Here is a 72,089-nt window from a genome sequence, read left to right as displayed (position 1 = left end):
AGGTAAGCGAGCACTTTGCTGTCCGGTGCGTCTCCTGTAAGTCATGTTTCCGTTAATACTAGAAGGTTACTGCAAGATGACGAAACCAGATTAGAAATAATGTCACGTTTCGGGATGAAGCTTCAAATGATAGTGAAAATAGCCGAAAGGAACTAGTCTGAACTAGGAAAGGAAGTGTACAGTTGGAGAAAAGATTAAGAATTTTCAATTGTTAAGCGAGTTTTGTCAAGAAAACAAAATTTTTACTCCATCAGAAAACTCACTACAGGAACATAAAATATGAGAACATATACTATTTAGTGTTCTGAAAAGCTAAAAAGCACTTATTCAGCCACTTGAAAACTATGCCTGGTGCATGAGATTGTGAAAAACAAAGAAGTGAACCTGCTACATACTACATACTGACACACAGTAAAAATACCCAGCCGTCTACCTTCCCACTCCTTTTGCTAAAACACTTTGCACGTTATTCAAAAGTGTATTACAGTTCCAATAATAGGGTTTCAGATGTATGAACCACATTTTAAGTACCATTACTTTCATCAGTGCGCTTACTATGGATGCACTCTCCTGCTGTGCACGATTGTGTAGACAGCGTCTCAAAGGGTTAAGCTCTGCTGAAGAAATACCATGAGCACCACAAGAAAGGGTAGATTTGAAGCACTTCATACACTTGAAAACAAGGTTTTGATTGACTGATAGCATACACACCGTTCCAGACTGAGAAGGAAGGTTACTTGAAGCATATTTCACACAATATAGCGAACAGAAATCTTCTGCAAAGGCAACAGCAGTGTTCGAGACAACATCACCAGTTTCATCAAGAAGACATACATCTTTCCCACTCTTTGTAGAAGAGCGAGAGCGCACGAACCTCCAGAAATATTTTGAAGTATGTGTCACGCTGGCTTCAACGCAATTAATGTGGCCGTAGTGATAATAATAATAATAATAATAATAATAATAATAATAATAATAATAATAATAATAATAATAATAATAATAATAATATAATCTTAGTGTTTACGATGGCACTCTAGACTAAAGAAAGGCTGATGCTTTCATGTTAGAGCGTCTGAGAGCAAGAAATCTATTGCAGGAATTTGCATGGTGCAGAAGACGTGCACGTTCACGTGCACACACACAGTCGCTCAGTCACACAGCACTGCACACACGCACACAGGAGTGCCAATTCAGTCTGGTCGCAAGTAAGGGGATTCCGAATGGCCTGGGGGGGGGGGGGGGAGGGAGAAATCTCTGTATGCCAGATTTAATCATGGAGCTGGGGTTTCGGGCCATACGGGCGTGATGGGGCTCAGGCTGTGCTGACCACTTGTTCAGACGAACTGAAGAAGAAAGATGAGTGCTGTCTAGAGAGCCGTGAAGCACCATGCAGAATACACTAGTGCAATGTTGCGTTAGTATTGCAGGGTGTGTCACTTGAGGGGTTCGAGGCAGTCTTCGTAGGCTGGCATGAGCTTGTGACAAGCGAAAAGACGGGAGGAGAGGGTGCCTGTATTCCGGCGCTGAACAAGCTTAAGTTTGTCAGCGTCACGAGTTTGGTACGGGGAATATACTGGTGAGCAGTACTCAAGTCGTGACAGAATGATATAAATGTAGAGTGCTCAGAAAAGCTCAGGTCATCAGGGAAGGGAGAGACGGGGCACAAACGCAAGAACGGGCCGGTGCTTAGATACAGTGCAGGTGACATATGCGGAAAACTTGACAGAACAGCCGAATGTTACACCCAGAATGGAAAGGGCCCGAACAGTCTTCTTTGAGGTGTCTCCGAGGAAGTATGTTGGACACGCAGCAGTTTCGTTGTGGCTGATACGCGTGACAGCACATTTTGCAATGCTACTGCAAAGTTTGTTATTGTAGGCAGAGTCGTTCACCTTTACGTAATGTATTTATTTCAACCACATATGCTGTGCATCCGAGTGATGTTGCTGAGAAAGTGTTAACTTGTGAATCAAACACATTCTCCGAAGATGCATTAGTAACTTCGTTTTGAGTAGATCTTTGTCCTGACTACAACTTATAGTACCGCAGCAAGAAACATATTAGTAGAATCTGAATGGATTTGAGCCGTTTAAGCATACCGACTACACAAAGCACTCATGACACCTTTGCACTTCCCCCATAATGCACTCACTCCATCTACACTTTCCATAAAGAAAAAGTGATATAAAAGAGGACTTGCACTTTAATATACTCAGTACTTTCTTCTTCTGAAGCAGACATCGAAGCAATCCTGGTATACGCTGCTACATGCATAGGTCTTGCGTGATCAGGTCCTGCTATGCACTACACACGGTGCACACGTTGCAAACAGAGCATTTCTTTTTGCTGTGCTCAATTATAAGGGCACAATGACTCAAACATGACTGCGCTGTCACGACGTATGCTTCAGTGCCTCAGTGTTCTTTATCACCAGCCGAAAAATTTATCCACAACTAGCCAAAAAGACGGATGCACTTGAAAGAAGTGAGTGAAGGAGTACAGTGAACTTGTACTGAAGTGGATTCACATGCCTAATAAAATAGCGCACTGTCCGCTGAAACGGGTGGCATGGCTCATGATGTACGTACTTACCATTGTTCGGCTACTAGTGTCTTTCGCTTTCGAAAGTTATGTTTGCCACTGGAAACAGCGGAGAGCTCGCCCGTTAAACTTGAATCACCTGAGACCAGAGGAAACACGCCGCGGATGACCACCTGAAGTTCCACACGGTTCATTCATCACATCACACACCACACGAAGTCAGGGGTGCCATATTTTAAATCGCTGCAGCACCAAACGGAACCGAAAATTCATGCCCTTCGGCAGAGTTTCTCAGCTGGGATCGTTCACTCGCCAGTGACGAACTCGACGGACGCGCTAAACCTACGCCTAATGTAAACAACATTGGCGGTAGGCGAGTGCTGGTTATCCAGACTTCCGAGTTCGGAAACATGTTTCCAGTCATTTTGAGCACAACAAAATACACACACAACAAGCACAGACGTTGGCGCAATTATGATTCGGTTGGCTGTTTTAGCAGACGATCACATTGAGGCCGGCGGAACCCAGCGGGCAGGTTGGATTAGTCGGCATCGTTCGAAGCCGCTTGGTATCTACATCGCACTGCCACAACCGCGGTCGTCGGTCGTGTCGTTGTCGGACTACTATCACAACACTGTCTTTCGGGAACACTGTCGCGCACCTCGTGCGTCCAAAGAACTCTTACTCTCTTTGGTGTCGGCGCATTCGCATGGGCGGCCATCAATAGGCAAGACAGCCGTAGGCTTTGCAGTCTCCGATTGGTTGGCGCCGGCGACGCGTCGCAGCCTCTGATTGGTGCACGCCGGCGAAGCTTCGCCTCGCGTCGGTAAATTTCTAGCATTGGTGGTCGACATAATCGCTGCGCGTGGTCACGCTTTGCCGTCCCCGACCGATGTCTTTGATGCTTTTCACGCTTCGGCGCGTTCCGAATCTTTCTGACGCGTTCCAATGGTTGTGGCTTAAGCGATGCGCTCTCAAAGGCATTCAGGAATTCAATGATGGCATCGTTTCTTAAAAGGCGGAACGAACATCTTTGTGTAAAGCTGACCTGTATGATGGCTCGTGAAGCTGAATAGATTAGGGGACATCGAGTGTGTCATACTGTATGCTAGAGGCATAACGCTACTCACTGCTGTTCACCTTTGTTAGGTCACCTTCCATAAGGATGTGTATAGGAGCAGGATATCATTCTGTTCGTCCATTTTATTTCTTTACTGATTTCCAGTGACGTTCGTGCTTTTTCTTGATGATTTTTCTTTTGGACACGACAGAGGTATTCATTCCGAAAATTGGTGCTTCACGGATCAGTACGATGCCCCAGTTATCTAAGCATGTTTCTTCTGCCCTTATTAGTGCAAGGTCCCGCTCAGTATGAGATTTAAACGGCATGGCAATGTTAGTTTCTGTAGAGTTTAGGGCTTTCTGACGCGTTCTAGTGGATGGGGCTTAAGAGATGAGCTCTAAAAGGCAAACCCCGATATCTGACTAAGAAATTAGTTCCCTGAGTGCATCCCCTATGATGGAGAGGATGGATACGGCGTTGTCGTTTTCCTCTTTTTCAGCACCCTGAATTTCAACATTGTATTCCCGGAGTAATGTTCCGTTTCAATTTCTCTCAAGATCCCCGTTTCGGCATTCCTCTTCGTTGCACTTACCCTGAAGTGCCTCATTTTATTTATTCAACTGAGCGCTCATGACGATTTAATCATGCAATTGTTTCTTCATGCTTGTGAGTTTCGTTTGTGGAAACTCGATACTTTGCATCATGTTGCCTTCTTCAGTTCTTAATTTGCGAATTTCATTTCTGAGATATATGTCTTTAGGGTGTCTTGCTTCAGTTGAAGGAATTCACTTCTAGAATCTTCCTTGTATCTTACAAGGTCCTCTGTCATTTGTGTACATATTTTCCTCACAAATGCAAGACACAACGACACGCAAGAAAAGTTGAATTTTAGCAGTAGCGACGAAAGCGAGCACATCTAAAGCGTTAAAACAACGTCGCTAAAGGGACTGACCTACAGTAACATTGCAGATGAATTACAGGTTGCCGGCAGCACGTCATCGCCACTGCCCAGTGAAAAACGTCGTACTGTGGACCGTCCTTATTTTGTCTTGCATGGGACGTAACGCGCTGATCGCTGCAACTGTCGACCGGCACGCTACCATTTTCCAGCTTAAACAGGTGCCTGACGTAGTTTTTCCCAGAGCTAGAGGCGCCGCCACACTAGTAGAAATCTGCCGTGAAATTCAAAGTGGTTCGGTGATGCTGACGGCACGTCGTTGCCAGTGAAAAATATCTATCTATCTGTCTATCTATCTATCTATCTATCTATCTATCTATCTATCTATCTATCTATCTATCTATCTATCTATCTATCTATCTATCTATCTATCTATCTGTCTGTCTGTCTGTCTGTCTGTCTGTCTGTCTGTCTGTCTGTCTGTCTGTCTGTCTGTCTATCTATCTATCTATCTATCTATCTATCTATCTATCTATCTATCTATCTATCTATCTATCTATCAATCTATCTATCTATCTATCTATCTATCTATCTATCTATCTATCTATCTATCTGCTAGTGTCCTTCGGGTAATATCATGAAATGAGATATATTTATGAATAAGGGAGGAATTGTGGGAACAATATACAGGAGATAACATGGAGTGTCGACTTTAAACGGCCTTCTCATACCGGTTGTGTGTGGCACGCCATTTTCAGTTTATACCCTGGGATTGCTCTGTAGTCTCGCAATGAAAATCCACCGTGTAAACTATTTTGAAGGTTGTCTATATCACCATTTTCTAAAGGACTCAGATGGTTTCATTATGCACAAGCTAATAGCCCCACGTAGTCTCATGAAAGGCTCTGCCTCTTCAGGCCGAAGTACCTTATGCCTCGCAGTTGTGATATCAGGAAATAATAACCTGGTTTCCATGCACTCCCATGGACATATCCAGCTCTAAGCATGCGTGCATAAACTAGGTACGAACAACAGTACGACTACTACAGACATCCATCAGGTTTTAGACAGTTCGCAGCGGACTCTCACACTCGTAGTGCCCATTCTTACGAAGAGATGTGAGAAGTATCGGATAGTCTGACCCCTGTGTGTTTTCCACCTTGTGAGGGGAACACAAGCGCGCGAGCACCGTCTAATCTGACGTGCTACTCCATAAATAGATTTATGGATGAAATGGATTTGCAACAGGCTTCTGTAATATTCCAACAGCCTACATTAAGTTTACAAACAAGCGAGTATTCATTTGTCCAAATTATCCTACGAGAAATAGGGCCGTTTGATATAAAATCGCGTGCAATATGCGCTGCAATACTGTGGCTGTGTCCAAAGGTACCCAAGACTCAACGGCAGCGCCAACATAAAAATTGTTCTAACAAATACCGGTAACTATAACGGTGCGTATTTCTTGAACTATTCATATTCTGGGGTCGCCGTGCAGTTCTTGACCCTCTTGAACACGGGCACCGTATTGGAGCTCGTATTGCACACGACTCTACATGTTTTTTATCATTAAGACGTTCCGCCACGGAACCTCATGAATGCATGGGAAGTGGGAAATCTTTTTTCTTGGCCGCCACGGCAGCAAGTTTGACTGTTCTTGCACTTTTGAAACGCTGAAAACCTCAGGAAGTGAGCTTTCTATTTCTGACGTCAAATATTTTAGGGAATCTTAAAATCAATATAATACTTATTATCAAGTTACTAATCACGTTACCAATTTCTCACCAATTTCTTTACCAATCTATCAAGTTAATATCAAACTTAGTATGAAGTTTAAAATTCCGTAGTTCAGCAGTAAAAATATATAACCATTATATCAACTGCGCCTAATAGTACCTATACATAGAACAATGTGTATGCATTAAACATTGCTCTCAAGTACATCACTGATTTGTGTTGGACTTTTGCAGAACACTACTAAACATTACAGCAATTCCACGTGATCTGTGAACTCATACGTACATTTTGTCCGCTTTAGAGGTCCTAACAGGTGCAGTTTACATAACATCGGCATCTGGTTGTGGTGCCGAGTTTAGAAATTTTAATCGCCCTGAGATAGGAGATGGGAGACTAAGCTAGGCCGGATGCCCAGTATTTGATTTTTCAAATAACGGCCCTTTCACCAGCAGCTAATTCTTATTTTTTTAAACCTACCAAGTTTTACCTAGCTTTTAGAAAAGATATGTGAATGGTAATTCAAATTTTGCTTCAAGATGTTATTACAAGTTAACTTTCTCTTAGAAATTCAGCAAATGTCATTCACATTGGTCAAGCGGTTGCCTTATCGAAGCAGTTGAGCATCTTAAATAGGGTAATGGGAGTTGGCCCCGAGGTATGACAGCAAATTTTTTGTCTGTGAAGTGATAGTACGCATGGATATTTGTAACTTTTAATCAAGACACGCCAGGCTATTTGTTACTTGTAGGAACTTAAGTAAGGATCCGCATACTAGAATTCCAACTGAAATGCGACGTACGGCTCGACGTAGCGAGAATTGCGCCGACACGTTCTTAGGAGGCTCAAACAAGCTCCGACAGTCGCATGTTTCCAGCAAACTGGGTGCGAGACCAGCATGTATGTGGAACGCCGCCTGCGTGTATACATCCGCATAATTTCGTTCTTTTGGACACCCAAATAAGATTACTACCAACAACCGCGTCAAAGAATTGCAAGAACTTTTAATAGGCGGAGCAGCAATCTTGGACATGCGTCGCACGTCATTTAAAACAATCCGTCGTACTATGTGTATACCTTGCTCCAAGCCGACGTCACATGCTCATACGATGTGGCGTGCATTTAACCTAGCTTCTGACAGCTGCATTCAACAAGTTTCCAACAGCCTCCATCTAATTTCAAGGCTTGCAGCTGCCATTTTCTCAAATCCATAGTGCATCCCATTAGATGCCGAGTGGCACCATGTGTCTCCTGCTTGAATTAGAAAACCTGCAATCGAGAACGAAAATTTACGGGCACCGCGAGCCCTTGATAAAGATCATGATTATTTATATTGTGATCGCTTTGAAGCGGCGTGGTGAGAAATATGGTCACCTAGAACCCTTGACCTAATTAGGCTTAACTATATTTACTGCAATTTAAGGTTTTACCTATCTCTTCTTGTCCTCATCTGTATATGAAAACCTCTGTGCTGAACCTATGCATGTAACAATGTCCGTCAATATTTTTTCAGCATTTTTCCACGGCCACTCTAAACCTATCTTAATTACCTCGGCCAATGACGAGTTCATGCTCTGACTTGCTTTTGATCCCAGTGCTTCTGGAAGGCAGAAGATCCCTGTGTTCCTGTATAAGTGAAAATTTTCGCCTTTCATTGGGATGGGGCAGTTGCCATTCCGCGCCAGCTCCCGAAGATAATATTTCCTTTGAGAGGAGCGATAAACTGGAAACGTGTCGCGTGCAACGGGACATTTATGCCCTTCCTCGTTTTCAATCAGAGCGCCCAGGCCAGTGGTACGCACAGCAACCCAATGCCCATATCAGCTTTAATAACACCGCTATCCAGGCAGAACCGCATTGCCATGGCTGCCAAAGAGCGTGTTGCGGGATAATGAGAAACACAGAAGATTGTCACGCCGAAGAAGCAAACTGAAACGCCGGCAAACAATGACCACAGATATTCTCATCCTTGCCAAGTGACAACCAGCGGCCACCCCCGTGAACGAAGACTTGAATAGTTTTTAAAATAAATGAGAAATGATAACTTAATACACTCGGATGCAATATAGAGGTATACATGCAGGCGGTACTATAGGTGGGTAAAGTACTTATTAATCGTGGTGCTAACGTTCTCTGACAAAATTCCTGCTTCGTGTGAAACATGCTACAGTAGCCTCATTGAAGACAAAAATGGATCTATAAAGTTTGGCGGAACCCATCCCGTCATGACAGTGGACATTTATGCGCTTAGCATTTAATCACCATAGCGGCACAATGAACTGCCACGATCTAAGCGAGTTATATGAGGCGTACATAGAAGCCGGACTCCTCTTTTAGCGCTTTCTTTGAAAACCCGACTCCATACAGCGGCGCCTCCGCAAAGGCTGCGTGTTACCTCTGAAACGCAGGGCCCTCCGGTTCGTCGCAAACGCTGAGAAACGTTTCATGCCCGGGTGGCCGGGCACCTCTCCCGCACTTCATTCGGCACATGCTGCGCCATCTAGTGCCACTGCCGAGAAGCCCACGAGTAGCCTGCAAGGCGAAAAGCGTCGCGCCAGAGCCTGCAAGCGATTTGAATTGTTCGCTCGCTCGGCAGCACATTCAGTGGCATACACTCACAGACCGAAGTTGCTGAGAGGTTAGTTTAAGAACAAATGGCCCATACCATGTGGATTCATGGCGCAGTCCGCTGAAGCGTTGGCGTGAAAGCCGTTCATTGGAAAGCGACACTATACAGTGCATTCGTGGCGCAAGCTGCTGGTGGTGGTGGAGATACAATTTACGGAAAGGGCGAAGAGAAAGGGGTCAGAAGGCGCAACCTCCTAATGCGTCGGGTTGTTGTCCTTGAGGAGCCCTTGTGACGTAGGAGTGTTTCTCCTGCAGTGTAAAACATTAAGATTTTTTTTTCTTAATTCTAGAGCAACGCATTCCCATTGTCACGTATTTAGTTAGCCAGGTTGGCATCGAAGACGTTCATTGCTGAGCGGCACAATCCTAATGGCGCAAACCTAGTGCTGTATGTTCATCAACGAGGTTAATGGCCGAAGAGATTCAGTGGCACATACCCAGTACTACACGTCAGCGTCAAAGAGTTTCTATCTAACTGCGGTAGCTACTAAGTTCCGTGCCTACAGTGATCTATGTCGGCGTGAACGAGGTTCATCGAAGAGTGGCACGTATGTAGACCGAAGTTTGCCTGATGGTTTGTTGTAACCCTGGTACTATAGCACAGCAGCCCGATGCACTAGCCATTCCACCACTAACTACCCAGTGAACCAAGAAGGTGGAAAAAGTGTTAGACACATACCCAAATATATATATATATATATATATATATATATATATATAGCGCCTGCAAAGTACTTGATGTACCCAAAGAATGCGGACACATTACAAGTAGCCCATGTCGAGTGCATTTCTTGCGCAGCCTACTAAAGCGTCGGTTGGCTGTCCTTGAGGATAAAGTTCGACGAGGGTTTATTTCCCCCAACATCGGAGCAACTTCAAGGATCTTTGTTGCCGCTGTAGAACAGAACGCACCTGCTGGATCATGCCGAGTGACCCAAGCTGGCAACAAAGAGGTTCGCTGAAGACAAGCAAAGACCGACTGGCACATACTCATCCAGTGCTCGAACTCGTCAGATTCTAATTGGATAGCGGTACTTATCCAGTGCCGCATCTAGTGACCCATGTTGGTCCGAAAGAGGTTCGTTGAAGAGTGGCACATATGCACAAACACACATTGCCACATACTCTGTGACTGAATCTCTGATAATTGATTTCGAACCTTGCTCCCACTGCATAGTAGTTCGATGCTCTACACATTATCTATCTATCTATCTATCTATCTATCTATCTATCTATCTATCTATCTATCTATCTATCTATCTATCTATCTATCTATCTATCTATCTATCTATCTATCTATCTATCTATCTATCTAATATATGTTTGTATCTAACCGCTCTACCGCCAACCTGGGTCACTGTGTGGTCCATGGACTACACAGTGACACAGTGACACGTCGATTGAAGCCAAGTTCTTTTGTAAACGAGCAGTTGCCCATCTATTTGTGTTCTTGAAGTGTAAGAAATAAGACCCGGGAATGAGGAAATGCTTGGAAATCAGATGTTTTGTGATATGTTATGTACGGTATTTTTTGGGATGAGTCATGTTTTTTCCACGTCATGTAAGTAAAAGCAAATTGGTTTTGTTTGTAATGCCACCCACTCACTCACTGTGTAGTCTATGGACCACACAGTGACCCAGGTAGAACGGTTAGATACAAACATACATGAGATAGATAGATAGATAGATAGATAGATAGATAGATAGATAGATAGATAGATAGATAGATAGATAGATAGATAGATAGATAGATAGATAGATAGATAGATAGATAGATAGATAGATAGATAGATAGATAGATAGATAGATAGAACCCCCGGAAAGTATTCATAGATATAACACAGTAACATGTGAACTGCGACCGGCCGACACAGCAATCCAGGGCGAAAAGTGAAGGCGACGTGACCCCCTCAATTTCTACTCCTCCATTGCGTAAGGCTCGCTGCGAGCGTGCCAAACAAGCAGATTTCTTGCTCTCCTATGACAATGGCCAAGAATGGGCGAATATCAGTATAGAACACGCGGTGGCGCACTTGCATTTAGAGTCCATACCCAGTGATTCAAGCTGTCTACTAGGCCAAACAGCAGCCATCAGCAGATTGTCTACTGCAGTGCATACCTTGTGGCCCATGCAGTATGCTCATCAAGACCGCAGACAGCAGATATCTATTTGCTCAAGTTGACTCTCCTATCGCATATATTCTATGAGGTATGCAATCCTGCATCTAATTTGGGGGAAGCAACTAACGAAAGCTGTTCGCTGTATTGTTACAAAAGACGCGAGCTTAGTGTAACGGCCGCCTTCTCCACCTGCTGTTAGTGCTGTGCACAATAAATATCCTAGCTGGTCTTAGGGATTTCGTGATCGTACACCTATGTAAGATATTCGGTTATGTCGACGGCTCATATATTTAAACATTTTGCCGTTAGAGGCAACCAGAACTGTTAGCGGCTGTGCTGCCGTGATGATTTCATGTAAAGAGCTCTGCAAAGCGACGGCCTCGAAATGTGTGCCGATGTTCCGGTATTGTTTCCTATTATGAGCATGAATAATCCATTCCAATGTGTGAACATTTTCACGAGAAGGATAGGAGGCTAAACAGTCGGAAAACTCTCAACAAAATCAAAAGGAAACCTTTTTAGGGGAATGTGCTCGCTTCAATCACAGAGGAACATAGGTAGTTAAGTGCACTAAGCATGGGCGTTGCACGTATTCGCTTGTTCGGTGCCATTCTTCTCGTCTAGGCGTAGCTACTTTAGCAAAAGGCAAGAAGCAACTCTTTGAGACGTGATTGTGCTATAATAAAACATAATTTGAAAGCGGCTTGCACGGCGTTACCGCATTGAAGGTGACGCGGTGCGTGTTGCCTCGGCAATTTTGATTACCTGCGTCGTTCTGATTCTTCTGAATGACGCAATCTGCTGCAAGTATTTCAATGACCTGTTACAAATACCTAATTGATGAACCTAATTTGTCATAATTACTCTTATGGGACGAAATTATTTCTAATTTGGGTTACGTAATATGGATTATTCTGCATTACCCTTACTAATGTTGATAGGGGTACGTAATGTACATGAAGATAATGTTAATTAGGCTAAAGTCGTCTTAATTATGCTGAATGGATTCTGAGTAGTCCTAATCAATTGATTATTAGCATATCGTATAGCAATTAGCGTTTTTAATATTAAGTGCCATTAAATAATGTTGCTTATGGTTAATATTTCAACCATAATTTCTCTTCATTGAAGTACGTAAATCAACCTTAATAAAATTTAAGTAGTCAGACTATTCTTAACCTGAATATTTCATCGCAACTGCATAGTTTTTTCATTGTGCTGATTAATCTCCATTAGGCCTCCTTACCTTTCGTTAGCATTAATGAATCTTATATTGGGGTGATTATTTCATCGCAATTATCTCTATAGTATATTTCGTTACCTTAATTACTCCTAATACATCTTTACTGCTCGATGTAACATATAGACATAAGGCATTATCATAAACGGGGTAATTATTTTTAAGATATCCGCAATTTTTAAAAACCGCCTGTCGCAGATATTATAGATATCGTCCTTCAGCTGCAGTATTCATAGAGGGACTCATTACTTACATGAGAAATCGGATCAAAAATAAAGCTAACTGAGGAAAATTGGTTATTAACTTCTAAATAAATGATTTATGGGAAACATTGCAATTTATGAATTGTCGCCGGTGAGTTTGCAAGGTCTATTCATTTCAAATGAATTTCCAACATGACAGTAATTTGAAGATATGCGCCATCAAACTCCCGCTAAGAAAAGCACTGTTGGTGCGCGTCATAAACTACATGATGTGATTTTTCTTGCCAGAACCACGATTCGATAATTAGGCATGCCGTACAGAGGGACTCCTGAAATTTGGATTAGCTGGGTCCTTTAACGTGCACATAAATCTATGTACACGGGTGTCTTCGCATTTTACACCCATCTAAATGAGGTCGCCGTGGCCGCAACCCTATCGCTCGATCTCGTGCTTAGCAGTCCAACAGAACAGCCACTAAGAAAGCGCGGCGGGTGTCCTCTTCTTTAAGAAAACCCTCGTTTATGCATTGAGGCACACAAACTAGAACGCGCATACATTTTCTCCGTGTGGTTATAACGGAGGTTCAGTTCAAGTGCAGAAGTCTTGGAAGTTCGCCGGCTACGATGCGTAAATTGTGAAATGAGCAGTAAAGTAATTATATAAGAAGGTAGTTTTGGAATGCTTGTTAATGAGATGAATATACCTTTTGATTTCTTGTGCTAGTTATATCCGCCCGTTTGAATAAACCTGCTCAAGAAGGAGAATCCCGCTATCTCCCACAGGCGAATTTTGAAAATGCCGGAAAACTTAAAATGATCATCTATTCTGCCCCGTTAGGATTCCGTATACGCCTGTGAAGCGCACCGTGTCGCGCGTTAGACGCAGACGGTCGGACAGATTTCCGAGGAAAATAGCCCTAGAATACCTACGCATTACAAGGCAATGTACTGATATCTCACGAACAATACACATTGCAGTGACCTCGCTGGCCAGACCTCATTTGTGGTGTGCCTGGGCTGTCTGCTGTTCGTGGGCATAATCGCTCTTATCATTTTCCTCACGTCAACGGCGAACATAGGTGAGTGCATCAACGCCTATCCACGCGGAGACGGTTCCCCCGTGCGCATGCTGACACATGGTCACTTTGCAGCTCTTTTTACCCTATAGACTCGTGTAAGGGCCGCGCGCTTTCCGGTGATTTTGACGATGTGCAACTTTTATACGCTACACGACATTTAATCAAATTTTTTCCGACTACCGGTATGAAATGCGCCGTAATGTTCACTGAGCTGACAGACGAGACAAATGAGCAGGCTTATTTAGCTGCCAAAGCTAAACAGTCAATAAAATAGGGCGCTGGTGACTTGCGCGCATTCCCGATGGAGCCACTCAGGGCTAAAGCGTGCACTCTTGTCATGGCCACGGTCATCTCTAGCCACGCCCTGGAGGAAGGAGCAGCTTTCGCTATTTAGTTGCGGCGTGCAAATGTACTTTCCTACAAAAATTCCACTAATGCGGGCGCGTGGCGTCAGTGCACTGAACCAACGATTAGACATTCTCTTGCTCAATATTATGCGCTGCCATTTTGGAGACGCGGCCTTTACAAGCGCGCGGCTCTCTCAGCAGATTTAGGCGGTATGTATGTTTTGTGAACATAAAATCACGTAAGTTCTCTTTCAGCAAAGTTTTTGCGAGTGTAATAGGTGTACAACGTGCGCTCAATATATCTCCGCAAGTGGCCGCAGAAATTCAGTCCAAGACAAAATATTTGATACCAGTCCAATGTAATTGTGCATACGCATGTATTGTAAATCTTTGAGTACCACAATGGCGCAGTAAATGCCATTGCAGACAATGATATTTTCTTGGGCATTTTCATCAGTGCGTCTTTTCAGTACTATCGGGCACACCAAGGGGAGTCCGGTAGAGCCAGTGTTATGCATGCAATATGCTGTCATATTCGTTGCTTTAGAGATAGTCTACGATATCCATAGTCTACAAATCATTAATGAATTTGTATTGCTGGCTGTACAAATTGGTATTGTCCAAAGTTTTCTTTTGATGCATTGTTGCCAGTGCTTTCCATTGATTTATGTTGAAAGTTTTGTCGAGAGGCAATGTAGCAATAATTACAGTAATGTTGGGTGACGGGTTTGGGAATCGGGGGGAAGGGGGCTGACACTCTGTTAGGCATTCATTGCTTTTTTGTCTGCCTCCTTGGCAACGGTTTTGAAGCCTAACTAAAATACTTTGACTTAAGGTAATGTCTGATGTACTCAATGTCGGCCACAAGATTGACTCGTTGTGTTAATTCGCAAACTAGTAGCTGTCATAATATCGGCATAGCTATGTAATCGGCTTCGCTAAAGCTTCTACCAGTTGTCTTCAATTACTTCTGTATTGCTTCAACTAATGTCGAATCCTATGCCTGCAAATTCCCGACTTCAGGCTATCCAATTCACTGGCATCTTCGGCTGTATTTCCCTTTCATTCACACTTATTCTTTCATTTAAAGGGCGCATTCAGGACAACAGACGCTGCCTGCCCATGGCCACATTGAAATGTCCCGCGAATAATGCGGTTCACGTCCGCTTGCTTCGTAAAATAAGCCTCACCGTGTACAGACGTCATGCTTCTGCGCCGCTGATTGGCTCAGTAAGACTACGATTGCGGTGAGGTGACCGAGAAATGGAGCCAGGAGTCACTGACGCACAAGAGTCTGTTTTCGACCAAAGCAAGAATTTGCAACCACTTGCAAGTGGTGCTCGGTCGCGCGCACTCCGCGAGACGCCTGTGAGAACGAGCCTAAGTAGTACACCGTTAATATCATCTATTCTTTGCGCAGCTGCCTAAACATGAATTGTTCCTCCTTATTCCAACTGGAGAATCGGGGACTCCCATTCTCTCCAATTCATCCTGACGTCCTTTTGTGCCCTAGCAATTTGTTCCTAAATTATTCTAAGGCTTCCTTCTTAGCCTCAAACCTTTTTATGCCTTATATGCTAGTACTTGTGGAATGAAAAGATTAGACAACTTTGATTTCCAAAGTAAGAGTAACCTGCCAGTAATAGATTTCTCTGCCTATAATAAACATTCTTGCGTGGGAGCATAATGTTCTCAATCCTGTTACGATCGTATACGACATCATTCTGCCAAATATTCCTCTATGGGGATTCGTTTAAGTGGCAAGCCGCCATGATTTTTGACCAGTCACTGCAAGCTAAGCATGAGGAAGCGGGCCAATCGCAGACGCCGGCACAGCGCTCCTGATCCGCTCGTGCGGTTATCAAGATTCAATGCGCTAGACCACATTTACCAAAACCCTCCCCACTTCTACGTGCACCCCGCCTTTTGTGAGGCAATTAGATAAGGAAAATCTGTTAAGGTAGGCAATGCTATTTACATTAAAAGCATAGTTACCTAGAAACGAGGAAATCGTTTGATTCGTCTGTTCAAGCAATGCTCTGATTCACCACCCGATTCTCCCGCAGTAAGTTGCGTAAATTTACATCAGGACATTGGAATGAAATTAGAATGGAATATTTTACTTTATACCACCCTCTTATTGAAAACTATCATAATCATACAAGTTTCATCTTTGTCGAGGTCCTACTGTTTCTGTAGGCCCTATAACCGTTCGTGGTACCTCTATCTCCATTGGTAGCAACTTGAGCGAGGAGGATACTGCGCTTTTCCCGTTGTCAAGAGCGACATAATAGGACGAAAAAAAAACTAATCCCCTTGCCTTCCCGTGCCCACTTCGTCGACTCAAGTGTAGACAGCCCTACGGGCAGATAGCCGGTCGTTCATCAGATACACGGATTGGGTGCCAACGGAATGGAGGTGAAACCAAGGACGGCAGAGACCTAGGTAGAGTGATGAAATTGGAACATTAGTATTAACAAGTTGGAACAAGCTTTCTCAATTTGGGCATCGCTGGAAGAAGCCTTCCTTCTGCAGTGTGCATCATAAAAAAGACATAGGAGGGTACTGACGAATGGAATATTCTGCAGTTCTGTTCTCCTTAAAAATCAGGGCAGCCGCCGTCAGAACCGCGGTTTGTGTTGACTTGTGTTGATTTATCGGCCTACTCACCATTAGTGTTACACGTGGGTTTGAACGTGGGTGACTTCGAATACATACTTCCGTGGTTGCTGCACATTCATACTAGATTGCCGACAAATACCTGCAGCACTAAATGCTCGAAGAGCTGCTGTCGCTATGCTGTCATGAATTAAGCGTTTCCCTGCGCTCAGTGCGCGCAGGGTGGTAGATCGCACGCTACGTTAGCCACAAACATTTTAATTTTGTTGACAGCAAGCGCTGTAAAAAATAAGTTTGACACCATTGTCAATAAATGAAGTGGTCGCTGCAGTTCTTTAACCTCTGCAGTGCTGTATGGCACTCAAGCGAAATGTGATTTACTGCATTATGGCATTTGGCAAGGAAATGACGGATCATAAGTTTTGTGTGTATCAATACCAATGTAATCAAATATGCTCAAAAAGTATGAAGAAAAATCGAAAGCACAATAATTAGGTGAGTGTGAGGCCCAACATTTGCCTGACAACTTAGGGCTTCTCTCACATGCAAAAAACTGTCTATTAGCATTCATTTCCTCGGACGCAAACACCCTGTAACGTCGGCTACAGGATCTCTATAGGAGATAGCGATGAAAAGATGCTAGTTTTCGCAGTTGACATTCGTGATGAGCATTTGCGACCGCCGGTCACGAATACGAACAAGGCTTCGGGCAGCGCATACATCTTGAAGCAGCAAAAGTTTTAAATTAAATTATGGGTTTCACGTGCCAAAACCACTTTCTGATTATGAGGCACGCCGTCGTGGAGGGCTCCGAAAACTTTGACCACCTGGGGTTCTTTAACGTGCACCAAAATCTAAGCACACGGGTGTTTTCGCCCCCATCGAAATGCGGCCACCGTGGCCGGGATTCGAAACCGCGACCTCGTGCTCAGCAGCCCAACACCATAGCCACTGAGCAACCACGGCGGGTTGAGTCAAAGGGAGGCGTTTCTGTAGGCGACTGCATCCCCGTCTCAGAGGTTTTCCCGCGTGAATTGTACGGGAACAGTTGCTCGTGGCGGTGACGTCACGCCATCGCCAGCAACATGCAGCGCCGGTTTACAACTATACCAGCGTCTTCCTCTGTCGCAATGCGCTCACGGAAATTTATTGCGCCGGACCCACGAAGAAAGTCGATACTGAATGAGTTGACATAAATAGTCGGGGAGGGCGAGGCAAGCGAGTACAAATGAAGACGCATGAATTTAAGCTCTTGCAGTGGAGCGGTCCAGCGAAACAACAACGTGACCTCCAGCTGTGCGAACGCGCGTTCCGTTCCAAGGCTGCTAGCTTTCTTAAGAATTGTAGCAGGTTTCTTGCTGACTATTTATGTTATTTTATTTCAAAATAAAAAAAATATAATAAAAAAGAAGTTGTAGCCAGCCTTGAGCTAATTATTGAATAATCTGCAGCTGTGTCCACTAATGAACTCATTCGTAGACCATTTGTCAGCTTAGGTAGTTCAAGCCACACTCACTCAACAAGTTCAGATGGTGTCACCGGCGATTCTTTGCCACTGCTTTCAAGTGGGTATGTGACTCATGTGATATCTTCCTTATCTGTACAACTTGCTATTTTCAGTGAATGTATGACATTCCGTGCAACCGCCGATGGGTGGTCTCGCACACTTTGAGTCTCAGCGACCTCGGCCACAAATGCAGCTGACTTCACTTGATCCCGATGGGGGCTTGGCGAGCGTCTCGGTGCCGTCGCCCCGAAACGTAGGCGAATGGGCGACGGTCGCCTCGGAGATGGTGACTGCTTTTGACGTTGTGAAAAAGCTATCCGCTGCTGAGCCAGATACTCTTCAATTTCCCTTGGCCTCGGGCGAACTTGAGGACGAGGGGAATTGATTGAGAAACCGCGTAGCCCAAGATGTCGATTGGACGCTCGCGGTAGATGTGACCAGCTTCACACAATGATAGCAGATGGGTTCTCTATACGACACACAGATCATAGTTCCGCGGGCTTGCACGGCAGTCGTCGATCTCCAAACCAGCGTGTGCTGATTGAATCGCAACTGACGGCGTCGTCTGAATTTAGACTGCGAGCCGAGAAACAAGCATGGAGTTTCTCAAGGATTGCGCATGCGTGTGGTGCTGAATATCGGCGAACATGGCCGCTGGTCTCGCAACGTTGGACACAGCGTTGTTCATCAGTGGGTATCGGTGGCTGTGCAGTGCTTGCTGAACCTCATCGCGTATTACACTTGTGACAGAGCCACTCACTGGCTGCCTCACTCCAGAGTACTTCTACATTTCTTCGCGTACGAGAGAGCCAACGATTTCACGAACCCATTCGGTGCTGCTGCTCCCAGAAGTGTCGAACAATTTGGGAGCTGACGGGCCATTCACTTTACAGTCGAAGAGGGCAGACCACCGGTCAAGGACTTTCTCCATAGTCACAGCTTCTGAGAGGAACTAGGCCACAGTCTTTTTGGGGCTCCGCACCGCGCCAGCAAACAGTTGCTTCTTCACACTGTTCATCAGGTGGCGCAGCTTCTTGCCTTACGGCATAGCCAGATCTGCTTGTTCGAAAATTTGAGTCCTATCCTTGGTGTACATCGTGGCGGCCTCATTCGATATCTAAACGTCGATATCTGAACGCCGGATTGTAGTTATAGCTAAGCGCGTTCGCGGCTGTCGGCGTTCCTGTAGCACTCCAGAAAGCAATGTCGGAATTCACGCCAGGATGTCAACAGATTTTATCTGTTTTGGAACCACGTGCGGGCGGTATCATTTAAGCTGAAGTAATGCTCCCGAGTCTTGTGGCATCATCCCAGCTGTTAAACGCAGCGACACGTTCCAACTCACCTAGCCAGTAATCCACCTCCTCATATAAATTTAGGGGGCAACAGCGGGTTCTGAAAGGCACAATAGGTTGGCATAGGAGGTGTCGTAACTTCCGTGGTGACTTGAGACGACGTCATAGCCCCTGTCTCGGCAGGCAGTCCTGGTGCACCTACTGGTAGGCCTGGTGCACCTACTGGTGCACCTACTGGGGCCGTTCACAGGCATAGGATTCGTGTTCCAGTTGCTGGACAGCGTGTTCTGCATGGGTTGCGTCATTGTCATTGTAGCCAACAACTCCACAAGTCTTGTCACGTCGTTGGACGACAAGGTGAACAAGATGACAAGGTGCTTTCGTTTTACTCGGAACCGCTCACTGGGACTCCACTTTTTTGTCTTCTGTGCACGCTTTTCCCAAGAACACTAAGCGGCGATGTACACAGGGTGGCCCAGTTAAATTTAGCAAGAGTTTAAAAATATGCAAAATCCACGCAGTAGGACAGACCAAAAGTAATGTTGTTTGCCGTCGCTTGCAGATAGACAAACTATTTTTTTTATTCCGTCTTATTAGATGAAAATCTGAATTATTCAACATATCGAATATTTTAATCAGATGAAAAGCGTTAATGAGAAAATTGTAGAGCGACATGGAAAACTCACGATACAGCTGGCTGTTCCTGATTACGCACTACATAAAAATGTTTTTAGGAGTGTGAAAAAAGCCCACGAATACACGCAAAGTGCCTCGAGCAACAATTTGCGCGCCAATTTCGCGTGCATTTGCGGGCTTCGTTCATGCTCGGAAAAAAACGTTTATGTAGCACGTATTCAGCAATAGAAAGCAGTATTGGGAGTTTTTCAAATATATATATATATATATATATATATATATATATATATATATATATTAGCACTAATATTGCTTGAACTAAAATTGGACGATCTCGAAATTCGTTCCATGCGATCAAAGCTATTCGTGTATGGTCTTACCGAGGAAGCTAAGGAAAACGAAGGCTCATTCGAGCATAAAGTGCACGAAAACATTCTTATATGTGTCTTCAAAGTGGCAGATGTAACGATTTGAAGGATTTACAGATTCAACAGGCCAGCAGCTAAAATAACCAGACCGGTTATGTTGAAGCTCTTGGACTACCGCAAGAAATCGCAAATCTTATGCAACTGTTATAAGGTGAAGGGGATCAGTTCTTCCGTCAGCGAAGATTTTTCGTTGCGTATAAGCAACATCAGGAAAGAATTATGGAACTATGCGCCAACCAGAAAATAATCTCGGGACAAGGTATCCATGGTCTACGACAAACTGCGTGTCAATGACGACCTCTACCGATACGATGACGAAACAGTTGATGTGGCCCTAATCCAACCACATTCAACTACCTTGAGTAAACAAAACCAGGAAGGCGGAGGGCGCGACGTACTGTCGGCGCCACGTACTTCGTCCAAAATAACTTCCTGCAATATTATTGCGCGTAGCATACTGAAGAAAAGTGACTTCCTTGAAGCATTACTCCTCGGTATCGAACCAGATTTTCTTCCTGTAACTGAGACATGGTCAACAATCAGTATCAGGGAATGAGAAATCACACCACCAAACTACGAAATTTTACGTAAGAACCGATTGACACATCTTAACAGTAAAAACTTAAGCAGTAGCCTAACCCGTTCTAAACTTATTTGCCACCTCCTAAACAAGCTTAATATTGATACCTCTAGATACATCTCCAAAAATAAAACACCGCCATCGCGGTATAAACACACACAAACACTAAATGGGCATTTTTTTCTCGTACCGATTGCTTCAAGAATTCATTGTTTCCTCTAGCAAAAAGAGAGTGCAATAAACTGAGTGAATCGATTAGTAACAGCTCCTCATTAAATACTGCTAATTCAGCGGGAAAACATCGCCTCGCCTTACAGCTATGATGCACTTACTCCGGTTTGTTACCAATCTTGATAGCCTAACACTTTAATCTATAAGTGTTCTTTTTGCATAATGCATTATATGCATGACTGCATCCTGCTTATCATGATCATTAGGTGTTTTATATCACATGTGCGTTCATGGTTATTTTTAATTTGGTTTCTTCTTTTCTCAAATTCTTCTTGGTTATAATATGTTTTACCCATATATTGCATATGTCATAAAGTAATTAATTCTTTTGTTTAGCGAAGGAATAACCTTTGCAATAACACAATCGTGATTATATGACGTATTTATATTCTTTGTTCCCAAATACCTCCATTTGTGCTTGCCGTTACTGCTATAATTCCATGAGGGATTGACAGTTTGTTAAATAAATGAATAAATAAATAAATAAATATTAGTCATAATATTAGAAGCCAACGAACACTGACACCAAGGACAACATGCGTGAAATTACTTGTGCTTAATAAATGAAATAAAAAACGATAAAAAATGGCAATGAAAGTAGAAGAAAATACACTTGCCGGAGCTCGGGAACGATCCCACAACCTTCGCATTTCGCGTGCGATGCTCTATCATTTGAGCTACCAGAAGAAAGGGGGTTAACCGAGAGGTCCGATTTCTACTTGTCATGTTTTAAAAAGCCAACGAACGCTGACACAAAAGACAATATAGGGGATATTATTTGTATATATAGGGGAAATTACTGTTATATATATATATATATATATATATATATATATATATATATATATATATATATATATATATATATATATATATATGGGTGTGTATGTGCGTGTGTGTGTGTTTTTCTTCGTGGGGGTGGTCATCATCGCTGCTGAACCTTTATTTCCCAATAAGGTCCTCATGGACACCCGCCTGTTCGTCAAGGTGTAGAGGGCATCCTCCACGTCGGGACGGGGAGCCGTAGGTTTCCCGCCGCTTCACAGGCCTTCTGAACAGCCCAAAGTTGCTCTTGTAGCTCGCTTCTCCTAAGGGCGTCGTCCCACTCCAGATAGGAGGCCTGCGTAGCACATCTACCACAACATGTCTCGCAAGTTCACATTCGCGACTATATAATGCCAAAAAGCAATGAGGACAAGGAAAGCACAGGCCTAATTACAATTGCTTGAAATTGAAGAAATGAATAGTGAAGAGAAATGAATGGCGGACGAAAATGTGTGCGGCGGGAGATACGTACGTTTGCATTCACCGTGCAAACCAATATTAAATGTAAGCGTGAAGACCTGTTAACTGCGTGTGCAGCTGTTCCCCGTTCTCGCTTTGCACCCTGCAGATATCGACGACAGCGACGACGGCGACGGCAGCGGTGGTGGCGGCGTCCTGGATGACACCCAAGATTTACCGTTTCCGGGCACCATCTATTCCAAGCCAACCGTTACTAAGCCTGTGACATCCCGACCCTCACCACCAGGACCCGCAACCGCTCCTCCTGTGCCCACAGCTGCACCGTCAAAACTAACACCGCCCGTCTCGTCAACCCTGCCACCAACAGGTACGTCGCAAAGGAAGTTCTATCGAGGTGACAGTCCGAACTTCGTGTTCTTGCCGCCTGTGATAAATAACTTGAAATCAAATACCCCACTGCCTTGATTTGCTAGCTCGACCATTCTGCTGCTGAGGCCTTTATTCGTCAACGAACCCGCCTTGATGTTCAGGCTGAACCCACAAGCGCTTATCTAAGTACACTAGCGCTTCCGTATGGAATTTAATGCGCAGAAGGAAATACACGATAGATTTTCAAAGCTCAGATGTTTGGTGCGCTTTGGTGCATTAATTACAGTCAAAGAATGGGTCAGCCATCGAGGTCTAAGTAAGCTTGTGAAGTGGAGCGCAGCCGGATTCAAGCGTTCGGTGTCTCGATTGTGACCCTCCTTTCACTCAGCCGCCTGTGTCACTGGACCATGCACGTGTCCAGAAGGGTGTGCTGGATGGTGCATCAGCGGTTTCAGAACGTTGCATCATATTGTGCAGAGGGGACTAATATTACTGTGCAGCTTGTATTTCATTTTCCAGCAAATAATTACCAGTACACTTGAACGCCTCTTTCCTCTTTTTTCTGAACTCTACTGGGAAGCTGCCTTCCGCAGTATTGACGCGGAGAAACCATACGCTGTATTTATGGGGAAAAATATAGATGCGTATAGCGTGTGCTTTCCCTCAGCAACCAGAGAACAGCCCCGAAGTGCACAAGAACCATGAATTGCATATAAAACAATAAATATAAAGAATGTCAGTTTTGAGCAGTTTAAATTAAATCAAGGGACATAAAGGACCTTGGATAACTTATAACGAGCCGAGAAACAAAACAAATATCTTTCTTTTAGGAATAATTAAGTGAGAGTACTTTGCAAGCTTACGTCACCCGGATGTAGTGCAAGTGCCTTAACTCGTTTGGAAGCGATTAAATACGCTTCTTAATCGATGGCCTCACGAAAACGTATATCGGGATAACTGTAACGAATAAGGTGATCTCTGGCACGCACCTGGCCGAGGCATTTAATGATTTCTTCATATCTGTTGGCAGAATTTCACACGAGACAAATTCTATGAAATTTATGGCTTCGCAAATTTATGAAAGCGCATTTCTGTTTCCACAGACGGCAGAAGATATTGTTGCAGGATTTGTTTGAAATTAGTCTTTCTAGTGATTTGTATGGTTTAAAAATACGGAATATTAATATTTCTCAAATATGATAGCGTCCCTATCTTGGAGCACATTAATAACGAAATATTTACAAGGCACTTTTCCTCACCTTCTCCACGTCACTAAATTGGCGAAAAAGACATGTCAAATAACAGGCCAGATTCAATTCTTGCTCTATCTTCTAAAATAATTTTTTTTAAATATTCCACAAGCGAATCATGTCGTCTATTACTAAACATTATATTATGACGGGTCACTTTGATTTTTCAAAAAGACGCTTAACAGTAAGTGCTCTTCTCTTGTAAAATGAATTTATTCTTGCTGCTTCCGAAAGTGGACAGGGGACGTATTCTCGAGCGATCGCTTTCGGCGATACTATCACCTTCGCGTGACGTAGTGTTCAAGCAGCCAATCAGCGTGCGCCTGACGGCTGAGGCGATATAATCCCTGAAAGTGATCGTCCTATAAAAACGTCCGCTGTAGGCGTTCGGAATTTTAGTTGACGTCTCCATGGCCTTTGATACAATTGGGCACATTACATTACGAAAGAAGCTGGAACATTGTGGATTCTGGAGAGTTTTTCTTCATCTTATACACACATACCTTCCTTATTGACTAGACAGCGTTGCAATGAATGACTGAAGGTCTCCCCTGTTGTGTCCGTGATTAGTTCGGGTTTTGGTCCTCGGATGCGGACGGGTGCAGCCGCATAGTGGCAGTATCCGGAACTACATGCGAACATTTACCACTGTGCCGATGGGTGGAGCAACATCCCTGGCAAGCCCTGGTGTGGGACAATCACGTGGACAGTGTGTTCGCGCCAAGTGATGTAGTGTGGTCGCCATCTCTACGACAAGGCTGCGTTTTTTATGTGTACTATGTGAGGAATAAAGTAATTCGCAGTACATAACATTGGCGACGAGGCGATTAACCCGTGGCAGGGAAGCCCCGAGGGCATCGTGGAGCACCCAGTGAATCATGGCTGAGCGCCAGCATGATTTTTCTGCACGTTTTAAAGAGTTTACTGGCTCCAACTGGGCATCGTGGTTCGGCCGGCTACAGTTTTTCTTCGAGGCCAACGATGTGACTCACCCTGTCAAGCAACGAACACACTTGCTTACACTGTGCGGTGCTCAAATTTACGACGTGGTTTGCGCGCTGCTTCAACCGAAGACGCCCGACCAAGTGAACTATGCCGAGATCGTGGCCGCACTTCAGGCACACTACGACCCTCGACCGTCCGAAGTCTACAGTCGTGCGATGTTCCAAAGGCGAGATCAGTTGCCAGGCGAGTCGGTAAACGATTACGTTGCCGCTCTACGCAAGTTGGCTACGAGCTGCAATTTCGGCACGCTGCCGACTGCAACAACAGCTACGGCGACGCCAGCTGGGGGAACGGCATCACCAACACAGCAGGGAGCTACGGGCTGCAATCCAACGCTTCTGCCATTAGATGTGATGTTGCGCGATCGCTTCGTGTGTGGTCTCCGCGACCAGAATCTTCAACAGCGACTGTTTGCAGAGAAGGATCTGACCTTATGCAAGGCTTATGATTTCGCTATTCGAGCGGAAAGCGCCGTCCAGCAGCAACGACAGATAAAAGCTGATCATGCGGAAGTCAACAAGGCGGCCACGCGCGCCGGCTACAGCGCTTCGACGTCCAAGACGCATTCTCACCAAGGGCAACGCTGCTGGCGTTGCGACGGTTCGCACAGTCCCAAGACGTGTAAGTTCAGCACAACTATTTGCAATTACTGCCGAAAACAAGGGCACATTGCCAAGGCTTGTATTTCCAGGAAGAAGGCTGAGAAAAAGACGTACCAGCGTAGCATCTCCTTAGAAACTTCACGGACTGCGGAAGTGACTAACGAAACCAAACATGAGGTTTCAACGTTGCATGACCTCTGTGCAGTGGCAGACGGATTCAGCACCCCGAAGTTTACTCTGACGCTTACAGTGCACGGCAAACCTGTGAATTTTGAGGTCGACTCTGGTGCAGCGTGTACCATGGTTAGCAGAGACACATTTCAAACCGTATGGCATGCACACCCACTCTCTCTGAGGCAGGACGACATACATCTGTGCACCTGGTCAGGTCAGCAACTGCAGGTTGTCGGAACGGCAACAGTAATGGTTCGTCACAAAAACACAGCTTGCAAGCTAGCACTTCTCGTTGTCGAGGGCACTGGATGTAGCTTGTTGGGACGCAATTGGTTTGACAAGCTGGGCATCGAGCTTCACGGCATTCACCAGACAACGGAGGAAGGCCGTTTGACCGAGTTGCTACAGAAGCATGAAGACATTTTTCGTGAAGACACCACAGGACACACCGGTGCGCCAGTGAATCTGGAACTGAAGGAGGGGGCAAGCCCCAAGTTTTTGAAGGCACGGCATCTGCCCTTTGCCATGCGCGCATCAACAGAGGCACAGATTGACAAGTACGTAGAAGACGGTATATGGGAGCCGGTCCAACACTCGGACTGGGCTACACCGCTAGTATGGGTGCGGAAAAAAGATGGAAGCTTGCGCGCCTGCGGTGACTACCGCTGTACAGTGAATGAAGCTGCGAAAAAGGCTTCATACCCCCTGCCCACAACAGAGGAAGTGTTTAGCACTTTGAAAGGTGGCCGTGTTTTCAGCAACTTGGACTTGGCTCACGCTTACACTCAACTTCACGTGACTCCAGCGACAGCACAGATTCTCACAGTAAACACTACAAAAGGGCTGTACAAGGTAAACAGGCTTCCTTTTGGTGTTTCAGCAGCCCCAGCAATTTTCCAGCGGTTTATGGAGGCCACTTTGAGCGGCTTGCCGGGAGTTTGTGTTTACCTGGACGATATCATCGTGAGTGGAGCAACCGCAAAAGAGCATAAGGAACGCCTAGCGTCAGTTCTCCAGCGGCTGGCTCAGGCAAACCTACGATTGTGCAAATCCAAGTGTCAGTTTGGTGTGGCGGAGGTTAAATTCCTGGGTCACAAGATTGATGCAGCAGTGATTCGCACATCTGAGGAAAAAGTGGAAGCTATCGTGAAGGCGCCAGCGCCCACAAGTAAGCAGACACTGCAGTCATATTTAGGCATGTTGGCCTTCCATGATCGCTTTCTGGAGCGCCGTGCTACAGTGGCAGCAACCCTGTATGAACTTCTGGCTAAGGACAAGACATGGAAATGGGAGCAAAGGCATCAAAGGGCGTTTGATGAGCTCAAACAGTGCTAGTTGTCGAGGACTGTCCTGTCAAACTATGACGAAAACAAACCCCTCTAGATTTCATGTGATGCTTCACCTTATGGTGTAGGTGCAGTGCTTGCTCAGCTGGACAGCCAAGGCAGAGAGGCACCGATTGCGTTTGCATCCCGAACACTGGTTGCTGCTGAACGTAACTATGCACAACTTGACCGTGAAGGTCTTGCTGTAGTCTGCAGCCACACACTTTCACAAGTACATTGTGGGTCGAGAAGTCACGTTCGTGACTGACCACCAGCCGTTACTGGGGATTCTTGGACCACGGAAGCCGCTAACAGAAATGCTTTCGCCCCGAATGAAAAGGTGGTGCCTTAAACTGTCAGCATACAACTACAACCTCCAGTATCGTGCCGGTAGTCATCAACAGAATGCAGATGCGCTGAGTAGACTGCCTCTGCCAGACCGCATTGAAGAGCCTAACCCACGTGGAGACGTGCTCATGTTCGAGGCGTTACCACGACCGCCGTTGACAGCCGAGGTTCTGGCCACACTAACGCAATAGGATCCAATTCTAGCAGAGGTCTTTTCAGCAGTACAGAATGGCACCGTGCAGCGTCTGCAGCGAGACAGTTTCACCCCATACAGCAGAAGAGCCACCGAACTTGCTATCCATCGAGGATGCATCAGCTGGGGCTCAAGAATTGTCATGCCGGCAGGAGCACGAGAACAGGCCATTTCATTAGTTCACGCAGGCCATCGTGGAATTGTAGGCATGAAAGCTTGTGCGCGTAGTTATCTTTGGTGGCCTGGCTTGGACGCCGAGATCGAAGCAACTGTCAAGTCATGCGACCAGTGCCAGCGCACCCAGAGCGATCCAAAAAAGGCTCCAGTTCAAATTGGACGCAGCCAACGACACCATGGCACACATTGCACGTGGACTTTGCAGGTCCAGTGGAAGGACATACCTTTTTGGTTGTTGTCGACGCTTTCACCAAGTGGGTAGAGGTGCGACCGGTGAACAGCCCGACATCAACAGCAGTCATTAGTGTGCTGCGCTCTTTTTTTGCCACATTTGGCATACCACGCAAGGTTGTGTCGGACAATGGGGCTGCATTTGTGTCTTCCGAGATGCAAGACTTCTACCAGAGAAATGGCATTCGAAGCGTAACGTCAGCCCCTTACCATCCTGCTACAAACGGGCAAGCAGAACGTTATGTTGGAGAACTGAAGAGGGCACTGGCCAGAGAATCATCCGGTTCGCTCAGTGTTCGCTTGTCACGTTTCCTGTTTCGGCAGCATACCACTGTACATCAGTCAACTGGGCTAACACCAGCTAAAGCAATGTTCGGGCGGGAGCTGCCAAACCACTTGGACCTCATCATTGCACCGGAAGGACAGGAGGCTGCACAACCTGACCTACCCAAGAGTCGTCAACCCAAGCAAGGAGAAGCCGTATGGGTAAAACGATTCGGCAAGGGGCCAGACTGGGCAGAAGGAACCCTGGTTAAAAGGATGAGCCACAGATCCTGGCTTGTGAAATGCGCAGGAAGAATTGTTAGACGCCATCTAAACCAGCTCGGGAAGCGCACCAGCGAAGTGAAGCTGGAAAGACAAGCCTCAGCAACGCTCACGTGGGGCATGGACAGTCATTCAGCGGAAAGCACACCAGCTATGCCATCTTCACGTCCACTCGAATCCGAATCGAGCATACCGAAACGACCAGCACGGATCAGACGGCAGCCAACTTGGTACAAGGCATCCTTCAAAGGGGGGCGAAGTGTTGTGTCCGTGATTAGTTCGGGTTTGGGTCCTCGGATGCGGATGGGTGCAGCCGCATAGTGGCAGTGTCCGGAACTACATGCGAACATTCCCCACTGTGCCGATGGGTGGAGCCACATCCCTGGCAAGCCCTGGTGTGGGACGATCACGTGGACAGTGTGTTCGCGCCAAGTGATGTAGTGTGGTCGCCATATCCACGACAAGGCTACGTTCTTTATTATGTGTACTATGTGAGGAATAAAGTAATTCCCAGTACATAACATCCCCTCGAACTAAGGACAGGTGGCATGTTTCAACATATCATCATCGGACCGCTACGTTATAACATTTACGTAAACGACATTGTAAATGTAGATGAAGCTACGGAATTTGTTCTTTGTGCAGGCCACACTAGCTCATCATTTGCAAACAACAATCTATCTGAAATCATATGCAAAGTAAACAACTTACTCGCGTCCCTGAATACATAAAGCACAAATAATTATTTAACAGTAAATGTCTCGAAACAAAATCCATACTTTCCCATCCGAAGCAAAAACCTGTTACGCTAGACATAGCCTCCCAGCTGCATTATCCACCATTGATGCCTGTAGTAAGAAGCCTCGGTCTTCCCTTTCAATAAAACATGCTGAGTAATGCACAGGCCGAACATATTAACTCTAAGCTCCCGCGGACCGTTGGCGTTTTATAGCGCACATGGTTTTTTTTGCAGCTATGTGTGAAACTCCTGCTATTTCATTCCCTTGTCAACACTCAGATACTGCGATCTTGTGCGCGGTACCACGAGAGTTTCTCACCTATCTAAAATACATAGCCTAAAAGACAGCTGCACAAATAATTGCACACGTACCACGTCACTGAAAGACTAAACACATTTTCACGCCGCTACATGCGGAGCCACTACTTGGCATGTGTAATTAGCTCTTATGTGAAAGTTATCACACTTTTTGAAAATTGAGGAGCCGCAGGGGCGTCTGAGTTAGCCTGCGTTTGGTGTTTTGCGACACCACGGAACCGAGCACATGAGGTTTGCACCCTTCGGCGCCTCGCCGTGCACCGCTTAGTCGTTTCTGTCGAAATGGCGATCCTGTGGGTTGAGCCGATGCCGGTTGTTCGGAGCTTTAAGGCGCCTCGGCGTATACGGCGTATAACAATAATAACACAACAATAACAATACAACACAGCAATAATCTTCATCTGCCTTGATTTCCTTTCCTTTCTTGAAATGCCTGCGCTCGCTAAATTTTCTGTTTAGAATGCTAAGTGCGCTCATAACACGCACACAGTGCTGTTCGGGCCTTCGAAGTACCGGGCACGCAGTGTTAAAGGAAGGAAATGCGGATAAGACAGACGACGATTATTGTTGTGGGACAAGATACAACTGAAGGGATGCAATTTTACCTATGTAGGCAAAACACCTCTTTTGCCTCTGCTTCACAAAGATGACGCCTTCAGACTGACCCACGTTGAGGAAATCGGCAGTCGACTTTTCTTATCCCGCTCTCCACGCTCTTTCTCTCTCTCTTGCACTGTTTTTTTTCTTGTCATCTATCCTTTTGTGGCTAACGAGTCTTGGTTATGCTGTATTTGGTCATAGCAGCGATGTACACTTGGTGTTGGCAGGGCTTCCCTTGCAGGAACTTCTGCCGCGTTCCCACGTTGGAAGCGTTGGTAGGGGGTTGGCACGCTGCCGAAAAGGCCAGCTCTACTTATGCACAGCCCTTTCTGCAAACTTCCCCGATTGCCTTCGGAAACAAAGGCGCACCGTATATATGTCACAGTTTTTTCGACACCAAATACAGAAAATTTCACGGTGCCACATCCTTCATTTTGAAAAACCAGAGAAACACGTAGGAAGAATTTCACCTTTTTATGCTTCGAACCGTCTGGCAGAAGCTTTCCGTCGAGTTTATATACTATTGATAATGACAAGGGGTCATTGGCTTTTGCAGCTCCGTGATTAAAAAGCACATTAAAAAATTAACTACAGCAATTTTGAGAATTGTCTACTAAAGCGTAAGCATTGTTTGACTCGGCAGTAGCGTCGTATTTGCATAATGTTGCCTACTTGCCTTCCGTAGCTTATAGACGTCTACCCATGGCCAAAAGGTTTATAACTGCTCGAACAAACGATCACTGAGAGGGCACACAAACACAGGCGCAGGCGTGCAACTAATCTTTATTCCACAAAGACCACATATAGGTACATCCCAGAAATACATCACTACGCGTGCGCGGGAAAAGCATAATCACCAAAAATACTTTCTGTTCACGCAACACGCAACCTAACTACGTTCATCAATAAACGAGATCGCATTGTTGTACAGATAAACTCAGGTGTCGTTGACACAACCATCTCCCTTCTTTCTTATATGATATGCCTTGTCTAACCCTCGCTCGGCTCTCTCGACGCTGGCACAATATCTTCACTATTTTCAGGATCTGCTTACACGGGCGTGCCAAGCAGGGGGTAGGAAGGTGCTCAGTCGCTTTATTTCTAACGGACAATCCATGCTCAAGCAACTGCACATTCACACATCTTCCTGTTTGGCCTACGTAGACTTTGCCATGTGATAGAGGACTCTTATAGACTACCAAAACGCTGTAATCTACGTAAGAATCGGTGTGCTTTGTTCCGCACCATTGGCGCTATTCATGATTCTTAATGCGCAAGCATAATGCAGGAAGCTTTGGAGGAGCCAAAAACGCCCCATCAACTCCATGTCGTTTCACAACAATTTTTTTAAATTGCTGGAAGTCTTGTGAACATAAAGCACAACTTTACTTCTTTTTTTTATTTTTGCGTTCCCTCGCAGCTTCATTAATATTGTTTTCCCTTTTATTCTTCTTAAGCATGGCATCCGCTACTGCTAAAATGACTGACTGCGGGGAACCAGCTTCTTCTAACTTTGCAATCCAGTTGTCAATGTTTTCCTGTATTTTATGTTGCGTGACTTCTTTAAGGCTACCCGCCGTGGTTGCTCATTGCCTATGGTGTTACGCTGCTGAGCACGAGGACGCGCGATCGAATCCCCGCCACGGCGGCCGCGTTTCGATGGGGGCGAAATGCGAATACACCCGTGTACTTAGATTTAGGTGCGCGTTGAAGAACCCCAGGTGGTCGAAATTTCCTGAGTCCTCCACTACGGCATGCCTCATAATCAGAAAGTGTAGTTTTGGCATGGAAAACCCCATAATTTATGTATTTTTTCTTTAAGGCTGACTTGATACACAAGGTGGCCATAGCCATGGCCCTTCGGAAACCATGGAAGAGCCATGACCGATGGCCCTTGTAGTGGAAACGAATGCTTGGCCTTTAGTCGACAATTAATAGAATTTCTCGGCGCATCCAACGCCTCCAAGGCAATTTTGCCAACTACCCGGAAAGCCAGGCACGAGTGCGCCTCGAAGGAGCAGAGCTGTCGAAAGCAAACGCCAGCTACCCAAGTAGCGCGTGAGGCCTTACGTGAAGGGCGAGTGCGTCGCCCCGATGCCATGTCACCCTCGCTCTCAGTCACGCAAGCCTGTATTACTCGCGCATTCCTTGTCCACAGAAGCTCTCACCTGCCTTATGACTTCGCCTCAGTAAGGTTCAGTGAAAACGCGCCAAGCGGCTCAACACGCTCGCTTGCCCGCGAGGTATTCATGACTCGAAGGACCCTCAGCAGCGTTGAATTGAACTTTGGGCCATACCAATATTTCAAGTTGGCCTACCCAAAAATTTAGGTTGGCCTACTCCCAATATCGGCCCTCCCTCAAAGTTTAGTTGGCCCGCCCCCCGATTTCATATTGGCCCACCGTCAAATTCAAAGTTTGCCCGCCCACAGATTTCAACTTGGCCCATCTACAAATTCCAAGTCGGCTCACTCTCAAATCTAGGTTATCTCACCCCCAAATTTCAAGCTTGCCCATCCCCAAACATCAAAATGACCAACCCCCAAATTTAAGTTGGCCTACCCCGAAAGGTAATTTGGCCTACCCCCCAATTTCAAGTTGGTTCACCTCCAAATTTTCGTGCGACTGCTCGCGCGTTCTTTGTCGTCTTCTTCCACAGCTGGCTAGCTCTTTGTTCAAAGCGATCTTCTTACAGGAAAGAAGGGCGGACGAACACTTTTATCGTTCGGTAACCATCTCAATGCTTATGCATATAAAAGTCGCAGTTTATTTTTTCCGAAAGGTGTAGCATCGAATGCAATAGAATATTCGTAGACAGCTGCAAAGTGTAAAGGTAATAGTTTTATTGTCCGTAAAAACATGTGAACATTGGCATAATAACTAAATAAGCATGGTTTCAGCGTACACTGGCAAACATGAACACATCAAACTCAATGACCGCGGGCACTCGCTCAAATACGCTGGCGGGAGGAAGCGCTGGGACAGCATCGAGCGAAGTGACCTTCGTGCTGGCTGTCTATCGCTTTACTGCAAACTTAGCGGCGAGAACACAGCACGCACGAAGGTATGAATCGTCGGTGCACCTAATCTCTGTCCCCAATGCAGATCGCGTTCAAAATCTGGCCCGCTTGGCTGCGCATACGCACTCGCTGCCAGAGTACAACGACGGCCCCATTCCTCCCTTCCTCCCCTCCAACCGGTGCGTAAGCACGTAGACGTAGCACACATAGAGTCCCGGCTTTACTCCTTAGCGTGCGTCAGACTGAGCTGCGATCATTGGCTCTCCTCACTCACTTTCTCTCGTACATACACCATATGGTGCGCGGCGACGGTGTTATAACATTTAGACTTTATACGGAACATTACGGCGACGCCGACAGCGACGAGGCGGGGGAATGCGCCTGAAATGTCCATATAATTGCCATCGCAATAAAACTACCCAATCTAGTGTGATTTGGAGATGTTCCATTAACAGTAACTCGCACCATACCATGAATACCACCCGCGGCGTCATCTCAGATTCTGATGTTTGGGCTGAGTGAGGCTGAAATTCTAAAGAGCTCGACTGATTAAAGCGTCATCGACGTTAAACGAGTTCAAATAAAGCGCGACGGAAAAGAAATCCATAACATGCACCTATTACTTCCTTTTTGCTCAAGTGTTCTACCCGAGTGCAGCGATGTCGGGTAGGCCACGATTCGTGTTGGGCCATGCGTGCCACGTTCCTCCAAACGTTTTAAGCGCCAAAGATTGGGCCATAGTTCACATAACTTTCAAGGCCAGCTGCCTTGCGCCAAGTATAGCACCAATAAACATTCTTCCGGCATGCACATGAAGAGTCCACGCTGTGTCAACGTTGATCGGTAGCATGCAGCATACTCGCGGTCGTGCCCAGCATAGAAGAAGAAGAAAGAAATTGTAACAATGAAAGAAAATATCTGATTCAAGTAAGCACGCAGGCGGATATCATGCCTGTCAATGAACAGCTGTGGCGCGGAAGAGGGCAGCACCACTACTGTTTCCGGCGGTTGTGCGGCCCACACGCAGTGATCCAGCGGCGACGCGATCCGCTCCCTTGGCGCCTGCAGCCATAGCTGCTCCTCTAGAAGAGGCCATCAACTCTGGGATAATGACCTCGAAGGCCTAGCACTCTAGATGAGGCCCTTACCTCAGTCTACCTGCTTGCAAGAACGCGAGTGTAGCGCCTTTCAAGAGGTGATGGACAACCCAACAAGACGGCGAAGCCAGTGCCTATGGAGCAGCGAGATTCTTGGGATCGTTCAAACTGAAAAAAACATCTACATCAGAGGACACCAAAGGGGCTGTTTAAGTTACTTTTCTTATATTAGACACACAGCACAAACATCTTCTGCAATATAGGTACACAGATACTACAGTGGAAGTTCGGAGGACTTCTTCGTAACCTCAACAACATAACAGAACTCATACATAAATTTAATCCAAAGGTACTGTGTGTCCAAGAAACACACCTAAAGCCTGCACAGTGAAAATTTGTCACGCAATATGGCATTTTCGTAAAGGTTTGTCGAAGAAACATACCTAAAATGTGCACAGTAGAACTTTGTCACGCAGTTTGCCATTTTTCGTAAAGACTGTGACAACGCTTCTGGCTGGTCCGGAGGCGTAGCTATAGCTGAGAATAGGACTTTTGCCCTTCAGACGCTTGTATGTGTGCTTCAGGCTGTATATGTGCAAGGAATTTACATACCGCCCAATCATGAGCTCATTAAACGTAATTTTACAGCTTCATTGACAAGCTCTCAGAACCTTGCCTCATCATCATCATCAGCAGCAGCAGCAGCAGCAGAAGCAGCAGCCTGGTTACGCCAACTGCAGGGCAAAGGCCTCTCCCATATTTCTCCAAGAACCCCGGTCATGTACTAATTGGGGCCATGTCGTCCCTGCGAACTTCTTAATCTCATCCGCCCACCTAACTTTCTGCCGCCCCCTGCTACACTTCCCTTCCCTTGGAATCCAGTCCGTAACCCTTAATGACCATCGGTTATCTTCCCTCCTGATTACATGTCCTGCCCATGCCCATTGCTTTTTCTTGATTTCAACTAAGATGTCATTAATTCGCGTTTGTTCCCTCACCCAACCTGCTCTTTTCTTATCCCTTAACGTTACACCCATCATTCTTCTTACCATAGCTCGTTGCGTCGTTCTCAATTTAACTAGATCCCTTTTCGTAAGCCTCCAGGTTTCTGCCCCGTAGGTGAGTACTGGTAAGATACAGCTATTATACACTTTTCTCTTAAGGGATAATGGCAACCTGCTGTTCATGAGCTGAGAATGCCTGCCAAACGCACCCCAGCCCGTTCTTATTCTTCTGATTATTTCCGACTCATGATCCGCATCCGCCGTCACTCCCTGCCCTAAGTAGATGTATTCCCTTACCACTTCCAGTTCCTCGCTACCTATTGTAAGTCGCTGTTCTCTTCCCAGACTGTTAAACATTACTTCAGTTTTCTGCAGATTAATTATTAGACCCACTCTTCTGCTTTGCCTCTCCAGGTCAGTGAGCATGCAATCACTTTGCAATCTCTTCGGCAGTCACTTTGAAAATTATGGCCTTCTCTTCGTTCTTCTCTCCTTTTATCTCATTATTCATACGGCCCTTGGTCACCATCTTTTTGCATAGATCGCACGACATCACCTATTATATTACATCACCCCGCACCCCGATTCGCCCTGAAAGAACTCTTCCGTGATCTCCTCTAACACATTCTTCATTCCCTGAATGCCTGACATCGCATTGTTATGCCCTATCTTCAGTACTGTGCCCTTAATTTCTTCTGGGACTACCAATTGTTGTACTTCCCTACCTAAATTAAACACGCACCTTCGGTGCAATAGGTTGTTCCTTTATACAAATTCTACTATTGCGTGAATCTTTTTTGTTGTCAGTATTTCTCATATCTTCCGTTCAGACGTCTGTGTAGACTTGTCTTTTTCCTGTAATTCTTTGAACTGTGCTGCTGTTATATTTAATCGATGAATTGTTGTAATCTGCAGTGCTGTCAACGTTTTGGTGCCGTTAGTTCCTGCTCGTGTTTGTACCACAGCAGCGACGTCTGTCTCTGGCTCCCATTGTTTCTCAGCTTCTGTGTGTTCCTTCTCTTCCGCGTCCGTTCCTGTCCCCTTCGAACTCGGGTCAGGGTCGTTTGCCTTCCTCACCCCAGGTACATTTCCTAGAATCAAATCGTAAAGAAGGTCCTCCACTCATCTTGCCGTAATTATCCCTGTGTAAAATGGTGTCGATACATTGATTCGGGTCTTTGGCAGGTATTTAACGGACATATCTACAAAGGTGACGAGTTCAACTCGGCCGTCATGCTTTCTGCTGAAACTAAACTCCTTCTTACTTGGACTGTGTTTACTCCTGTGTCTCTTAATAATGTAACTTTGCGTCCTTGTACCTGGCCTTCCACTAGGGGAATGTCCTTTTTGTTCATTGTATCGTGACCTCATTACACATGCGGTCTATTCCGTTGATCATCCTGCATTCGTCTACCCTGTGAGTCTGTGACCCCCCTTATGGCACAACGGACACGTCACCTGTGGTTCCTGTCGACTATTTCTAACACGGCAGTTCACCACTAAATGAACCAACCGGTTACATAGGAAACATCTCTGCCGTACTTTTTCTCTGTTAGTCTGAACCTGGCTCCTCACTTCTCGTGTTGTTGCTGTAGGCGCATCTACATCACGTATCCCAAATTTCTGAATCCCTCCGCTTCTAAAACATATCTGCTTGTTCTGGCATCTTCTCCGCAGTTTGTAGTTTTCTCACTTCAGGAAATATTGCCAATCTCTTGCTACACCTGGTAATTGTTCACCCACAATTCTGTCGCGAACTCTTTCGTATGTTTTTTTTTTCATTTTGGACAGCTATATCCACCTCGCGAATTACTCTTTGAGACAGCACACGAACTGCCTTCCTGTTTCTGAATCTTGAGGATTGCAGGAATTGAACTTCTCACGATAAGCGCCTCAGGTCAGCCTGAATCTGTGTAATAAAGGTGTGCAATAAGGGGCCTCCTTCAAGCCTCACGATTCCTCCGCTGGCGTTCGATCAAACACGATCAACGCCTCACCAACTTAAGACAGGCTCAGGGCGCTGACTCACTTGCCCTTCTGCCAACCTAGCCCGACCGCATTTCTCTCAAATGGATGCCAATACGCATCCAGGTCATATAGTCGTTCATCGAAGCGCACCATTAGTTTCCTATATAGGACAAACCTGAATTTGTGTAGAAGAGGGTAAGTCGGATGGCACCAACGTCGGTCTATTAATGTCATCGCGGGTACAAGCATTAACATCAGCTAGCCGTCAACTTCAACTCCAGGATTTCCTTTTCCCGTTCGCACTGTTCGCGCACTCTCTCGTGATATTTATCTTGCTCCTGCTGAGCATACTCAAAAACGCTATCATCACCTCTTTTGATAAGTTTAAGTCTTTAGCTACAACTGCGAAACGTTCATAGTCCATCTATGCAACTCCCGATAATCGATGACACGGCTGATGAAATCTTGGCAGGCTCGCCAAATGCTGTCACCAATCTCGGGGGCGTGCGTTCCTGAGATAGAAATGTTGTACGTAGAGCGGCACCACAGGCATTATTTAATCATCACGAGAGCTCTACAGAAGAAAACAAAACTAACAATCGATAACCATGAACATACGTGAAAACCTTACAAGATACAAACACAAAGCTGACAATCAATCGTAGAGTTCTTGTCAACACGTAAATTCTCGTCCTCGCAGATCACAGCAGTCTGACCACCTTAGCGTGTCTGGCTGCGTCGCTACGGGAATGAAATGTTCTTACTTTCTGTCAAAGGCTTGTGTTTCCTCAAAGTCCGAGCTTGGTGGCATCTTATCCGTGGTCGGTACTCTTGACGGTCCTGTAGATGCCGTTGCATGTATATCAACTGGCAATCCGTATACGATGCCTATGTCCCAGTCGTCGTCTATGACGTGGCACCGAGTCCTAGCTAATTAAGCCTAGCGATGGGCTTAGCCACCGCTTCCTTCTAGTGCCTTGCTCAGGTGTCGAAGAAGCGCATCGGGGACTGTCCGGAACTACCGTGGGACGCAGGAGTAAGGCCAAGGAGCCTCACTCAAACGTCGTCGAGGTCGGCAGCCAAGACTCGGGATGCCACCATCACGGCCTCCATAAACGGCTCGGCTCCTCGACCCTCCGGAACTTGCCCCTCCTGCACTTGCGCCGTTTCGATCCCTTTCCTCTCATCGTCGTCGTCGCTGCGAGCCGAATGTCTCTTAGGCATGACATCAGGAGGTCGCATAATTTCTTTGAAACTAAATGTATTTCGCGTTTCTGGAGAACTACAAGGGGTCTTACGTGAGAATGGCATGTATGGTCCCAAGATTCTCTAGAATACGATAATTCACTTTGAGCATTATCAGTGAAATGTTGACATTTGAAGAGCGCAAAAACACGCATTGCGGACTTTTTTTACGGAGAAAGTCATCATGGGCATTACAGTAGAAAGGATGGTCTATTGCAGCGCACAATTATGTTGGGTTGCTCACTTTTTCTTATTATTAGGGTATCTGAAGGAATTAGGGCAGGTGAAGAACCTCTGTAGATATTTGACAAGGTATTTACGCAAGCGTTGTCTACTCCTTGATTAAGTAATGCCGCTACGACTGTTCGTATCTCTACTGAATCAAATGGCTTTTCGTAATCTATGAAGCCATATCGAGAGGCTCACTGTACTCCTCGGATTTCTCAGTATCCTGATTAATGACATGGATGTTGTCCATTGTAGAGTATCCCTTCCTGAAGCCAGCCTGTTCCCTTTGTTGACTAAAGCCCAGTGTTGCCTTTATTTTATTGGGGAATATTTTCATAAATATTTTATATAACGCTGGGAGTAAGCTAATGGGCCTATCATTTTTCAATTCCTTAACGTCTCTATTTTCATGAATTAGTATAATGTTTGCATTCTTCCAATATTCTGGGACCCTTGCAGTCGATTGACACTTCGTATACAGAGCCGCCAGATTTCCAAGCATTATGTTTTCCCTATCTTTGAATAAATTGACTGTTATTCTATCTTCTCCTTTTGCTCTTCCTCGTTTCATGTGTTGCAAGGCCCTCCTGACCTCATCGCTGTTTATAGGAGGAGTTTCTGTAACCTGTTCATTACTGTTTCTAATTGAGGTATCCTGACTCCTCCGGATTTGTGCAGGTCAGTATAGAATTCTTCCGCTGCTTTTACTATATCTTCGGGATTGCTGATGATATTACCCTGCTTATCTTTCAGTGCATATATCTTGGTTTGTCCTATGCCAAGTTTCTTCCTCACTGATTTCAAGCTGCGTCCATTTTTCACGGCTTCTTCAGAATTTCTCACTTTATAGCTTCGAATATCACTTATTTTCGCCTTGTTGATCTGTTTTGACAGTCCTGTTGTTTTCTTTGCTACGGGTGTTTTTCTTATTTCGTTTGTATGCAGCATCGGGTCGATGCTTTTTTTAAGAGGGGGGGTATTGACACGTGCACTTATCTTTATCGGGCGACCACGTTTCGCCACCTAACAAATGTAATCGCACAGCGCGGGACGCGCCTGCATGTATCCGAAGTTTCTGGAAAGTTATAGATACTTCTACATGGCTATCTGTTGTCGCCGAACGTTGTGTTATCTGATTTCATCGTGTGACGCGAATGGTGTAGAACTTTGTGGAAGGTACGCGGGTCCGAACGATTAGTCTGGAACATTCGACGACTGCTGTATAAAAGCCGACGCGCTTGACTCGCTGATCAGATTTTACGACGATCGCCGACTGTGTTCGCCGCTATCGTTGTGCTTTAAGTGTAGCCTGTTTTGTGGGCACAGGTTCGCCCAATAAAAGCTAGTTTTTGCCTTTCACAGTTTTGCTACTGTGTTCTTTGACGTCACGACCACGTGACAATATTACCCTGCTTCTCTTTCAGTGTATATATCGTGGTTTACCGTATGCCAAGTTTCTTTCTCACTGATTTCAGGCTGCGTCCATTTTTCACGGCTTCTTCAGTATTTCTCACTGTATAGCTTCGATAATCACTTATTTTCGCCTCGTTGATCAGTTTGGACAGTTCCGCGAACTGTATCTTACCTCTTGAGTTGGACACTCATTTTTTGTCGTTTCGTTATTAGGTCCTTTGTTACTTGGCAGAGCTTGCCTACTGGTTGCCTTGGTGCCTTGCCTCCCACTTCAATTGCTGCCTCTGAAGCCATCCTACTTGCGCTTTCATGCAGTAGCTCTATGTCAACATCATTTCTCGGATTTGTGTGTTTGTGTGTGATGGTCATACATACAGTCATTGCTAGCTTTAAGAGACATCTGCCACGTGTCGAATCATTGGCGCACTTTTCCTAAGAAGTTATGTAAAAGTATCTGGTCACTAAAAGATTTCAATTATGTATATATGGCACAGTCATCTGCGAATAACCTCGCTGTAATTGTGGCCGAATCTTCGATTAGGTCGTTAATATACACCAGAAACAACACAGGCCCAAGAACTGAACCTTGAGGAACGCTTGATTTGACGTCACAGACCCCGGACCTATTTTCATCAATACTGACGAACTGTCGACGATCAGTAAGAAAGTCCTCCACCCATCTGACTACACATGTATCTCCTAAAATAGCCTTTAGTTTAATTATATTATTTACATTATCAAATGCCTTTTTGAAGTCGAGAAGGATCAGATCCATTTGTCCCTTGCCATCGATAACTTTGCTGAAATCCTGAACACTTTATAGTAATTGTATTACGGTTGACAAGCCCTCGCGAAACCCATGTTGATAGTTACTAAGAATTTTGTTCTGTGACAAAAACTGCCAAATGTACTTAGAAACACTATGTTCTAACACTTTACAACAGTCGGACGTTAGCGCAATGGGCCTGTAATTGACGGTACACGTGGTGTCGCCGTCTTCAAATACGGGTATAACTTTACTCATTTTCTATTCTTCAGGAAGTGTACCTGACGCTAGTGACTTCGTGAAGATAATGAAGAGGTACTTCGCAGTCAATTCGGCATACCTCTTTAAAAACAAGTATGGTACCTCATCAGGACCTGCCATTTTTTGTATTTAGGTTCAGCAGCAATTTCATTATTCCTTCATACGTTACCCGCAGTTCCTCTGCAACTGGTAGCTGTTGGCGTAGCTCAAATTTTGACTGCTTTCCATCATCAATGGTGAACACACTAGCAAAACAGTTATTGAAGGCCTCCGATATATGACCTTTATCCTCAATAAGTCCCTCTTCTGTGCTTACTTCAGTGACTACCTTCTTAGGTGGAGCCAGGTGCCTCCTAAACTTTTGGGGTAATTCATGTAGAAAAGTATCCATAGTGACACCATACTACTTGTTCCTCGATTCCTTCACCATTAACTTTAGCTGTTTAGTACGTACGATGCAGCATCCCTCTTGGTATGTCATCATCATCCCTCATCAGACCTTTATGTCCCCGTTCCTCCTACCCCTGTGCAGAGTAGCAGGCTAGAACGCCTTAGGTCAGGTTGACCTCTCTGCCTTCTTTCAATTAAATTATCTCTCTCAAATTATTTCTCTTAGCTGTTTACTTAAGTGTGACATATCATCACGAAGAGCAGAATCATGCGTGGGCGTATAAAGTGCCCTACGTCTTGCCACTTTTCTTTTCAGTTGTATGACCTCTCTCCTAATCCATGGGCTGCGCATTCGTTTTGTTTTACATTTGAGAGGTAAATAGCGGCCTATACATTTGTGAACCGTTCGCTTAAAGTTTAACCATAACTCATTGGTATGCGCAGATTCATCTCGACTTAATTTTTCAAACTTTTCGAAAGAGAAGGCTAGTTCATCTATTATTGCAGTATCATCAGCTTCATTAAACTGTCTGTAATATGAAACAAGCCTACGGACCCTTGAAAAGGAACTTATATTTAAAGTCAACCTTACAACCGAGTAACGATAATCACGACTCACATCATACGTGAGCACTACCACGTGTCGGACGAGAAACGCGGTGTTCACGGTTGGATTTACGTGTCGCCGTAGGTGTGCGGCTACCGGTGTCCACAACGCCGTCAAATACAAGGATCAAGAGTTCAGAATACTCGAGAAGAAGTCCACTGACCACTCCAACAACGACGCCTACCAGGACTACCACGACCACAACTAGAAAGAGGGCTACTACAACCACAAGAAGGCCGACAACTTCGACTACCTCGACCAGCCGCTACCCGGAACGTAAGCCATGCGTGATTTCTACGCTAAAAAAAATGTCGCAGTTTCGCCCGAATGGCGACGCATCGATTGCGTTGGCGAATTCGTGGAGTGCAAGCTATACGAACTAAGGATAGTATCTTTATTGTCTGTATAAACTTATAAACATAGCTATACTAACTAAATCAACAAGCATGGTGTTGCGCGAGCACAAGCAAACATCAACACATCTCACTCAATGATCACGGAAACTAGCAGTTAAAATGCTGTAGTGAAGAAGCGCGGTAGCAGCGGCGAGCGGACTGACCTTCGTGCTGCGTCTCGTATCAACGTGAACTAAGTCGCAATAACACAGCGCGCGGCGGACTCTGTTCCCGTCGCAAATGGCTTTCAAGATACAGTGGCCCGGTTGCGACTATGGAATGGCTAGGGAGCACAGCGGGGCGCGGCATTTCAGGAATCGGCCGAGGCTTGTGCGCAGGCGCTAGCAAGAGCGGGTGCGAGAGAGAAAATGTGGGGGCTCTTGCTCCTTTAATATGTGATTTTGGCTAGGTATTACCGGAAGAGAACTTTATTTGCTCGTATTATATGCGCTTGTCCATAGACGTGCCGACATAGACCTCAGACTCTGCCCAGGCGGCAGAGTCTGAGAACCTGAGAAAAAAGAACCGTCACCAGCGCCTCCATCGCAGCCTTGGCACGAACTGAGTAGTACAAAACGAGCTGTCCGCAAGCGAAGGTGCATAGGCCACAATGGACCCTCCTCTTTCCGTTTTGTCGAGGCACGGTTTCCTACAAATCAAAGACCTGGAAAGCTTCTTCGCCCCATTCACGCTTCGGAAAGGGAGGAAGCTCAGCAGGGCGAAGTACGTGTACAATATATTAAAGAAGTCTCGGGTGTTTTTTCGGCGTGCTGCAACTCGCAAGTACAGAGAGCATCAGGTTTGTTTATAGGCATATCAGCATGATAATCTAAGCATTTGAAATTCATTCATATTAAAATGTCCAGAAGCTAAGTACATCCTGAACAGACTTTCTCGAGCCTTACGGTGCTGTGCCTTCAATTCAACAACACTGATTTTCCCGTGGAGCACTAGGGGCCACAGTAGAGACGGGGCCCGCTCTCCAGAAGGAGTATTTTCGATCGTGCCATGCTAAATGCACATCGGACGTGCCTGCTTTACTTGCGTTTAACTAGCTGCGCGGCTCCCGCCAACCGATTTTTTCTCATGTTTTAAAGAAGGACACTTACATAAGTCAAGAGGGACCGTTAAAAATGGTTTTGAATAGTCACGGCGAGCAGCATACGAAAGGCCTGTCACGCGCGAACATACCGCTTCAGGAGAGCAGGCCCAATCTCTTTGGGTGCTCTCACAAGAAAATCAGAGATATCATTTGAAAGGGAGAGCACCGTAAGGCGCTAAAAAATTATAATCCGGCATGACTGACTCAGCACGAGCGCCGGAAGTGCGAGGAAGTCTGTTCCACGTACGTCTAGCTTCTGTGATTCGCGTACGTCCGACGTTCCTTTAGGCACAGGTAACACTAAATGGGGCGTCAGTACCACTGCTTCACCTGGTTCATCGTACCGGCAGCCTGCGCAGGATCGTATATGGCGCTTATATATTCTGACGTAGCAAAGCACGCGCGCACACACACAGGCTGCGTCACATTGGTAACAACAGCGTCTATACTCGGACGCACTGGCACAGCCAATGTAACCGGCAGCGGCTAACGCGCTTTGACCGGCCCGGCGTCGGGATGGCTTTTGCTAGATCCGTGCGTAGGTCGCGCCATGCGGACAGCGCCGACCCACAATGCATAGCGCTAAGAAAAAACGGGTTCGTGCCGCTTCGCCGAACGGTCGCAGGCAGTCATACAAAGCGTCACGCGCGTTGGGGGTCGTTCTGCATATGCTCCAAACAGAGCCGCCGACGTCGAAGTAGAGAGGGGGTGTCATTTTGACTGGCGCAGTGGGAGCGGTGCAGTGGGACTGGCCGCAAGCGACGCTTCCCGCGCGCTGGAAACGTCGAACTATAAATGCGCCCTAAACAAACTCGCGCATGGACATGGCCAGCCTTCGACCTCACTCCGCAAGGCGGCACGCCTTGGAATAAACGCATACAAAACGCGCAAAGAAACGCAGGCAAAGACCCACTGTCAAGCAGCAGAAGCCCCCAGATTTTCTCTCTGCACCGCCTCTTACTCACGCATGCGCACAAACCTCGGGCGACTCCAGAAATACCCATCTCACGCGACGCCCTGCAAAGGTGCTAGGAAATGTAATGTCACGGCCCGGGCGGGCGCGCTTCCCGGGTCGTGACATTACATTTCCAACCTTCGCTCCGGAACATTGTGGGCAACGGAAAACGGCACGCTTCCCTGCCGCTTTTCTCGCTTGCGGGCAATAGATTGAGCTGCCATTGCCGGCTAATTCTCGCACGCTTTTACTCGCATATACAGCATATCACGCGCGGCCACAATTTTATTGCCCTTGGGCTCTATACGGAACCTCACGGCGTCGGAGTCCTTTTGCGAAAAATCATTCCGAGCCACAACCGCGCAGACACTCCGCGTGGCACACATGCATTGCTGAACTAATTAAATTCCTCAAAGTAACATTCGTAAAAACGTTGTAGTTTCGACCGCAAGGCGAAGCATGGATTGTGGTAGCAAATTCGTGCGCAGCTTTACGGAGTAAGGGTAGTAGTTGTATCGGCCGTATAAACTTGGTAACATCCGCTTGCTAACTGAACTAACAAGCATGGTGTTAGTGCTGACGAGCTAACATTTATAGATCACACTTGTTGAGCGCAGACGGTCGCTGTGAAAACGCGGGCGTGAGCAAGCGCGGCAGCAGCAGCGAGCGATGTGACCTTCGTGCGGTCTTTTGCTTCAGCGCAGGAGCAGCGAGTCCACCTAGTGGACTGTCCATTTCGGCTGCAGCTGATTGGCTAGGGCCGCTCGTCTCCTCCTCGCTCGTACAGCTGCGGTCAATCAGCAGCTGCCGAAATGGACAGTCCTCTCGGTGGACTCTTACAGAATAGCCCCCCCCCCCCCCACATACCTTTAAAAATACGGTGCCCACGCCTATTCGCGGCCGTGCACTGGACGCACTTGTTGGCGGACTCGGCGCCGCCCCACTCCTTCCCGCGCTGCCTTCCTGCTTTCCTCATATATGGCACGCGAGATTGAGCCGCGATCGTCAGATCACCTTGCGCCCGGTCGCGAAATGAGCATTTGCTGCCAGAGCATCACGCTGCCCCCCCCCCCCCAGCCTTCTGCTCTCCGCTTTCCTGGTTTGCGCGCGATACATTGAGCCGCGATAGTAGGCTGCCCTCGTGTGCTTTCACTGGCACATAGAGCATACGACGCCGGGCGACCGCGTTATTGCCCTTGGACTTAATTAGCAACTGTAGGCTGACGACAAAATTAAGCTTGAAGTGTCCATATAATTGCGACCGCAATAAATATATAAATTACGACTTAAACACAACCTACAGAGGCGATAAAATTGATTTGTAGTTTTAATATACCAGAACACGTCATTCATTACGCGGAAACTCAAACACAACACCCTTTTCCAAAGCACGCACAATATACGATTATCCCAACGGTTCTACATTATCAGTGTTTGCACTTAACTCCTCAATAACTCATATCTGTGCTGTTTCTCACATTACAATATATATTTGGCGACAGAGCATGCTGCGGTTGTGGAGAATCACTTACTTTTTGATCAAAACTGCACGAGGCACCAACAACGATGGTAGGATGCGCCATTGCTGGGAATGGCTGTCTCTTGGCCGCTTCTTGCACGCGCGCGCTCTGAAGGCCTGCGCTCCTGGCGCGTAGTTTCGGCTTGTGGCATTCTCAGCAGCGTCAAGGCGTGGCTACTCCATACAAGAAAACAACGTGCACACACATTAGGCGAGGTATTTCAAATCTGACTGCAGAAGTAATTTTTCTGAGCACGCGGCTCACGCTGACACCCATGTTGGTCATGAGAGAGAAGGCGCTGAGTGGCTCGCGTCTCATAAGGGCACAATTTAACAGTCCCTATCTATGTACGTACCGGTAGTATCTTTAAAAAAACCATTTTACTACGGAGCAGAAACAGGCGACATCGCCTTAATGTACCGCAACACGAACGCCGGGATAAAATAATGGTTTCAGCGTATTTTCTTTCCCGTGGTAGTACTTATTTAGAGGCCGGGAGGAAAGCGGGCATGTCAGATGTTCAAACGCTCACGTCGGTTAATTTGTTTTCACAGAGTAGGATTGTGCAAATATTCAAAACCTTCGAATAATCAATCGAATAGTTTCCTCTTCGATTCTCTCCTCGAGTCATATAGACCCTATTATAAAATCCTGACATAATCTGAACACACTTTCCCGTACTTCACCTCATCGGATGCGTACAATAAAATATGAAATTGAAGCAAAAGGAAGCTACATTTCACCCCAGCCTCAACGCATATAAAATAACATAGAACGCTGCGTCGCTCAGGGAGTGAGATTTTTCTTTTGACACCACGATAAGTCGCAACAGAATATTGTTTCCACACGCCGCGCGGCAACAGGTATGTGTTTGATAATATATTTAGATGCAGTAGTTGTGCCTTCTCATCGATTTATATCCAAACACGTTTCATCGCATTATACTTGACCAGATAGCGATGCCATCTAGCTTGACTATTGTAATTAGGGATCAAGCGATATTTTTTTTTTGCTGTACCATCGCCGCAGACGATACACGCTTTGGTTGAGTCCCGAAGGTATACAGATGTGTTAATTGGGACACAACGAATTTTTTCATTAAATATTTTTATATTATGCGGTGTCGTCGCCTGAACCGTTTATTGTTGTTAATACAGCGATGCCACAATTCTTTTATACAGTCTATTATTTGCAAAGTATTCGAAAAATATTAACTTGGCCTCGAAATCTTTTACTCGCACACATCTGGCGATTTCCATCGCGCAAAAAATGCCCCTATCTTCGTCAGCTGACCGCTGAGTTCTAAAAAGTAGAATAAGTTGACTCTCTTCGGCGTAAACCGGAAACGGACTTCGAGAGTTCTAGCAACACATCCTTAAGGTCGCATTTCTCACTCGATACCTTTTGTTAGCACGTCAAAAAACTAAATCAAAATGAATTAGAATAATTAACGCACATCAACACAAGTATGGTCCGATTTCGAAGGCCATAGCGCCGCATCTATTTATATAAAATGCATTCGGTCGGTTTGCGTGCCGAAATCCCTATATGATTATGAGGCACGCCGTAGCGAAGGACTTCGCTTGATACGGCGTTATTTAGCGCGCACCCAATTAATGCTAAAGGGGCACATTCGCATTTTGTTCCCATAGAAACACGGCCGCCGTGGCTGGCATTTAGACCCGAGTCATCGAGCTTATCAGTCCAACGCCAAAGCCACTAGGGCAACCAGGGCAGGTGTCGTGTCTATAGTGATCGCAGAGTCCGCGAGTCGCACGTGGGCACTCATTGTGCTTGCACGGTTTCGTCACCTTGCGCGTGGATGGTCATAATCAGGCGACGAATAAAATACCTGTTAAAGGCAATGTTGCTGCTTAGTTCGCACTACGCGGACGATAATATCGTCACGTGGTGGTGACGTTGAAGAACACAGTAGCAAATACTGTTAAAAACAAAACTAACTTTTATTGGGCGAACCTGTGCCCACAAAAACAGGCTACACTTATAGCACAACGATAGCGGCGAACACGGTCGGCGATCGTCGAAAATCTGATCAGCGGGTCAAGTGCGTCGGCTTTTATAAAGCAGTCATCGAATGTTCCAGACTAATCGTTGGTACCCGCATACCTTCCACAAACTCCAACAACATTCGAGTCACGCGATGAAATCAGATAGCTCAAGGTTCGGCGACAGCAGACAGCGGATAGAAGCATCGATAACTTTCCAGAAACTTCGGATACATGCAGACGCGTCCGCGCTGTGCAATACCATTTGTTAGGCGGCGAAACGTGGTCGCCCGTAGAATATAAGTACACGTGTCAATACCCCCCTCTTAAATAGCATCGACCCGATGCTGCAAACAAACGACACTAATAAAAGAAAAGCACTCTTAGCAAAGAAAACAACAAAATAAGGAAGTTCGTCAGCGTCCGTAAAAGGGTTTAAAATGCACCACGGGGACCAACCACTCCAGATCGTGCGCGGCGTCGCTGTGAATGCGAAATGCCCTCTGGCACGACCTCATAGTCCAGTGCGCCAATACGTCGGAAGAGTTTGTAGGGTCCGAAATATCGTCGCAGTAGTTTTTCACTGAGTCCTCGTCGGCGTATCGGGGTCCAGACCCAAACACGGTCGCCGGGCTGGTATTCGACGAACCGTCGTCGGACGTTGTAGTGTCGGCTGTCGGTCCTCTGATGGTTCTTGATTCGCAGGCGGGCGAGCTGTCGGGCTTCTTCGGCGCGCTGGAGGTAGGTAGATGACGCCAAGGTTCTCCTCGTCAGTGACGTGTGGCAGCATGGCGTCGAGCGTCGTCGTCGGGTTACTGCCGTAGACCAGCTTGAACGGCGTGATCTGTGTTGCTTCTTGCACCGCCGTGTTGTAAGCGAATGTTACGTACGGCAGGACAGCATCCCAGGTCTTGTGTTCGACGTCGACGTACATCGCTAGCATGTCGGCGAGGGTCTTATTCAGCCGCTCCGTAAGACCATTCGTCTGCGGGAGGTAGGCCGTTGTCCTCCTGTGCCTTGTCTGACTGTATTTCAGAATGGCTTGGGTGAGCTCCGCTGTAAATGCCGTTCCTCTGTCGGTGATGAGGACTTCTGGGGCGCCATGTCGCAGCAGGATGTTTTCGACGAACAATTTCGCCACTTCTTCGGCGCTACCTTTCGGCAGTGCTTTTGTTTCAGCGAAGCGGGTGAGGTATTCCGTCGCCACGACGATCCACTTATTTCCGGTAATTGACGTCGGAAAGGGTCCCAGCAAGTCCATCCTGATCTGCTGGAATGGTCGGCAAGGAGGCTCGATTGGCTGTAGTAATCCGGCTGGCCTTGTCGGCGGTGTCTTGCGTCGCTGACAGTCTCGGCATGTTCTGACATAACGGGCGACGTCGGCGGTCAGGCGCGGCCAATAATACTTTTCTTGTATCCTCGATAGTGTACGAGAAAATCCGAGGTGTCCAGCGGTCGGATCGTCATGTAGGGCATGCAATACTTCTGGACGAAGTCCTGACGGGACAACAAGAAGGTAATTGGCGCGGACTGGTGAGAAGTTCTTTTTCACGAGTAGATTGTTTTGAAGCGCGAAGGAAGATAATCCGCGCTTAAGTGCCCTGGGGACAACGTCGGTGTGCCCTTCCAAATATTCGACGAGGCCTTTTAGCTACGGGTCTGCCCGTTGCTGTTCAGCGAAGTCCTCCGCGCTTATAATTCCAAGGAAGGCGTCGTCATTCTCGTCATCTTGCGGTGGCGGGTCAATGGGTGCGCGTGATAGGCAATCGGCATCGGAGTGTTTTCGTCCGGACTTGTAGGTTACAGTGATGTCGTATTCTTGTAGTCTGAGGCTCCACCGCGCCAGTCGTCCTGAAGGATCCATTATATTCGATAGCCAACACAACGCGTGATGGTCGCTGACGACTTTGAATGGCCTGCCATAAAGATAAGGGGGAAATTTAGCTGTAGCCCAAACGATGGCGAGGCATTCCTTTTCGGTCGTAGAATAGTTGCCTTCCGCTTTTGACAGTGACCGGCTAGCGTAAGCTATCACCTGTTCGATTCCGTTTCTTGTCTGGACTAAAACGGCACCGAGGCCTAGGCTACTGGCGTCAGTATGGATTTCTGTATCGGCGTACTCGTCGAAGTGCGCAAGTACCGGCGGCTTCTGCATGCGTCGTTTGAGTTCTTCAAATGCGTCGGCCTGCGGCGTTTCCAACTTGAAGTCAACATCACGTTTAGTTAGATGTGTCAAAGGCTCGGCGATGCGTGAAACGTTCTTGACAAAGCGCCTGTAGTAGGCACACATGCCAAGGAATCTACGCACTGCCTTCTTGTTGATGGGTTCGGGGAACTGTGCGATGGCAGCTGTCTTTTGTGGGTCTGGACGGACACCAGATTTGCTGATTACGTGGCATAGGAACAGAAGCTCATCGTAAGCGAAGCGGCATTTTTCCGGCTTCAGAGTAAGCCCTGACGACTTGATGGCCTCTAGTAGTGTCGCAAGCCGCCTGAGGTGATCGTCGAAATTTCCAGCGAAGGCTACGACGTCATCCAAATAAACGAGCCAGGTCTGCCACTTCAATCCTGGTAACACCGGGTCCATGACGCACTGGAACGTTGCAGGCGCCGAGCACCGTCCGAATGACATAACCTTGAACTGGTAGAGGCCGTCTGGGGCGATGAAAGCCATCTTTTCGCGATCTCTTTCGTCGACTTGTATTTGCCAATAGCCAGACTTGAGGTCCATCGACGAGAAGTATTTAGCGTTGCAGAGCTGATCCAATGCATCGTCTATTCGTGGGAGGGTGTATACGTCCTTCTTCGTGATCTTGTCCAGACGACGATAATCGACGCAGAAACGTAGGGATCCGTCCTTTTTCTTTACCAGGACAAAAGGGATGCCCACGGGATTTTTGACGGCTGGATGATATCGTTGCGCAGCATTTTGTCGACTTGTTCTCTTATAGCTGCATGTTCTCGCGGCGAAACTCGCTAAGGGCTCTGGCGGAGTGGTCGAGCGCACTCCTCGGTTATTATGCGATGCTTGGCGACTCGTGTTTGTCGAATCCTCGATGACGTCGAAAAGCAGCCTTTGTATCGTCGGAGCAGACTTCTGAGCTGCTGTTGCTTAATCACGGGGAGACTTGGATTAACGTCGTAGTCTGGTTCGGGAACCATCGTCGTCCGTGTAGATGCGGCGGAATCCGTGAGGACAAACGCATTACTGGTTTCCAGAATTTCCTCGATGTACGCGATCGTCGTGCCCTTGTTGATGTGCTTGAACTCTTGGCTGAAGTTTGTCAGCAACACTTCAGTTTTCCCTCCATGCAGTCGAGCGATCCATCTTGCGACGCAAATTTCACGGTGTAGCAGTAGACCTTGGTCGCCTTCGATGACGCCTTCTACGTCAGCGGGTGTTTCGGTGCCGACCGAAATAACAATGCTCGAGCGAGGCGGTATGCTCACTTGATCTTCGAGAACACTCAAGGCATGGTGATTGCGAAAGTTCTCCGGCGGTATCGCTTTATCTTCCGACAGCGATATCGATTTTGACTTCAGGTCTATGATTGCGTCGTGATGGTTCAGGAAGTCCAGGCTGAGAATGACGTCTCGTGAACACTGTTGGAAGATAACGAAGGTGGCAGGGTAAGTCCGGTCATGAACGGTTATTCTTGCCGTGCAGATTCTAGTCGGCGTAATGAGGTGTCCTCCAGCGGTCCGAATTTGTGGGGCCCTCCCATGCAGTCTTAACCTTCTTCAACTCGGCGGCGATGTGTCCACTCATTATGGAGTAATCAGCCCCTGTGTCGACTAAGGCAGTGACTGCGTGGCCGTCGAGAAGCACATCGAGGTCGGTGGTTCTTTGTCTGGCGTTGCAGTTGGGTCTTGGCGTCGGATCACGGCTGCGTCGCGTTGAACTGAAGCTGGAACGTCGCGCCGTGAAGCCGTCTTTCGTCGGTGTAGTCTTGGCTTCCTGACTTCGTCGGGACGGCGGCGTGTCGTCATTAGGTCGTCGAGATGGTTTCTTTGTCGTCTTCGTCGGCGGCGGAGGATCTTCGTCAGTTCGACGAACAGCAACCACACCTCCATCGGTTCCTGTTTTTAGTTTCCCGGATATGGGCTCGCTGACCGGCCTTGGGCTGGGCCAGTGTATGGTCGGCGCTGCGGCGCGAGGTAGCCGCCTGGTGATGGCGAACGCGATGGTCGTCGCGAGCTCCACTGAGTAGCGGCGAGGTAGTCGGCGATATCGCGAGGGCGTTCACCTCGCTGCGGGCGCGGAGCGTTGACGGCGAAACCTCGCAGTCCCATCTCCCGGTATGGACATCGGCCATACACATGGCCGGCTTCTCCTCAGTGATAGCAGAGCGGGCGGTGGTCGGGGGCTCGCCAAATGTCCGTCTTCCTCGCGTAGGTGCGCTGGGCGACGGGAGGGCGTGCTGGCGGCGGCGGCGGAGGACGACGGAATTGCGTCGTTGCAGGGCCCTGGCGTGGTCGCGGAGGGGGACCTTGACGGCGTGGGACGGCGGCGTATGTCATCGCTTCTGGCTGGGGCTGCGGTAATTCTTTCACGATGTCGGCGATCGAAGCCACTTGGGGCTGCGACGAAGGCACGACCTTGCGCAGTTCTTCGCGCACAATGGCCCTGATGGTCTCCTGAAGGTCGTCAGAATCCAGTCCTTGGATGGCGTACTGCGGCGTGAGCCCCTGGCAGTTATATTTCCGGGTGCGCATCTCCAGAGTTTTGTCGATCGTCGATGGCTCTGCTGAAAACTCAGCTACGGTCTTCGGCGGGTTACGAATAAGTCCGGCGAAAAGTTCTTGCTTGACGCCCCGCATCAGGAAGCGGGCTTTTTTCTCCTCTGACATTTCCGGGTGGGCGTGCCGGAAAACACGGGCCATCTCTTCCGTGAAGATAGCGATCGCCTCGTTTGGCAGCTGCACTCTGGTTTCTAGTAGTGCTTGTGCTCGCTCTTTTCGCACGACGCTTGTAAACGTTTGCAAAAAGCCGCTTCGGAACATGTCCCACGTCGTTAAGGTGGCTTCTCGATTCTCGAACCAGGTACTGGCGGCGTCTTCCAATGCGAAATAGGCATGCCCCAGCCTGTCGTCGCTGTCCCAACTGTGAAACGTAGCTAGCCTCTCATACGTATCGAGCCAGGTTTCCGGGTCCTCGAATGTTGATCCGCTGAACGTCGGAGGTTCCCTGGGCTGCTGCAGCACGATGGGGGACGCTGGGGCTGCCATTGGGGATGCCTTGTCCGCAATCTTCTTGGTCTTCTCAGGTAGAAGTCCGTGCTCCGGGGGCAGCTGTTGAAGACGGCGGCTTGCTCGATGCTCCGGGACTACGTTGGTGTTTTCTTTGTGGTCCGGGCTTGGATCAGGGCTTGTCGGGGGCGTCCGGTACATTAGCGAAAAGCACCTCCACCAGATGTCACGTGGTGGTGCCGTTGAAGAACACAGTAGCAAATACTGTGAAAGACAAAATTTTTTTGGGCGAACCTCTGCCCACAAAAATAGGCTGCACTTATAGGACAACAATAGCGGCGAACACGGTCGGCGATCGTCGAAAATCTGATCAGCGGGTCAAGTGCGTCGGCTTTTATAAAGCAGTCATCGAATGTTCCAGACTAATCGTTGGTACCCGCATACCTTCCACAAACTCCAACAACATTCGAGTCACGCGATGAAATCAGATAGCTCAAGGTTCGGCGACAGCAGACAGCGGATAGAAGCATCGATAACTTTCCAGAAACTTCGGATACATGCAGACGCGTCCGCGCTGTGCAATACCATTTGTTAGGCGGCGAAACGTGGTCGCCCGTAGAATATAAGTACACGTGTCAATACCCCCCTCTTAAATAGCATCGACCCGATGCTGCAAACAAACGACACTAATAAAAGAAAAGCACTCTTAGCAAAGAAAACAACAAAATAAGGAAGTTCGTCAGCGTCCGTAAAAGGGTTTAAAATGCACCACGGGGACCAACCACTCCAGATCGTGCGCGGCGTCGCTGTGAATGCGAAATGCCCTCTGGCACGACCTCATAGTCCAGTGCGCCAATACGTCGGAAGAGTTTGTAGGGTCCGAAATATCGTCGCAGTAGTTTTTCACTGAGTCCTCGTCGGCGTATCGGGGTCCAGACCCAAACACGGTCGCCGGGCTGGTATTCGACGAACCGTCGTCGGACGTTGTAGTGTCGGCTGTCGGTCCTCTGATGGTTCTTGATTCGCAGGCGGGCGAGCTGTCGGGCTTCTTCGGCGCGCTGGAGGTAGGTAGATGACGCCAAGGTTCTCCTCGTCAGTGACGTGTGGCAGCATGGCGTCGAGCGTCGTCGTCGGGTTACTGCCGTAGACCAGCTTGAACGGCGTGATCTGTGTTGCTTCTTGCACCGCCGTGTTGTAAGCGAATGTTACGTACGGCAGGACAGCATCCCAGGTCTTGTGTTCGACGTCGACGTACATCGCTAGCATGTCGGCGAGGGTCTTATTCAGCCGCTCCGTAAGACCATTCGTCTGCGGGAGGTAGGCCGTTGTCCTCCTGTGCCTTGTCTGACTGTATTTCAGAATGGCTTGGGTGAGCTCCGCTGTAAATGCCGTTCCTCTGTCGGTGATGAGGACTTCTGGGGCGCCATGTCGCAGCAGGATGTTTTCGACGAACAATTTCGCCACTTCTTCGGCGCTACCTTTCGGCAGTGCTTTTGTTTCAGCGAAGCGGGTGAGGTATTCCGTCGCCACGACGATCCACTTATTTCCGGTAATTGACGTCGGAAAGGGTCCCAGCAAGTCCATCCTGATCTGCTGGAATGGTCGGCAAGGAGGCTCGATTGGCTGTAGTAATCCGGCTGGCCTTGTCGGCGGTGTCTTGCGTCGCTGACAGTCTCGGCATGTTCTGACATAACGGGCGACGTCGGCGGTCAGGCGCGGCCAATAATACTTTTCTTGTATCCTCGATAGTGTACGAGAAAATCCGAGGTGTCCAGCGGTCGGATCGTCATGTAGGGCATGCAATACTTCTGGACGAAGTCCTGACGGGACAACAAGAAGGTAATTGGCGCGGACTGGTGAGAAGTTCTTTTTCACGAGTAGATTGTTTTGAAGCGCGAAGGAAGATAATCCGCGCTTAAGTGCCCTGGGGACAACGTCGGTGTGCCCTTCCAAATATTCGACGAGGCCTTTTAGCTACGGGTCTGCCCGTTGCTGTTCAGCGAAGTCCTCCGCGCTTATAATTCCAAGGAAGGCGTCGTCATTCTCGTCATCTTGCGGTGGCGGGTCAATGGGTGCGCGTGATAGGCAATCGGCATCGGAGTGTTTTCGTCCGGACTTGTAGGTTACAGTGATGTCGTATTCTTGTAGTCTGAGGCTCCACCGCGCCAGTCGTCCTGAAGGATCCATTATATTCGATAGCCAACACAACGCGTGATGGTCGCTGACGACTTTGAATGGCCTGCCATAAAGATAAGGGGGAAATTTAGCTGTAGCCCAAACGATGGCGAGGCATTCCTTTTCGGTCGTAGAATAGTTGCCTTCCGCTTTTGACAGTGACCGGCTAGCGTAAGCTATCACCTGTTCGATTCCGTTTCTTGTCTGGACTAAAACGGCACCGAGGCCTAGGCTACTGGCGTCAGTATGGATTTCTGTATCGGCGTACTCGTCGAAGTGCGCAAGTACCGGCGGCTTCTGCATGCGTCGTTTGAGTTCTTCAAATGCGTCGGCCTGCGGCGTTTCCAACTTGAAGTCAACATCACGTTTAGTTAGATGTGTCAAAGGCTCGGCGATGCGTGAAACGTTCTTGACAAAGCGCCTGTAGTAGGCACACATGCCAAGGAATCTACGCACTGCCTTCTTGTTGATGGGTTCGGGGAACTGTGCGATGGCAGCTGTCTTTTGTGGGTCTGGACGGACACCAGATTTGCTGATTACGTGGCATAGGAACAGAAGCTCATCGTAAGCGAAGCGGCATTTTTCCGGCTTCAGAGTAAGCCCTGACGACTTGATGGCCTCTAGTAGTGTCGCAAGCCGCCTGAGGTGATCGTCGAAATTTCCAGCGAAGGCTACGACGTCATCCAAATAAACGAGCCAGGTCTGCCACTTCAATCCTGGTAACACCGGGTCCATGACGCACTGGAACGTTGCAGGCGCCGAGCACCGTCCGAATGACATAACCTTGAACTGGTAGAGGCCGTCTGGGGCGATGAAAGCCATCTTTTCGCGATCTCTTTCGTCGACTTGTATTTGCCAATAGCCAGACTTGAGGTCCATCGACGAGAAGTATTTAGCGTTGCAGAGCTGATCCAATGCATCGTCTATTCGTGGGAGGGTGTATACGTCCTTCTTCGTGATCTTGTCCAGACGACGATAATCGACGCAGAAACGTAGGGATCCGTCCTTTTTCTTTACCAGGACAAAAGGGATGCCCACGGGATTTTTGACGGCTGGATGATATCGTTGCGCAGCATTTTGTCGACTTGTTCTCTTATAGCTGCATGTTCTCGCGGCGAAACTCGCTAAGGGCTCTGGCGGAGTGGTCGAGCGCACTCCTCGGTTATTATGCGATGCTTGGCGACTCGTGTTTGTCGAATCCTCGATGACGTCGAAAAGCAGCCTTTGTATCGTCGGAGCAGACTTCTGAGCTGCTGTTGCTTAATCACGGGGAGACTTGGATTAACGTCGTAGTCTGGTTCGGGAACCATCGTCGTCCGTGTAGATGCGGCGGAATCCGTGAGGACAAACGCATTACTGGTTTCCAGAATTTCCTCGATGTACGCGATCGTCGTGCCCTTGTTGATGTGCTTGAACTCTTGGCTGAAGTTTGTCAGCAACACTTCAGTTTTCCCTCCATGCAGTCGAGCGATCCATCTTGCGACGCAAATTTCACGGTGTAGCAGTAGACCTTGGTCGCCTTCGATGACGCCTTCTACGTCAGCGGGTGTTTCGGTGCCGACCGAAATAACAATGCTCGAGCGAGGCGGTATGCTCACTTGATCTTCGAGAACACTCAAGGCATGGTGATTGCGAAAGTTCTCCGGCGGTATCGCTTTATCTTCCGACAGCGATATCGATTTTGACTTCAGGTCTATGATTGCGTCGTGATGGTTCAGGAAGTCCAGGCTGAGAATGACGTCTCGTGAACACTGTTGGAAGATAACGAAGGTGGCAGGGTAAGTCCGGTCATGAACGGTTATTCTTGCCGTGCAGATTCTAGTCGGCGTAATGAGGTGTCCTCCAGCGGTCCGAATTTGTGGGGCCCTCCCATGCAGTCTTAACCTTCTTCAACTCGGCGGCGATGTGTCCACTCATTATGGAGTAATCAGCCCCTGTGTCGACTAAGGCAGTGACTGCGTGGCCGTCGAGAAGCACATCGAGGTCGGTGGTTCTTTGTCTGGCGTTGCAGTTGGGTCTTGGCGTCGGATCACGGCTGCGTCGCGTTGAACTGAAGCTGGAACGTCGCGCCGTGAAGCCGTCTTTCGTCGGTGTAGTCTTGGCTTCCTGACTTCGTCGGGACGGCGGCGTGTCGTCATTAGGTCGTCGAGATGGTTTCTTTGTCGTCTTCGTCGGCGGCGGAGGATCTTCGTCAGTTCGACGAACAGCAACCACACCTCCATCGGTTCCTGTTTTTAGTTTCCTGGATATGGGCTCGCTGACCGTCCTTGGGCTGGGCCAGTGTATGGTCGGCGCTGCGGCGCGAGGTAGCCGCCTGGTGATGGCGAACGCGATGGTCGTCGCGAGCTCCACTGAGTAGCGGCGAGGTAGTCGGCGATATCGCGAGGGCGTTCACCTCGCTGCGGGCGCGGAGCGTTGACGGCGAAACCTCGCAGTCCCATCTCCCGGTATGGACATCGGCCATACACATGGCCGGCTTCTCCTCAGTGATAGCAGAGCGGGCGGTGGTCGGGGGCTCGCCAAATGTCCGTCTTCCTCGCGTAGGTGCGCTGGGCGACGGGAGGGCGTGCTGGCGGCGGCGGCGGAGGACGACGGAATTGCGTCGTTGCAGGGCCCTGGCGTGGTCGCGGAGGGGGACCTTGACGGCGTGGGACGGCGGCGTATGTCATCGCTTCTGGCTGGGGCTGCGGTAATTCTTTCACGATGTCGGCGATCGAAGCCACTTGGGGCTGCGACGAAGGCACGACCTTGCGCAGTTCTTCGCGCACAATGGCCCTGATGGTCTCCTGAAGGTCGTCAGAATCCAGTCCTTGGATGGCGTACTGCGGCGTGAGCCCCTGGCAGTTATATTTCCGGGTGCGCATCTCCAGAGTTTTGTCGATCGTCGATGGCTCTGCTGAAAACTCAGCTACGGTCTTCGGCGGGTTACGAATAAGTCCGGCGAAAAGTTCTTGCTTGACGCCCCGCATCAGGAAGCGGGCTTTTTTCTCCTCTGACATTTCCGGGTGGGCGTGCCGGAAAACACGGGCCATCTCTTCCGTGAAGATAGCGATCGCCTCGTTTGGCAGCTGCACTCTGGTTTCTAGTAGTGCTTGTGCTCGCTCTTTTCGCACGACGCTTGTAAACGTTTGCAAAAAGCCGCTTCGGAACATGTCCCACGTCGTTAAGGTGGCTTCTCGATTCTCGAACCAGGTACTGGCGGCGTCTTCCAATGCGAAATAGGCATGCCCCAGCCTGTCGTCGCTGTCCCAACTGTGAAACGTAGCTAGCCTCTCATACGTATCGAGCCAGGTTTCCGGGTCCTCGAATGTTGATCCGCTGAACGTCGGAGGTTCCCTGGGCTGCTGCAGCACGATGGGGGACGCTGGGGCTGCCATTGGGGATGCCTTGTCCGCAATCTTCTTGGTCTTCTCAGGTAGAAGTCCGTGCTCCGGGGGCAGCTGTTGAAGACGGCGGCTTGCTCGATGCTCCGGGACTACGTTGGTGTTTTCTTTGTGGTCCGGGCTTGGATCAGGGCTTGTCGGGGGCGTCCGGTACATTAGCGAAAAGCACCTCCACCAGATGTCACGTGGTGGTGCCGTTGAAGAACACAGTAGCAAATACTGTGAAAGACAAAATTTTTTTGGGCGAACCTCTGCCCACAAAAATAGGCTGCACTTATAGGACAACAATAGCGGCGAACACGGTCGGCGATCGTCGAAAATCTGATCAGCGGGTCAAGTGCGTCGGCTTTTATAAAGCAGTCATCGAATGTTCCAGACTAATCGTTGGTACCCGCATACCTTCCACAAACTCCAACAACATTCGAGTCACGCGATGAAATCAGATAGCTCAAGGTTCGGCGACAGCAGACAGCGGATAGAAGCATCGATAACTTTCCAGAAACTTCGGATACATGCAGACGCGTCCGCGCTGTGCAATACCATTTGTTAGGCGGCGAAACGTGGTCGCCCGTAGAATATAAGTACACGTGTCAATATCACATTTTTAACCAGTGATCGTAGTGCCACACATTTACGTCACATTTGTCGCGCGAAGTACATAAAATCGTCGCATCGTGATGGTACTAGCGATGCCGGTCAGCAAGCTTTGTCGGGTCCAATGCAGGGCACCTTCATAACACTCTTCCCAGAGGCATGGTGTTAGCTTACTTACATGAAGATTAACTGAGTTTCCCATCAGGTGTTCACCATTGGGAAAAAAGGAGCCGCAAGAAGCTCTGCGCAATATCGCAGCAGGTGAAACAGGTTCTAGCAAGTACTGGGCCTCCTTTGTCAAGGATGTCCACCTATTGGGTGCTATTGGGTGAGCCCTAAAATTTTATGAAGAAGTAACCCCAGTTGCTATCCAAAAGTGCGTTTAGCATGCTTTGGGAGGTGGTTATTTCTGGCGCTATGTTGCACAAGGTATTATGTTTGGCGCTAGCTTTCACCACCGGGCCTTTCTCGTATGGCAGTCGGTACTACGAGCGCCATTTCATCAGCGATAAGCTTAGAACCCGGTGCATCGTGTCAGACGACAGTGTCTGCGGTTTTATGCGGAGGCGAAGCTTCTGAAAAGGCCAGCTGTCACTATACGAGGAAAGGCGAGAACGCGTCCCCACCAGAGTGTCCCCGTGCGCTACAACCGGTCTCGCCGGTAACGCAGCGCAATCTTCAGCCCTGTCTTAGGCCGCAACTTCTGCGGGAACACTCCACGAAACTCTAGACATCCACGCCACTCGTGATATTAATACTCGGTGATAGAATAACTTGCGTCATGGGAAGAATATTTGTATCCGAAAGAGGCGAGGTTTTACTACTCATGAAAAAGGCCAGATGTAGCAAAGTCGCTTTATGGAATTCTCTGCTAGTTCTATTGAACCCTCTTGTTATGATTAGGGTGATGTGGTAAGGGGCTGAGCAACGCGACCGCCAGAAAGGGGCTGCAACTCAGAAACGTAATTTCAACTTTTAAGTACAAGTAAAACGCAGCAACCTTATAATTGAGCGGACCGTCGCGTTCGCAGAAAATTTTTTGTCCTAAAAGAAATTACTATGTCTTTCTGTGACATTTCCATGTACTTTTCTTTTCAATAAGGCCCGCATAATTTAGACGGAGATTGTCAAGATGTAAACAAAATATTGAAGCAACGACTGCGAAAAACACATAGATTAACCAAAACAGACATCACCATTCATCACTTAAAGCACAGAAGACAGGCAAATGTAATTGATTGCTTTACGGATTATATTAAATCACGAGTCCTAATCATATACTGCTCGCTCATTCAAATATCTCATACCGAAAATAGGTGAAATTCAATAAATTTCGACGTCCTTGGGTTATTTATTGCTGAGATAACGTTCCCCTCTTGCTGAGTAGGCCTAGTAACCTTACTGAAATTGTATTGGAAATTTTGGGAGCCCCCAAACTGAAATCTTATAATAAAAAAGCTAGGTATATAAGCTAAGGTATATTGCTCGTTCTTGCAAATAAACTTTTGACCAACAATAACGGGCTGCCTAAACTGAGCAGCAAGCTGATCAATATTCTTTACGTAATTTGGAATCTGCATAACAATTATAATGTTGTTTCACCACCGTCTTCATTTTTCCAGTCTTTTCTTGCCATCTGAGCATCATAAAGCTCTCTCAATAACATAGTCAGGCCGTCCAGAAATGTTATCTACCAACCCATGAGAAAAATCTTAAATGTTGATTTGCCTATGGGCACTTTCTAATGTTATGGTCCTTCTCAGAACCCTCTACGAGCACGAAAGCTAACCTTAGAGAATGAAAAGGAATACTTTGTTTATAAGTTACCGCCATAAAATTGTGGTAAACCTTCTGATCTCATTACAGTACGGCAAATGCTATGCTCGGTGGGCCGTACTGCCATCGCAGAGACCATGTACCCGCCCGAAGGTCTCTGCACATACTTGTTCTACACCGACGTTGTCATCGTGGACGCGAAGATAGTTGCCGCAGCAGAGCGGAACAGCTGGAAATTGTTCCAAATCAAGGCCAAGGAATATAACACGGTCAAGTCGGGTATTGCTTTCGACCACAGGTGAGGAGGCCGAAATCACAACGAATGCGTTTTCATACAATTTGATTTCACTGCCGCTGGTACCTACATTTCACACTGATCATGCTGGAATCTCGACATAAATGGTTCTTTTTAAACTGCAAGTGTTGCAAATTGAAGAAGGAATAACAGGACATTTACGAAGTCGTTAGAGTGCACTTTAAGATGAAAGTGGCACCGCTAGTGTTTAAAGCGTAGCATACGGATTACTACTATTCCGCCTGTACAGTCCACTTCAAGAAAGAACACACACTGCTGGCAGCTCCTTTTTTTTTTCAAGTGTTAGGAAGCTTGTCCATTTCAAGTTCACCTTCGTATTCTCGCACTACCGTTTAGTACGTTCATTCTACTTCACGAAACGTAGAGTAAATGAACTCCATATTTTTTAGACAAAATAAGATCAGAGTCACGATCACGGTAAGGCAGTGGCTGATTCTATATTTATTGAGTCGATACATCAACTTCGTCCTTACCTCAGCCACCAGGTTGCTTACCAGTTTGCTTACCAGGCTGCTGGTGTATGGTCATGTTCCTCACTTCATTTTCCTCTTCGGCGTCCTTAAGATGTGGCATTAGCCTCCCTTCAAAGTGAACTTGGCCCCATGCTCTAATCACGTCACCAGGGGCTGCTCACGTTTGTGGTGTGGGAAGCCATTCAGAAACGTAATACTTCAGCCGGACAACATGCACCACCTCTGGTACATGATCTTTACCCCTCGAGCAGTGTTGGCTGTCGGGAACTTTATAGCTGACGTCACTTAAGCGTCGGAGAACTTGTACTGCTCGAACTACCGCCCCAACAGTTTCTCGTAGAGACCACGGCGGTGGATAGGGCTTCAACCCCAACGCTTTCGCCATGCTCGTAGGAGACGAATCGGTAAGGAATACTGTAGCGTCTTGAGTAATAGTTCTGCTTTCGAAGTATCCGTACGCGTGCATGCTATAGGGCTTCTTCAGCCCGTTGATCGAAGTCATCGGCATCCGTTTCGTTGCCATTGCACTAATAAGGCAGCATTCCGCCTTGTATTGTCTTGACGAGGAAAAGAAGGAAAGGTGCCATTCTTGTGTCTTGCTGACGTCGTTTGGAGTCCGCGAACTCTCGAGAGTGGTGGCGCTGGCTAACACATTTAGGGTAATTTCCAGTATGTACACATAAATACCCATGAAAGGGGATGGGAAAACAGTGCCGTGGTAGCTCAAATGGTAAGAGCATCGCTCGCGAAATGCGTAGACGTTGGTTTCTATCCCACTCCCAGCCAGTTGTTTCATCCACTTGAATTTCCGTCATAGTCCAGTAACGAAATAAAAGTAATTGCCCATATTCTGTCCTTGGTGTCTTTGTTGGCTTCTTACTATATGACTAATAAAAACCGGACCCTTGTGTTCCCTTTCCTCTCGTTTATTGCGTAGCGAGAGTCTCAAATCCGGCAGCATTGATGCCTTCAGGTACATTGTAGGTTTATCAACCACTTGCATTCACCAAAAAAGTTCACCTAAACGTGGCCTGTGCGGCAGAAAGGATATGCGACATCCACTGCCAAGAATTTTGAGTGGTGGGGCTTGCCAACATTCCTAGGGTTAGTTCTATTAGACGAACATAAATAGCCGAGAAAGCGTATGGCAAAACGGCGCCGCGGTAGGTCAGTTGGTAATAGCATCGCAGGCGTAGTGCGAAGACGTGATTCGTATACTTCCTGCAGGCATTTGATTTCTCATCCACTTTTTTTCAATTGATTATCATTCATTTAACTGAGTTAACATGTACAAGTAATTTCCCCTACGCTGCCCTTGGTGTTTCTGTTGGTTTCTTATGATACGAGTCGTAAAAATCGAGCATCTCTGTACCTTTTATTCCCATTTATAGGAAGCAAATGTTACAAATTGCAATGTCTCGTCACAGTTCTTATGTTGCACATCAAAGTTGATGCGAACCTTATCCGCAAGTGTGTTGCTAAAACGCTCCGTCTGTCCATTTGTTTTGCTCACCGGTGAACACCGCAGCTGAGTCACAAGATGGTGTGAAGCAGCCAGGTGTAAATGCAGCACCGCTTTCAGTAATCACTACTATAATCACTACTACGGAAAGGCCGAGACTGATAACAGTCTTTATGAAAAATATGGCAAATTCAGCTGTTGTGCTTCGCTCCATAACCTTAGTTTCGGGCTAACCAGTAAGATAGACTGTTGCAAAGATAATTTATCTGCGCCCACGTGAAAAAGTAACGGCGATTCGACGTAGCTTGAACCTAGTCATACAAGCAAAAGCCCCGTTAAACATAGACACGGTTTGTCAGTGCTTCTTCCCGGTGAGCTCTATCGGCAGGGTGCTCAGACTCAGCCTGGCGCCTGCGGCGGAGATCTTGTGCGCTCGCACCGGCGCGCGCTTCATCCATGGCGGCACTCAGCGACCAAGCGCCGGCGTTAAACCCTCGCCTAATTAATTGATAAACAGCGGCGACGCCTCTGCGCAACGGATCACGTGACGTGACGTCGCACCTTCACACTTGGACGCCGGCAGCTGAAGGTCAAACGCGCGCCGAGATTGACCTTGGGAGTTGTAGCTCGAGGAGTAGAGCTTTCACTTTAGAAGTTTTGAACGGCCCGAGAAGTTCCATTCTTACCACGCCATACACTGCTACGGGCACATTGTAATTGGAATGAGATGGAAGAGTCTAGCTGATTTGACAGATGGAACTTTGCATCTCTGATGTTTCAGACATGTCCGAACGCAATATGTAACACTTGCCACGAGCCTCGGGCTGCCGTATATTTGTCTAACTGTGGAAACGTTCGTTCGTAGCCCAGGTGACAATAAGTGGCGTCATTGTGGCATGCCAGCACTTTTTTATTCCTGAAAGATGTTCGAATGACGACTAAGTAGGCGTTTCCAGTCGTAGAAAAGTTCATCGTATACGAAGGACACTGATGCACAAGAAAAGCGATTTAAATCCTGTTGCAAAAACATCTGGGACATCGGGAAAGCGACCTTCCAAGCAATAAAATTTGGCCCGTATTCCGAGTCATCTTGTGCTACTGTGCAATAGCGAACGCGTCGAACCCTCCGATATAGCCTACGCCGTCTTCATGTTCTGTAGTAGTGGGTTTAAGTAGGGTGCGAGAAATGCCGTCGCCGCCCAAATGTCACTTTCCACATTTGACTGCCCGCTCAAACACTTGAACCCTAACGCTCCAGCGCATCAACTGTGCTAATGTATATTGTGGGTTCGTTACCCAAGAAGTGGCACGACGATCGCTGAGTACATAGAATGAGCGACCGCACAGATATGAATGATATTTTATAACCGCCCGTAGCATACGAAAATACTTTTACAGGGGTCTCATTAATAGTTCTCATGCACGCGTGATGGGTTCTGCTTGTTTAAGGTATTAATCTTTCGGTATGGTCTTGCTATTTCACGAGTACAGCACATATTCCTACAGTGGTAGCGTCAATGTGTACCGCTGTAGAGCGTTTGCATCAACGCGTGCGAGGAGCGGAGACATTTGGAGAAGCTGCCACAGCTCGTTATACGCAAATCGCTCTTCTTTGCCTCACACGAAAGCGATGCCTTCCTTCCTTAGGCTTCTCAGTGGTGACGCAACACGCACGAAAGTATCGAATAAACCGGCGGAAATAATAAGCGTAAGCGGTTGGGCCACTTAGTGCATCATGTAGAGTCGTTCAGTGGAAATATGGGCGGGAAGAAACGTAGTTGACAGGACAGACGCTCTGTCCTGTCCACTACGTTTCTTCCCGCCCGTATTTCTGCTCAAGGACACTACACGGCGGAAATAAACGCACAGACATAAAAACCGCCTCACTGCTTTCTTGTAAGATAGCTCGGCAAAATTTCCGACCACGGCTATTTTGTACGCTGTGGCTGTATAGCATTGTTGCTGACTGAGTGGCCTAGAACGATAAGCTTTTCGATTATGAAAGTGGTATTTTAAGGCGGAAGCCTTTAATGGCTCATTGTCAAGGTCATTTGCCGTTAGCAGAAACTGTCACAGCTTTTCGGCCTCCTGATTGGTCTCCTCTGTGACGTGACGTCACTGTCGCTAGGCGTAGGTGTGTGCCTCCTGATTGGCTCGCGTGCATGACGTCACTGTCGTCAGGTGCGGGTGTCGGGGTTTGTCGGCACTGCGCGGGATGTCTCATCACATCGGCACGCGTGCGGCCGTGTGTTCGACGGTGCGCCCTCACGTCACTATCGTCAGGCGCTTGAGCTGGCCTCCCGATTGGGCGCTGTGTGGCCTGACGTCACTGTCGCGAGGCGTGCGTGGCGACGGTCTGCTTGGGTGTGGGGTGGCGGTGGCGGCCGTTTACTTTGCAGTATCGTGTTGGAAGGATGCCTCTTCTCCCAACACGCGACGTGCTGCAGCCGCTGAACGCAAGCGGTGCTCAAGAGAGGCTGAGCGCATACATCGCATGCATCAGGGCGGCGAGGCACGTCCGACACCACAGAGTACAGGGACGCGACGGACCAACGCGAGAGGAGCAATGCGTTTGAAGCGACTCACTGCATCTCCGGTTACCAAGGCAAATGAAGCTCGGAAGCGCCGTGAGCGCCATCTTGCCACCGCAAGCCTAGCAAGAACGAGTCAATCGAGCGAAGTGGACGATGATCTAGGATGTGGACCCGCTAAAGCACAAGGAGTTCACCGGCCATGAGTTGCAAGGCGGCATCGTCCCAGATGACAGCTTTGAAATGATGGACTCAGAGGACATCGAAACGACAGAAATTGGCGTAAACGACATTGCAGGCATTTAATAATCAAACAAGCATTCACGTAACAGTGCACGAGCTGTGTGCCTCCGTGTTGTTTCCGACACAACAAATCGCATTGCCAATAGTGTCAGGCTTCCACCGTCTCACACTTTAGTCCCGAGAAAGTGTTTTCCGTTTTTTTTTCTGGTTAAAGCGTGAAACCGATGGATCGTATGGCATGGAAAATCGCGAGTACCCGCCTTATGTGTCCCTCGATTGCTTCTGAATATACACCGACGTCGTCCAAGTACACTAAGCACGATGATACTTGAGATCTGAAAGCAATGTGTCCATAAGGCGCCCAAATGTAGCTGGTGCGGAGCACAGATCAAAGGGAAGTACCTTAATTTTATGCGAGCCACTAGGTGCCACAAACGCCCTTTTCTCTCGGTCTCTCTCATCCACTTCTGTAAGCTCCACAAATCTATCGACGGGAAGTAACGTGCATGTTAAGCTCTGCGGAGAGAATCGTCTTTACGAGGTACCTGGTAAAGATTTATAAGTGCTAACTGTTGGGCTTGATGGGCAATTCATGCTCAAATAAGTATGGCGCTAACAAACCGGGACTAGATGAAAAAGCAGGGAAAGGGCAGAGTGTCAACAATGGTTCATTTTGAAAAACACGCCCAATATATGTATTGCCATAAGCACGTGTGGCACCTTAACGATTACTGGCTAAATATTCATTTTCTAGTTCGTGCAGACTCACTAGTGGCCTCGCCACGCACATGTCACGGGGCTTATGCACAAGATATGCTTCAGGAATCTCCCTCGCTATCCTGTCTTTGTCGTGACAGCACCTTGGTTTCATTTAGCAACGGTTTGCCTTCACATTCCATGCAATATAGCGACAGATTGGACGACGGCTGCTCTTTCAAAGACGCTCTGTGGTCCATTAATCGGTTGTTCAAACACCGTCCTGTTTGGCCGATGTACCATTTCCCTCAAGACTGGGGAATCTGATGCACAACATGATTTCCACAGTCGACCAACCCGTCGCGGTGTTTGACGTCACATTCACTCCAGTTTTGTCTTTTCCTTTCAATCTTTCTTCCTACCGCTTAGCAGATGTGGCCTCATTTGTTCCTTCTCAAGAAGACGGCATTTATACCAAATCTACTAGCGACCTTTTCCATGCGGTGAGACAAGGTGTGCAGATATGGAATACTGACGACCGATATTATTATCTTTAGCGTTGGCCTCTCCTGTCATGACAGCTTTTGCTTGAAATTTTGCTTTCCTGAGTAATCTTTCATTGAGCGATGCTAAAGTACCCACTGGGCAACTGTATTGCCTGGGCCAGTTAAGATAATTAGAAAAAGCTTCACTCGCTCGATCCGGGCAGGACTTGCGCAATGCGGCTTCTAAACAGGATGTGGCAATATCGTTCTTCACTAGCTTCGAGTGACTAGAACAGAAATCCAGAATGGATAATATCGTTCTTCACAAGCTTCGAGTGACTAGAACAGAAATCCAGAATGGACCACGGTGAATACACCCAAGAGGCATGCTCACCCCCAATTAGGATAATTAGGTTAAAAAATTGTATACTCTGCCCCCTTGGGAACTTCAAAGGTTAAGCTCAGACCACGACCGTTCTCCTTAGATATATTTAGATATATTTGGAGCCTTCAAACTGGCACTGACGCAGCCGCTCGCTTCAACAAAACAAGTAGAGGTTTCGTCGACAGCATTTGGCTGACCCTAGACGTTGTCGCGAAGCAATCCCTGAACTAATCAGCACCAGGAGGAGCATTTTCTCAGCTAGCAGCAAGCTTGGGCCGACCTCCACAGGCACTAACTCAGCCGAAAGGAGGGCGGCACTATCTTTATCGACAGTGAAGCTCTCCGTCACCTGATGAAGCATTTCAATACGCGATTGCAGTTCCTCTAAGAAGCACGTACCCAGGATTTTTTTCGGGGGTCGGCCCAACCCAAGGTGATTCTTTCTATGCAAAGACGGGGGCAGGTAGCTTTACCAGTAGAAATGTAAATAATTTCCACCGTTAGTCGTAAACACACGTAAACCCGCAAAAATGTGAAATAAGGTGTATCTCACAGGTACGGCTTCAGGATACACCCGTCTTTTACGTGACCAATAAGCAACCATATCAAATGGGCTCGCGCAGGAAAGAAGCGCCGGAAGAGCACTGGCAAGAGCAGGTAAACAAGCGAAAGTGTAAAATAAAGATTTCTAGTAGCGTTTCTTTAATTACCTCTTGAAGAATTATACAGGAATGTATATTTTCGGAACAATCACAGTTCTTTTGGATCCCTCATTTACTGCTCTACCAAGTGCAAAAAACCGCCTCGTATTGTTATTTGGGAAGTTGTATAGTGATGCGTGGCCGCCAGTCACCTATGCGTAGAGTGCAGGACGCTGTGGTTCTAGATGTACTGAGCCCACCGCGGAAACACAAAAACACCCACATAACCACAACAGAGAAGTGGCTACGTCAGGCGGCTCGACTGATAACTGTAGAAGCGTCATTCAAAACACACGGAATCATTCTCCGCTTCTGGCGGCGTTTTTTCCACTTCCTTTTGAAATGAAAAGATGTTGATTCATAAATACTCTCACAATGAACGATTAAGTTTGTTAATTTTCGCTGTTCCTTCCGGTTTGGCCGTTGCCTCGTCCCTCTCCCTTAGTATATCGCTCTATTTATCAACTCCTTGCGACCCTTGTTTCGAGTTGCCAACTCTCCACGAAATGTGCTGTACAATTAGAGAAAAACCATACGAGTTAACGGGTGATATTCATACTGCTTATGGACTGAAAGATTATTGCAGGGTTTTATGATGGACGCTGTTTTGCATGCTTTTATTCTCTACCTCATCTAACCAATATCACCGGTAGATGGTGTCCCGGTCAGTGTCCCGGCCAGCCGTCACTCGAGGAAATAATGAAGCAAAATTAAAAGTTGAACGCAAGTGACGCTTTCGCCGGTCGTAACTCGTGCCACGAGCATACAGACCAGCTTACTACGAACGGAATCCTTATCGTAATATCTGGATCCGTCTAAACAATGAAGGTCGAACTAATGAAGCAACAGCGATGCGCGTGACCCTTGCAATAGATGGTGACAACTGAACGCAGCTCGAGCTAATCGCGCCGGCACCAAACCGATGATAAAACTGGCCTTCACACCCCAGGAGATGCCGATAACTACCTCCATCTAAAAGGAGTGAAAAAGGCACCAAAATGTTTACCGCCGAAGACCTGTCAAGTCTCAAGATTCAGACTAGTGTTTGAGGAGTGGTGGCGTGGGCGGGGAAGGGGGTATGTCACTTAATTTTTGGGGGGGGTGCAGCCCCTCCCCTGGGTACGTGTCTGGCCTCTAGTAAGATACCTAGTAGATACCTAGTAGTCGGTGAGTTACAGGCTTCCTTTAGAGAAGTTGGCGGCAGTTCCTGCAAGAGCACTCACATAATCATACATTGCTGGTGAAGCAGCGCACTGACACGGACAGAGAAGACACACAAGACGACACTCGCTGCTGTCAGTGAGGGTCGTCTTGCGTGTTTTCTCTGTGTCCGTGCCAGTGTGCTGCTTCACCAGCAAGGTATGATGATCAATCACCAACTAGCCCAAGTTTCCATATTACTGAACGCTCACATCATGTTCGTCGATAACTGCTGTAAGCAGAGCGCTTACAATTTCTATAATAGGGTTCGACAACGTCGCATGGTGCGGTCAGAATGTTTTCGTGTGGGGCGTTTTCCTGTCTCGATGTGCTCCAGCCTTCCCCCTGGAGTTTGCAGCTGTCACTTTCCATCGACGCAGGCCCGAACTACAATAGCTACAAGCATGCGACGGATAGCGGACTCGGCAATTCGGCATGTTTGAGGATGACTGCGGAGCCACGGAGGCATCGTTGTCATTTTGCTTTTCAAAGTAAGCGCGGGGAAAAATGGGTCGGCAACCTTGTCATACATTTTCAGGATACAGGCTAAGATTATAAACGTGGCCGGCTTCTCCGCAATGGAAGCATAGTTACCGTTGCTTAGTAGTGCGCCACAGGTCCTTCTTTCGAATCAACGGTCTACTAGAAGGTACCCCTTGCGGCCAAGCTCCAGTATTCGGTATGCGCTTCACGGCGGGGCCACTAACGGGGTCATGCGTCGTTACCGACGCCGGGTTGTACGGCGAGGTCAACAACGGCCGGCTTAATGGCGAAGTAACTGGCGGCAGGCGACGGACAGCCGACGCATAACTGATACAGCGCTGATACGGTAGTGAATTGGGCAATAAGAAGGGGTGCATGATTTGTTGCTTTACAGCTACGGAAACGCAAGCCACCGAAGGTTCTTCTGAAGTTACAGCCGGGTTGCGAATCTCCTCACGGGAAACTTATCGAACGGGCTCACCCAAGCGACGCGTTGCTAGCGGTCAGAGCAGAGGTCGAGGCTTGCCTTGGACGGTCATAATGGCGGAACTACTGCTTAAGTGCTCAGTCAATTGCAGTGACCTCTATGAACTATGCAAGCGTTTGTGCTTTACTGCGCGGACGGCTGGAAAACAGCTGTTTATCGGCATCTCTCATCAGCTAACGGAGTTTATGGACTTCAGAAATCTCAGCGCTGACCCGGCGGAACAGCCAAGCTATGTCTTCCGCAACATGACTACAATCTTGTTAGGCTTGTCGATGCGCGAGTGAATGCAATGCTGCGCGGAATCGCGATGATCGCTGCAAGGGAAAATCCTAAGACGTTGACGGTCAAAGTTATCCCACGTTATTAGAGCGGTCTGCCTAGATTCTCATAATGACTCCCAGAGCGAAGAAGACGTTTGAGAACTTGAGCTTTGGCGCTTATTTCTTCGGTTTGCAACCCGTTCATATTGTTCGTGCATATTATCCCCATCCTCAAAGGCGTCAACTTGAAAGGTGTCGTGGGAAGGGCTGGTAGTTTCCAGGTTGTCTTTATCTCATGGCATTCTAGGGCCTCAAACTCCGGGCTTACGCTTAACAGACAACGAATAAACCGATTGACAGGAGTACAATGCGATGAGGTAGTTGCGGGCTGGTTAAACGGCTCGAAGGAGGAGTCTCCAGCATTAGGCGATGAACTCCAGCACGTCCACCAGTGCTGTGATAAGATGTAGTGAAGACCACGGCGTGCAAAAGGCTGGCACTAAATATGGTCAGCCGACTCCTCAACGTCATCTTCACGCCCAGTCTTTTGGTTGGCTATTGCTGCTTATGTTGCTCGCTTCATTTTTCTCTTCAATATTCTTAAGACACGGCAATATGTTGTAATATGTAGTAGTGTAAACAATGATTGCCAAATTGCAGATATATGTGCGACAAGCACTTTCTTGTAGAAGAGAGTTGCGGTACTGCGTTTGGTTTTTGTCTGCAGATATACCAAAGAAATTTATACAGATAGAGCATGAATGTTCACCTTATTCTCATGTGCCTGAAGACCCCCTTAGCGCAACTTACTGAACATTACAGCGTAGTGTCTGAATATGAAGCGGAAACTAACGCCGTCACAAATAAACAACTTCATTCATTATTTAAGACAGTAGGATTGTTGATTGCATGGGAACCGTTAAAATCGGCATAACAAGGCATCAACGCCAACCAAGGTTACTAATTCGTGGTGTTTCAAAGAAAGCTAGTGGTCATTC

At 47.5% G+C, this 72,089-nt stretch overlaps 1 protein-coding gene across 1 annotated transcript; it reads left to right on the top strand.

Moving 5' to 3' along the window:
* Positions 1-18,125: 18,125 nt before the first annotated feature.
* On the top strand, positions 18,126-27,133 carry LOC142574969 (uncharacterized). The gene is made up of 4 exons (XM_075683946.1): positions 18,126-18,269; positions 19,462-19,635; positions 22,516-22,765; positions 24,936-27,133. Exons 1-4 carry the CDS (start codon positions 18,126-18,128, stop codon positions 27,131-27,133), a joined length of 2,766 nt encoding a protein of 921 aa, XP_075540061.1.
* The last annotated feature ends 44,956 nt before the right edge of the window (positions 27,134-72,089 follow it).

The sequence above is a fragment of the Dermacentor variabilis genome, chromosome 3 (genome assembly GCF_050947875.1).
Source record: "Dermacentor variabilis isolate Ectoservices chromosome 3, ASM5094787v1, whole genome shotgun sequence".
Taxonomy (NCBI): Eukaryota; Metazoa; Arthropoda; class Arachnida; order Ixodida; family Ixodidae; genus Dermacentor; species Dermacentor variabilis.
Note: the sequence above shows the minus strand (reverse complement) of the source record. Positions and strands in the feature narration are given on the sequence as shown.

Bases quoted from the DNA above. Each gene is read 5' to 3' on its own strand.
- LOC142574969 (XM_075683946.1), top strand. From the start codon at position 18,126: ATGGGTGGTCTCGCACACTTTGAGTCTCAGCGACCTCGGCCACAAATG. The intron at 18,270-19,461 runs GTGACTGCTTTT...CTGTCTCGGCAG, and splicing joins CGACGGTCGCCTCGGAGATG to GCAGTCCTGGTGCACCTACT. The intron at 22,766-24,935 runs GTACGTCGCAAA...CACGTTTTAAAG, and splicing joins GTCAACCCTGCCACCAACAG to AGTTTACTGGCTCCAACTGG.